The sequence below is a fragment of the Gorilla gorilla genome, chromosome Y (genome assembly GCF_029281585.2).
Source record: "Gorilla gorilla gorilla isolate KB3781 chromosome Y, NHGRI_mGorGor1-v2.1_pri, whole genome shotgun sequence".
Classification (NCBI taxonomy): domain Eukaryota; kingdom Metazoa; phylum Chordata; class Mammalia; order Primates; family Hominidae; genus Gorilla; species Gorilla gorilla.
Window position 1 is genome coordinate 7,181,861 of NC_073248.2, and position 72,089 is coordinate 7,253,949.

A 72,089-nucleotide genomic window follows, 5' to 3' on the forward strand; every position below is an offset into this window, starting at 1 on the left:
CTTTGGGAGGCCGAGGAGGGCGGATCACGAGGTCAGGAGATCGAGACCATCCTGGCTAACACGGTGAAACCCCGTCTCTACTAAAAATACAAAAATTAGCGGGACGTGGTGGTGGGTGCCTGTAATCCCAGCTACTCGGGAGGCCGAGGCAGGAGAATCGCTTGAACCTGGGAGGTGGACGTTGCAGTGAGCCGAGATCGCACCACTGAACTCCAGCCTGGGTGACAGAACGAGACTCCGTCCCAAAAACAAACCACTCTGGGGTCTGCGTGTGCTGCCTGCATAGGAAACACTTCCCCATTGTAAATGGGCACCTGTCACACTGTCCTGGTTACCGCTCCATAAATGACACGAACGATGCTGGAGAGCTGGGAGCTGGGAGCTGGGAGCTGGGTGCCCAGCCTTGGAGACATGCTCCAAACCACACCTCCCTTTTGAGCTTGGCTGGTATGTAAACGATTGGAAGGATAGTTAATCAAATTCCTCCATCTCACCTAAGTGAACCCAGAGATATTTATTTTCTCTCTCTATAAAGGTGTTTAGTCCCCAACTGTTTTTTTTTCTTAAAATGCAGATGGGATCTTGCTATGTGGCACAGGCTGGTCTCAAACTCCTGGGCTTAAGAGATCTTCTCACCTTGGCCTCCCAAGTAGCTGGAACTGCAGGGGCACGCCACCACACCTGGCTAATATATATATATTTTATATATTACATGCATATTATATATTACACATATTATATATACTACATATATATCATATATATTACATACATGATATACCATATATATTACATATATAATATACATTATACTACACATAATATGTAATATATTACATATATAAAATATAAAATATATAATGTACACAACATACATAACTTACATATCACATATATAACACATTATATATAACACATATATAATATGCAATATAATATACATGTAATATCTATATTATATGTAATATATGCAATATGTTATATACATGTAATATACAATATATTATACATATATTACATGTGTCTTATATATTATATATATATTAGCCAGGTGTGGTGGCATGCACCTGCAGTTCCAGCTATATATTTTCATATTATATTTTTATATATAAACCTATATTTATAATATATATAAACCTATATTTATAATATATATAAACCTATATTTATATATTATATATTATATATAAACCTGTATTTATATATAATATATATAAACCTTTATTTATGTATAATATATTATATATAAACCTATATTTATGTTATATATAAACATATATTTAATATATAAACATATATATATATTTTTATATTTTATATAAAGCTACAAATATATATATATATATATATATATATTTTTCAGATGGAGACTCCCTCTGTCACCCAGGCTGGAGTGCAGTGGCGTGGTCTTGGTTTACTGCAACCTCTGCCTCCCAGGTTAGAGATTCTCCTGCCTCAGCCTCCTGAGTAGCTGGGACTACAGGCAGCCAGCACCGCACTTGGCTAATTTTTGTATTTTTAGTAGACACGGGGTTTCACTATGTTGGCCAGTCTGGTCTCAAACTCCTGACCTCGTGATCTACCCTCCTCGGCCTCCTAAACTGCTGGGGTTGCAGGTGTGAGCCACCGTGCCTGGCCCTATCACTTAAAAATTATTTTTGTAGAGTCAGGGTCTCACTATGTTGCCCAGGCTGGTCTCAAACTCCTGGCTTCCAGCGATCCTCCTCCCTCGGCCTCCCAAAGCGCTGGGATTACAGGCATGAACCACCGCACCTGTCCCCACTGGCTTTCTATGGAACCGTGATGCCCTTCCCCACATCATCTGAATTTGTTCAATCTCCAGCCTCCTCTGGTTAAAAACGACGAGTCTACTGCACTCTCCTTGCGTTGGGGACACCCAGCCATCATGATGGAATATCACGCTGCAGTTGGTAAGTGAGATGCCTCTTAACAGGTCAAGGAGCAGAAAGATCATGCATGAGACCGCTTTGACGTTGGGTCAGGCACTGAATATTCATTTTTTTTTTAACACCCCATAGGCAGAGCAGCTTAAACAACAGACATTGATTGCTCATAGCCCTGCAGGCTGCAAGCCAAATATCAAGGCACCTGCAGATTTGGGGTGTATGAGGACCCACTTCCTGGTCCATAGATGGTGTCTCCTTGCTGTGTCCTCACCTGGGGGAAGGAGCGACGGAGCTCTTTGCAGTTCCTTTTATAAGGGCACTGGTCCCCATTCATGAGATCCCATATAAGGGCCCTGCTAAGGGCACATAGAAGATCCCATATAAGGCTGGGAGCGGTGGCTCATGCCTATAATCCTAGCACTTTGGGAGGCCGAGGCAGGTGGATCACCAGAGGTCAGGAGTTCGAGACCAGCCTGGCCAACATGGCAAAACCCCGTCTCTACTAAAAATATAAAAATTCGTGGGACGTGGTGGTGCATGCCTGTTATTCCAGCTACTCAGAAGGCTGAGAGGCAGGAGAATCGCTTGAACCAGGAGGCGGAGTTTGCAGTGAGCTGAGATCACGCCATTGCACTCCAGCCTGAGCAATAGAGCGAGACTCTGTCTCAAAAAGAAAGAGAGAAAAGAAAGATTCATCATGTCAGGAAAAAGATCCATAACGCATGAGGTTGCATCTCACCCAGCCACAGCCATGCAGACACCCCAGAAGCTGCCTTTGACCTTCTCAAAGACTGGCCTGGTGTCACTCATCCCAGAAGGTTGTGGCCCCCTCACTGCAGCTCTTGATACCTTGAGCTGTACTTTGTATTTTGTTATCGATGCTGGCTGCTCTCCAGCTGCTAGTGGCCACATCAACTGCTGCAATCTTTGGTCCACGGTGTCCCACGTGATGGCAACGTGTTGTCTGGACATCAGTTTCAAGAGCAAGAGAGATGGGAAGGGCCTGGCGCGGTGGCTTATGCCTATAATCCTTGTACTTTGGGAGGCCGAGGCGGGTGGATCACAAGGTCAGGAGACGGAGACCATCCTGGCCAACACGGTGAAACCCCGTCTCTACTAAAATACGAAAAATTAGCTGGGCGTGGTGGCAGGTGCCTGTAGTCCCAGCTTCTCAGGAGGCTGAGGCAGGAGAATTCCTTGAACCTGGGAGGTGGAGGTTGCAGTGAGCCGAGATCACGCCATTGCACCCCAGCCTGGCGACAGAGCAAGACTCTGTCTCAAAAATAAAAAATAAAAAATAAAAAGGGAGAGATGGGAAGATGGCGCCCTGTTGGATTTAAACATGGAGGAAGGGGCCAGGTGCTGAGGGATGTGGCTTTATTTTCAAATAAACCAAGGTGCCTTCAGTTGGAAATAGGTCTTTGTAGATGTCATTATGGTCAAGAGCAAGATGAGATTATCCCAGACGAAGGGGGAGCCCTAAAGTCAATGATAGAGTCGTTAGAAGATAAGAGAAATCTTTTTGTTTTTGTTTGTTTGTTTGTTTTTTTGGAGCTGGAGTCTCGCTCTGTCACCCCAGCTGGAGTGCATTGGTGTGATCTCGGCTCACTGCAACCTCCGCCTCCCGGGTTCAAGTGATTCTCCTCCCTCAGCGTCCCGAGTAGCTGCGATTACAGGTGCCCACCACCACGCCCGGCTAATTTTTGTATTTTTTTTTTTTGACACAGTGTCTTGCTCTGTCACCCAGGCTGGAGTGCAGTGGTGCAATCTTGGCTCACTGCAACCTCCACCTCCCGGGTTCAAGTGATTCTCCTGCCTCAGCCTCCTGAGTAGGTGGGATTTCAGGCACGTGCCACCACCCCCAGCTAATTTTTTTTTTTTTTTTTTTTTTTTGAGACAGTGTCTTGCTCTGTCACCCAGCCTGGAGTGCAGTGGTGTGATCTTGGCTCACTGCAACCTCCGCCTCCCAGGTTCAAGTGATTCTCCTGCCTCAGCCTCCTGAGTAGGTGGGATTTCAGGCACCTACCACCACGCCTAGCCATTTTTTTTTTTTTTTGACAGCGTCTTGCTCTGTCACCCAGGCTGGAGTGCAGTGGCACGATCTGGGCTCACTGCAACCTCTGCCTCCCGGGTTCAAGCGATTCTCCTGCCTCAGCCTCCTGAGTAGCTGGGATTACAGGTGTCCACCACCACGCCCAGCGAACTTTTGTATTTTTTTTTTTTAATAGAGACGAGGATTCATCTTGTTGGCCAGGCTGGTCTTGAACTCCTGACCTCGTGATCCACCTGCCTCAGCCTCCCAAAGTGCTGGGATGACACACTTCTGGTGTTTTAAGCCTTCACACTCCTGACCCTGTGCTGGGGTGTTCCCAGAAGACCCAGACAGCTCTGCGACCAAGAGGGCAAGAATTCAGGATGAAGACCGTTATCTTCCCAGGTGTCCCTGGCTCACAAACCCTTCTCCCTCCCAGGATATTTCCGGAGATTAAGGTTGGCACCAATGGGAGTGGCTCCCCTCTCCCCACGGAATGGAGACCTGTTGGTGTTTTCTGTCCCCGCACGGAGGGCTGAGTGCAGGGGATGGTGGAGAACGAGGCAGGGGCCGGGGGCTGTGGGGAGGAGAGGAAGAAGGATCAGGAATAGAAGAGCTCACAGCTATGCAAATTAAAGGGTCTGCTCCAAGAAACAACAATAAGGCTGTGTGTCGCCCGGGGCCCCATGAACCAAAATCGAGAAGAGAAAACGTGTGTGCGCAAGCTCATAAGGACACAGCGTGAGCCACCGGGACCCGACGTTCCCACAGAATTCGGGCGGGACCCGGATCGTGGAGAAAGAAATCGCTGTTGCTTTCGCCGGTGTTCTGTTTGCAAAGTGGCTGCGTGAACGCGCAGGAGGCATTTCCTATGTTCCATTGTATGGGTCTCATGTCAGGAAGATGTAGGGGAAGGCGGCAGTGTTGCCGACGCTCAGTGGAGGCTCAGAGAGGTTGGGTAAGTGCTCCAACGTCACACAGCTTGGAGGAGGGCGTGGGGGCCGGGATAGGTGCAAGCTCCGGTCTGTCTGATGAGACCCCACATTCCTCCATACCCAGAGTTCCCTTCTTTTTTTTTTCTTTTGATGGAGTTTTGCTCTGTCGCCCAGGCTGAAGTGCAATGGCACAATCTCGGCTCACTGCAACCTCCGCCTCCCGGGTTCAAGCGATTCTCCTACCTCACCCTCCCGAGTAGCTGGGATTACAGGCACCTGCCACCATGCCCAACTCATTTTTGTATTTTTAGTAGAGATGGGGTTTTGCCATGTTGGCCAGGCTGGTCTCGAACTCCTGACCTCAGGGGATCCACCCGCCTCAGCCTCCCAAAGTGCTGGGATGACAGGCGTGAGCCTCCGTGCCCAGCCCAAAGTGATTTTTTTTTTTAACTGTCTCTGCCAGCAGACAACTGTTTTAGACAAATTCGGTTTTTTTTTTTTTATGGAGTTTTGCTCTTGTCACCCAGGCTGGAGTGCAATGGCACAATCTCGGCTCACTGCAACCTCCGCCTCCCGGGTTCAAGCGATTCTCCTACCTTAGCCTCCCGAGTAGCTGGGATTACAGGCACCTGCCACCACGCCCAACTCATTTTTGTATTTTTAGTAGAGATGGGGTTTTGCCATGTTGGTCAGGCTGGTCTCAAACCCCTGACCTCAGGGGATCCACCCGCCTCAGCCTCCCAAAGTGCTGGGATGACAGGCGTGAGCCTCCGTGCCCAGCCCAAAGTGACTTTTTTTAACCGTCTCTGCCAGCAGACAACTGTTTTAGAGAAATTCAGTTTTTTTAATTTTTTTTGAGCGTGTTACATTCCTGAGCTGCTGTCTGGGGCTGTCAAAGCCACGTTGCTCACCTGACCAGGTAAGTCTTGGCTCCGACTGTTTCCCAGGACAAATAACAGGTGTTTTCTCCCATTCCCTGCCCTGAGACATGGGAGTGTCTTTGCTGGAATTATAGCAACTGTGAGCCTCTTCCTGGCCGTCCTGTCGCCTTGGAGTCTTAAGGGAAGGCGCACACGTTATCACAAAGCATGCATTTGCCCCTGGGCCCCAGAGGTGCCGGATTATGGGGATTCAGGGAAAAGTCTGTCCACACCCCAGTCTTCTGGGATCCATAGGCCAGGGAGAAATCCTCCTTCTGTCTCCAAGAGTCTGACAGAGAGAGCATGTCATTATCTTAACAGCTGTAAATCCCAATTATTTCTGAGGCAGACAATCCACTCTAAAATATGCATGCTTATTTAAAAAAAGAGAAAGAAAAAAAAACCCCTCAAAGATTGCAGTCTTGTTGCTATAATTTAGATCCCTAAACCTCAGAACCTCCGGATAGGTCTTCGGCTTGATATTGTGAGACTGGCTCTTTCAATCTTGGAGGGATATTTCTGCAAAGGCTCCTCTTCCCGTTCTCTGCAACTGGGGGGGAAACCGCCCCTGACCCACGGGGTGACACACAGCTGAATCATTCCAAAGGGAACCGGGGGCCGGATTGATCTGCGTTGGTCGCTAATGAAGGCTCGTATGCAAAGCTGGGCGAAGTGGGCTCGGCGGACACAGGGTGGGCTCCGGGCCCCGGGGCCGGGCCTGCTGGTGGAGGCTGGGGACGTCTTTTTGATTTTGTCGTTCAGGAAGCCGTACCGTAGTCTCTCCGAGGCGTTGGGTGAAATTCACAGATTTCATCTTCCGTGAAGTGTGGCTCACTTTTTGATATATATATATATTTTTTCCCCCGATTGCTTGATGTCACCCTGTGCTTTTTCCGTAAGACAAATGTAAATGAGCCAGGAATTCTAACGAGGCGAGCCCTCGGAGGTGACCTCTTTCTGGGGAAGCTCCGGTCTGCAAAACCACGATGAGACAGGAAAACGTTTTTTTTTTTTTTTTTTTGCAGAGAAACTCGGGCCTGCTGTTTAATCAGGGCCTTTGCTGCGGCCGCTGCTTCTGCAGACACAGGGGCGTTAATGAGGCAAGACTAGTCCCCACGTCCCCACGATGGAGGCCTGGGATGAGGATCCCTCGTCTGCCCCCCATGTCTGCCATTAGGTCCCAGGACGCAGGTGGATCCGAGTCTGCTGTGTAGACGGCCATTAGGTCCCAGTCCCAGGATGGAGCTGGAGTCGAGCCTGCTGTGTAGATGGCTATTAGGTCCCAGGACGCAGGTAGATCCGAGTCTGCTGCATAGACGGCCATTAGGTCCCAGGACGGAGCTGGAGTGGAGCCTGCTGTGTAGATGGCTATTAGGTCCCGGGATGCAGCTGCATCCGAGCCTGCTGTGTAGACGGCCAAAATAAATAACAAAACTGTGTTGGCAGGCGGTGACCGACAGACGAACCACTGGGCTCTCATCCCGGCCGGCCCTTTGAGTTGTTTAAGTTCCTCTTGTACTTGAATTGTCTCCCCAGAACGAGGTGGATCAAAGTGTCATACAGTAACAGCCCAGACAGAGGATAGGTATGGCAGAAAAGAAAAAAAGTAAAAAAAAAAAAAAAATCGCAGGGGAAGTTTCCCCGCCTCCTCTTTGGCCATTCTGTTCCTGGAGATCAAAGTTCTCATTTCAGCTCTAATTAAGAAAAACTAACACAGAGCCGAGGCCTTCTGGCTCCGAAGAGGGCCTTTGGTGGATCGCGGCTGAAATCTTCCCGAGGTTTAAATAATTAATATGACACCTTGAGCTCCGCACGGAGAAATTAAAAAAAAAACAAAAACAAAAAAGGGAAAGGGAAAGGGGAGGAAGGGGGCCCCGTGTCGGAGCTGGGAACAATGGGATTGAGGATGGCAGAGCATTTGTACCCCTGGATGCGTGCAGCCCTCCTTTGTCATGCTAAAGAGGAACTTTTATTTTCTGTGGTCACCCCGGGTGCTCAGAGCCTCTAGGAGGATCCTTGTCGGAAAGCGAGTCTGCTGTGGGGAGTTGGAGGACGCTCATTTAATGGTTTTTAATCTTGTTAATCCCAGGCAGAATGGCCATCCCCAGCGCAAATCCGGTCCCCAAAGCCCTCCCCGGCTCGCCAGAGCCAGGCTCCCTCCGAGATGCTCCCGGGAAGCATCTCTTCTGCGAGCCGGCCTGTCTCTGTGCTGTGTTCCCGGAGCCATCGTGATCAAGCAGAGGCAAAACAAGCAATTAAAATCAGCTGCAAATCCTACGGCCGGAGCGTCCGGGGACTGCAGGACGGGACCAGCCAGGCCTCGAACCCCCCTCCCTCTCGATGGCGTCCAGTCTGAGGATTCCTCCTCCTGCCCAGGACTGTTCAGATCCTCGGTGGAGTGTGGACACGGATTAGTCGTCCACCGCTGCAGACGAGATCAGGGCCAAGCCTCGGTGTCCGGTTCGTTACAACTTCATAAAGCCAGGTCGCTCCCCCTCTGCCTCTGTACACAGGAAGAAAATCGATCGGTCTAATTTCATAGCTCAGCATAAAACTCGACGGAACCTTTGCAAACGCAATGATAAAAAAGATCCCGGAAAAAGCAGACAGTCTCCACGGCATGACGGCACGGCCGCAGCTGAATAAACTCGGGGTGGGCGGCCGATCCTGCTGCATAGACGGCCATTAGGTCCCGGGATGGAGTTGGATTCGAGCCTGCTGTGTAGACACCTATTAGGTCCCGGGACGGAGCTGGATTCGAGCCTGCTCTGTAGACGGCCATTAGGTCCCGGGACGGAGCTGGATTTGAGCCTGCTGCATAGACGGCCATTAGGTCCCGGGACGGAGCTGGATTCCAGTCTGCTGTGTAGACGGCCATTAGGTCCCGGGAGGGAGCTGGATTTGAGCCTGCTGCATAGACGGCTATTAGGTCCCGGGATGGAGCTACATCCGAGCCTGCTGTGTAGACAGCCATTAGATCCCAGTCCCAGGACCCAGCTGGATTCGAGCCTGCTGTGTAGACGGCCATTAGGTCCCGGGACGGAGCTGGATTCGAGCCTGCTGTGTAGACGGCCATTAGGTCCCGGGACGGAGCTGGATTCGAGCCTGCTGTGTAGACGGCCATTAGGTCCCGGGACGGAGCTGGATTCGAGCCTGCTGTGTAGACGGCCATTAGGTCCCGGGACGGAGCTGGATTCGAGCCTGCTGTGTAGACGGCCATTAGGTCCCGGGACGGAGCTGGATTCGAGCCTGCTGTGTAGACGGCCATTAGGTCCCGGGACGGAGCTGGATTCGAGCCTGCTGTGTAGACGGCCATTAGGTCCCGGGACGGAGCTGGATTCGAGCCTGCTGTGTAGACGGCCATTAGGTCCCGGGACGGAGCTGGATTTGAGCCTGCTGTGTAGACGGCCATTAGGTCCCAGGACAGAGCTGGATTCGAGCCTGCTGTGTAGACGGCCATTAGGTCCCGGGACGGAGCTGGATTCGAGCCTGCTGTGTAGACGGCCATTAGGTCCCGGGACAGCTGGATTCGAGCCTGCTGTGTAGACGGCCATTAGGTCCCGGGACGGAGCTGGATTCGAGTCTGCTGTGTAGACGGCCATTAGGTCCCGGGACGGAGCTGGATTCGAGCCTGCTGTGTAGACGGCCATTAGGTCCCGGGACGGAGCTGGATTCGAGCCTGCTGTGTAGACGGCCATTAGGTCCCGGGACGGAGCTGGATTCGAGCCTGCTGTGTAGACACCCATTAGGTCCCGGGACGGAGCTGGATTCGAGCCTGCTGTGTAGACACCCATTAGGTCCCGGGACGGAGCTACATCCGAGCCTGCTGTGTAGACAGCCATTAGATCCCAGTCCCAGGACCCAGCTGGATTCGAGCCTGCTGTGTAGACGGCCATTAGGTCCCAGGACAGAGCTGGATTCCAGCCTGCTGTGTAGACGGCCCTTACGTCCCTGGACGGAGCTGCGTCCGCCTCCAGGTGTTGAAGCCTAGGGCTGTGTCTATTCCTAAGTCCTGCCGACAGAGCTGAGTCCGTCTCTGGGCATAGGTGGTCGTGTCTGTCTTGTGGGGAACACGTCCAGAGGGCTGAGGGGTACCGGGGTCTGTCATGGGGTAGATATGAAAACGTGGACACTCAACACACACTATATAGTAGGACATAGTACCCTCTAGTATGGTATGCCCACACTGTGTGTGTGTTGCGTGGAGTATGTACTTTATGTGTGGTGTGTGCATTTAGTGTGATGTCTGTACCGTGCAGAGTGTATGTGTTTAGTGTGGTGTGTGTGTGTTGTGTGTAGCGTGTATTTTGTGTGTTGTATGTGTGTTGTGTGTTATCTGTATTGTGTGTAGCATATGTGTTTAGTGAGGTATGATAGCGTAGTGAGTATGATAGAGCGTATCATGCTAATTACACAATACACATACTATGTATACGACACAGACAGCACATGCTACACAGTGTGCTCTACACACAGACCACACAAAACATATACACTATGCACAACACAGATGGCACACAACACACACAATACATACTACACACAACACACACAAACCACACACACTATGCACAACACAGATGCCAGACAACACACAAAACATACTACACACAACACACAGAATACACACTACACACAAAACACATACTGCACACAACACACAGAATACACACTACACACAGCACACACAAGCCACACTAAACACATATGCTATGCACAACAAAGATGCCACACAACACACACACATAGAACACACAAAATATAAACACACAAACCACACTAAACACGTTATGCACAACACAGATGCTACAGAACACACACACATAAAACACACAAATACATACTATACACAACACAGCACAAACCACACACTGCACACACAAAATGCACACTACACACAAACCACAGAAACCACACTAAACACATACACTATGCGCAACACGGATGCCACACAACACACACACGACACACAACATACATACTACACACAACACAAAATACACACTACACACAAACACATACTGCACAAAACACACAGAATACACACTACACACAGCACACACAAACCACACTAAACACATACACTATGAACACAGATGCCACACAACCCACACACAACACACAAAACATACTACACACAACACACAGAATACACACTACACACAGCACACACAAACCACACTAAACACATATGCTATGCACAACAAAGATGCCACACAACACACACACATGGAACACACAAAATATACACAACACACACAAACCACACTAAACACATATGTTATGCACAACACAGATGCCACAGAACACACACACATAAAACACGCAAATACATACTAAACACAGCACAAACCACACACTGCACACACAAAATGCACACTACACACAAACCACACTAAACACACACACACTGCACAGTACAAACACCACACTAAATACACATATACACAAAATACATAGAATACAAAACACAGACTGGCCTCACAAACCACACACACTATGCACAACACAGATGCCACACCGCACACACACATATAACACACAAAATACACACTACACACAGCACACACAAACCACACTAAACACATATGCACAACAAAGATGCCACACAACACACACACACCCAACACACACAAACCACAGTAAACACATACACTGTGCACAACACAAATGCCACACAACACACACACATACAACACACAAAATACAAACCACACTAAACACATATCCTGTGCACAAAACAGATGCCACATAGAACACACACATGCAACACACAAAATACCTACTACATATACACAACACTAAACACAGACGTCATGCACAACACAGATGCCACACAATACACACACAAAACACACACGTACTACACACAACACAAACCACACTAAACACACACTATGCACAATACAGATACCAGACAACACACACTTACCACACAGAAAATATACACTACACACAACACACACAAACCACACTAAACACATACACTCTGCACAGGACAGACCTCACACTGAATACACACACATAACACATAATATACAATTACACGCAACAGACACAGACGTCGCTAAACACACACTCTGCACAGGACAGACACCACACTAAACACACACACACACACACACACAAATGTGGTAGGTCACCCCCACATCATGAGCCCCAAGAGCCAGTTGATTTCTGCCTCAACAACGGTTGATTTGAAGGAACTTATGATGAATTAAGATGTGGACATCTGGCCGGGTGCGGTGGCTCACGCCTGGAATCCCAGTACTTTGGGAGGCCGAGGCACGTGGTGGTCACGAGGGTTGGATCCTCATGAATGGGATTCATCCCTTATAAAAGAGACCTCAGGCCGGACGAAGGGGCGCCCACCACCAAGCCCGGCTCATTTTTTGTATTTTTGGTACAGACGGGGTTTCACCGTGTTGGCCAGGATGGTCTTGATCTCTTGACCTCGTGATCCGCCCTCCTTGGCCTCCCAAAGTGCTGGGATTACAGGTGGGAACTACCATACTCAGCTTCTCAATTTTTTAAAACTGAGATTAAGTTTGCACGGCATGCAAGCAATCATTTCAAAAGTGAACAGTTCAGGGACATGTGTGTGCATTTACAATGTTGGTGTACATTTACAATGAGAGGGACTGGGGGTGTGACTGTTTAATAGGTTTCCTTCTGGGGGAGCAAAATATTCTAGGAATATAATTTTCCAGAAGGAAACCTATTAAACAGTCACACCCCCAATCCCTCTCTCTCAGCCCCTGGCAGTCACAACGCTCCTTTCTGTCTCTACGAATTTGTCTGTTCTGCGTTTATTTTTTAATAGACTTGCTTATACATAGAAAAGAATTTCAAAGTTTGGCCACTGCTGTTCTTGCTGCTGGTGGCTATGGGGTCTTGATACGGGTAACATCAGGGTTCCTGAGGACATCTGACTTCTGTTCTTTTTTTTTTGAGACGGAGTCTCGCTCTTGTCACCCAGGCTGGAGTGCAGTGGTGCGATCTCAGCTCATTGCAACTTTTGCCTCCTGGGTTCAAGCAATTCTCCTGCCTCGGCCTCCCGAGTAGCTGGGATTACAGGTGCCCTCCACCATGCCTGGCTAATTTCTGTATTTTTAGTTGAGATAGGGTTTCACCATCTTGGCCAGGATGGTCTGGAACTCCTGACCTCAGGCGATCGACCCATCTTGGCCTCCCCAAAGTGCTGGGATTTCAGGCGTGAGCCACCACTCCCAGACTGATTTATTTTCTTTAAACAAAGCCCAGGGGCCACCGTGAGATTATGTCACCTCTCTGTGGTGTTTTTCCCCTTTTTATCCAATATATTGCATTTTGAGACACATTTCTAATGTACAGAAAGAGATGTTCATGCTTCTTGCACTTTTTTTTTTCAGAAGTTACCCTAAATCTATGTGTCTTGGCCTCTTAAAACAAAACAAAAAAACAAACCTACACTTCCATAGTTGAAAAACTGGACTGGTTTTGGGTGGTACCACACACGTCTCACAACAAACACAGTTGAGAATCAAGCGGCTGTTTCAATAGCTCATAAATGGTGGTGAGAAAAGCCTGTTTGTAACCACTTCAGCATTTGAAATTAAACTCATCATTTAAGTATTTCTAAAGGTAATCATTTGGTCAACAACAGCAAAAACCATTCCCTTTCTTCCCTGCCTCCCTCTTTTCCTCCCTCCTTCCTTCCTTCCTTTCTTTCTTTTCTTCTTTCTTTCTTTTTCTTTCCCACGGGGAAAGGGGTGCCGTGAATGTAGCCCATATAGACCTAGAAGAGAGATGATCATCCATCATCTCTCTCTCTTTCTCTATCTATTAATCTATCTATATATCTTACCTATCTATGCATCTATTATATATATGTATCTATCTATATCTATTTATGTATTCTATGTATCTATTTTATCTATTTATATCTATTCTATGTATTATATCTATGTATCTATATCTATTTATGTATTCTATGTATCTATTTTATCTATTTATTCTATGTATTATATCTATGTATCTATCTATATCTATTTATGTATTCTATGTATCTATCTATTTTATCTATTTATATCTATCTATTCTATGTATTATATCTATGTATCTATATCTATTTATGTATTCTATGTATCTATTTTATCTATATCTATTCTATGTATTATATCTATGTATCTATATCTATTTATGTATTCTATGTATCTATCTATTTTATCTATGTATCTATATCTATTCTATGTATCTATTATATCTATGTATCTATATCTATCTATTCTATGTATCTATTATATTTATGTATCTATGTATGTATGTATCATCTATCTTATGTGTTATATCTATTATCTATCTTATCTATCATCTATCTATTGTATCATCTATCTATCATCTATGTATCTATTATATCTATATCTATCATCTATGTATCTATCTATTATATCTATCATCTATCTTATCTATCATCTATCTATTATATCTATCTCTCATCTATGTATCTATGTATTATATCTATCTATCTATCCATCTATGTATGTATGTATGTATCTGTCTATTATCTATCTATCCATCTATCTATCATCCAACTGGATTATCAATATCCATGCTCCCACACATATTTCACTCTCTCTCTCTCTCAACCTTGCCAAAAGCAGGCAGAACGCAGCAGGAAGTGACTCCCTCCCGATCCTTTGCCCCGAGGGGCGGACACCCACCCGTAGGAAGCTGCATTCCTGGGGTCTGTGGTCATGTCACCGTCAGCAACGTGGTACGCGGGCTGGACAAGAGAGTCAATTTACGGCTCTTTTGTGCTGAATATCAGAAAAGCCGATCATTCAATTATCTCAGCGTTACCTTTCACTGGCATTATTTCATTCCTTGAAATGGCTTTTCATTCCAATTATAGGTTTTCATGGAGAAATTGTTGGATAATGTAATAATATTTGCCTCCTCCCGTCCTCTGAGGGCGATGATGAATGTTTAATAAGACACCAAAGTTGCAAAACCATTATGCACTTCTCAAAAGAGAGATGCCATATAAATGAATAATAAGAATAAATTATGCAACTGTATTGGGTAGAAAAAAAAATCAATTGCTGTGTTCTTCTAGTGGCCAGCGATCTACTTTATGTGCTGGATTTTAGAGTTAATTAATTAAGTTACGTCCTGTATTAAAAAAACAAACGTGTCAGCTTTTTTACATTTTTTGCTTTTCCTGCCCTAACAGCGTGACGGTTCTATGGGGTGAGGTCCCCTACATCCTGATTGAAATGAACCATTTCCCGGTGAAGCTCTGAGTTTCCACTGGAGGGAAAATGGTGACTGTCTCAAGAATTAGCCTGGGAGACCCTGAAGAGCTTCAGAATATGCCACGAAAAAAAAAATATATATATATATATATATATTGCAGGGGCCAGGTGGGGTGGCTCATGGCTATAATCCCAGCACTTTGGGAGGCCGAGGCAGGTGGATCACGAGGTCAGGAGTTCAAGACCAGCCTGGCCAAGATGGTGAAACCCTGTCTCTACTAAAAATACCAAAAAATTAACCAGGCGTGGTGGCAGGCATCTGTAATCCCAGCTACTCGGGAGGCTGAGGGAGAGGATTGCTTGAATCTGGGAGGCGGAGGTTGCAGTGAGCCGAGATCATGCCATTCCACTCCAGCCTGGGTGACAGAGCGAGACTCTGTCTCAAAAAAAGAAAAAAAAAAAAAAGCATCAGCTACGGAGGCTAAAAGGTCCCCTCCTTCTGTGTTTGACTGGGAATGTCAGCAACCTTTACACATGATTTGTTTTCTCTGAGGTTGATCAGGAAATGGAAGCCACCTCATCCATGGAACTTACTCCAAAACTCTAATACTCAACATAGGAAGAGCTTGGAGCCGATGGTCTGTTGGGAACTGGGTCATTACTCCTCTTGTTTCCTCGAACCTTATTCCAATTTTCCTGGTTGTTCCAAGCTCAGCGAAGGAAGGACCTTCGGAAATGATGCTGCAACTTAGGGACTTCCCTCCAGTCATAGAAAACTGTTGTTTTTGTTTTTTGGGTTTTTTTGCAAGACACGGTCTCACTCCGCTGCCCAGGCTGGAGCACAGTGGTGCAATCATGACTCATTGGAACTTCAAACTCCTGGGCTCGAGAGATCCTCCCACCTCAGCCCCCAGAGTAGCTGGGACTACAGGTGTGCACCACCATGCCTGGCAATTTTTTTGTTTTAATTTTTATTTTTTTTTTAGAGACAGTCTTGCCTTGTTGCTGAAGCTGGTTTTGAACTCCTGGGCTCAAGTGATCTGCCTGCCTCAGCCTCCCAAAGTGTTGGGATTACAGGCATGAGCCACCACTCGGGCTATAAAACCAATTTTGAAAAGAGGGGTTGTGTGAATAACCAGCAGTTGAATTACCTGCCAAAGACAACCTTTTGCTTCTCTTTACCTAGGGGTGGCCCTGGGGTCCAATCTCAGCCAATGGAACGGAAGGTAAATATACAAGAGGAGGTGTGGCTAGCACTGCCCCTCCACCTCTACGCCGTTCCTGTCTCTGAGTGTGGCTGTGATGCCCGGATCAGCAGCAGCCTCCTTGCAACCTTGAGGCCAGGTGGTGGTGAACAGAAAGGACCTCGGTTACTTGTGGTGTAACTTGAGGCTGCCGTCTGCAGACTTGAATATGAGCACATTAGTTCCTTTCCCTACAAGACCTGTGAGTCAGGTGCCTCGTGTTTTATTTTTTACAAGAGTTGTGTTTCTTTCCAAACATGATTTTGGATTAGAGAGAAAGAGAGAGAGAGAGACAATAGTGTGCCTAGGTCAGATTTTACAAAATATCACTACTTAAGATACCAACGTAGAGATGAGCAAGTGTCCAAGTCCTGTTCATATATTTTGGCCAACTTTCTTTTTTTCAGTTTTTGTTTGTGTGTTTGTTTTATTTTACTTTGTCCTAGGGTACGTGTGCAGAACGTGCAGGTTTGTTACATAGGTATACACATGCCATGGTGGTTTGCTGCACCCATCAACCCGTCATCTACGTTAGGTATTTGTCCTAATGCTCTCCCTCCCCTTGCCCCCAACCCCCCGACAGGCTCCAGTGTGTGATGTTCCCCTCCCTGTGTCCATGTGTTCTCATTGTTCGACTCCCACTTATGAGTGACAACATGCGGTGTTTGGTTTTCTGTTTCTGTGTGAGTTTGCTGAGAATGATGGTTTCCAGCTTCATCCATGTCCCTGCAAAGGACATGAACTCATTCTTTTTTATGGCTGCAGAGTATTCCATGGTGTCTCTGTGCCACATTTTCTTTCTCCAGTCTATTATTGATGGACATTTGGGTTGGTTCCAAATCTTTGCTGTTGTGAATAGTGCCACAATAAACATACATGTGCATGTGTCTTTATAGCAGCATGATTTATAGTCCTTTGGGTATATACCCAGTAAAGGGATGGCTGGATCAAATGGTATTTCTGGTTCTAGATCCCTGAGGAATCGCCACACTGACTTCCACAATGGTTGAACTAGTTTACAGTCCCACCAACAGTGTAAAAGCGTTCCTATTTCTCCACATCCTCTCCAGCATCTGTTGTTTCCTGACTTTTTAATGATCGCCCTTCTAACTGGCATGAGATGGTATCTCATTGTGGTTTTGATTTGCATTTCTCTAATGACCAGTGATGATGAGCTTTTTTTCCCACATGTTTGTTTGGCCAACTTTTTGATATGTTTCAATATTAGGACCAAGATATCTTCTTCTTATTATTATTATTTGAGATGGAGTCTCGCTCTGTCACCCAGGCTGGAGTGCAATGGCACAATCTCAGCTGACTGCAACCTCTGCCTCCTGGGTTGAAGCGATTCTCCTGCCTCAGCCCACCGAGTAGCTGGGATTACAGGCGTGCACCACCACACCCGGCTAATTTTGTATTTTTAGTAGAGATGGGGTTTCACCCTGTCGGTCATGTTGGTCTCAAACTCCCGACCTCAGGTGATCTGCCCGCCTTGGCCTCCCAAAGCGCCCGGATTATAGGCGTGAGCCGCCGCGCCCGGCCGTCTTATTATTTCTTTAAAAACCAATGGCAACTTTAACTGCCCTTCCCCAATCTTTGCTCCAATTTCTTCCCTGCGGTACCATGTCATGATGACTCTACTCTGTATGGCTCAAGACCTTCTACTAGAGCCTCGGCAGATCGCCTGCCGGGTGGTTTATGCTGCCCTTGAGGAAGACTCAGTGCAAATGTCCGGGGAGATGGCAGAATTCGTCGTGCCTCTGAAGGGCCCACCTGGTGTCCCCAGAGCTGCTGAAAGATGGGTTTCCCTATTGCATTGAAATTGAAGTTCTTTTTTAAAAAAATACAAGGGACTCCTAGGGGCAGAGGGAAAGTACGGGTCGGCTTCTGTTCCTTGCTGTTTCGGTGAAGGGAGAATTTTGTGAAGAACTCAGCGTTTGTGTGTGTATTTAAATCTACCTATATATCTGCCATTATCCATCTATCCTATCTATTATCTATCTATCTATCTTTCTGTCTGTCTGTCTATCCATCTATCTGTATCTAATCTATCATCTCTATCATTTATCTAATCTATCATCTATGTATCTATCATCTATGTATCTATCATCTATCTGATCTATCTAATCTATCATCTATCTATTCATTCATCTATTTATCTATCTATTCTATCCATCTATCTAATCTGTCATGTATCTATCTATCATCTATTATGTATCTATCTGTATCTATCTATTTGTATCTAACCTATCATCTCTATCTATCATCTATCATCTATCTAATCTATCATCTATATGTATCTATCATCTATCTGATCTATCTATCTATCATCTATGCATTCATCTATCTATTTATCCATGTATTCTGTGCATCTATCTATGTATCTAATTTATCATCTATCTATCTATCATCTATTATGTATCTATCTATATCTATCTATATCTAATCTATCATCTCTATCATCTATCATCTATCTATCTAATCTATCTATCATCTATCTGTGTATCTATCTATCATCTATCTGATCTATCTAATCTATGTTGTCTATCCATTCATCTATACATCTATTCTATCCATGTGTCTATATCTATCTATCTGTCTGTCTCTATCTGTATCTAATCTATCATCTCTATCATCTATTATTTATCTATATATCTAATCTATCATCTCTATCATTTAATCTATCATCTATGTATCTCATCTATCTGATCTATCTAATCTATCATCTATCTATCTATTCTATCCATCTATCTATCTAATCTATCATCTATCATCTATTATGTATCTATCTATATCTATCTATCTATATCTAATCTATCATCTCTATCTATCACCTATCATCTATCTAATCTATCTATCATCTATCTATGTATCTATCTATCATCTATCTGATCTATCTAATCTATGTTGTCTATCCATTCATCTATACATCTATTCTATCCATGTGTCTATATCTATCTATCTGTCTGTCTCTATCTGTATCTAATCTATCATCTCTATCATCTATTATTTATCTATATCTATATCTAATCTATCATCTCTATCATTTAATCTATCATCTATGTATCTCATCTATCTGATCTATCTAATCTATCATCTATCTATCTATTCTATCCATCTATCTATCTAATCTATCATCTATCATCTATTATGTATCTATCTATATCTATCTATCTATATCTAATCTATCATCTCTATCTATCACCTATCATCTATCTAATCTATCTATCATCTATCTATGTATCTATCTATCATCTATCTGATCTATCTAATCTATGTTGTCTATCCATTCATCTATACATCTATTCTATCCATGTGTCTATATCTATCTATCTGTCTGTCTCTATCTGTATCTAATCTATCATCTCTGTCATCTATTATTTATCTATATCTATATCTAATCTATCATCTCTATCATTTAATCTATCATCTATGTATCTCATCTATCTGATCTATCTAATCTATCATCTATCTATCTATTCTATCCATCTATCTATCTAATCTATCATCTATCATCTATTATGTATCTATCTATATCTATCTATCTATATCTAATCTATCATCTCTATCTATCACCTATCATCTATCTAATCTATCTATCATCTATCTATGTATCTATCTATCATCTATCTGATCTATCTAATCGATGTTGTCTATCCATTCATCTATACATCTATTCTATCCATGTGTCTATATCTATCTATCTGTCTGTCTCTATCTGTATCTAATCTATCATCTCTATCATCTATTATTTATCTATATATCTAATCTATCATCTCTATCATTTAATCTATCATCTATGTATCTCATCTATCTGATCTATCTAATCTATCATCTATCTATCTATTCTATCCATCTATCTATCTAATCTATCATCTATCATCTATTATGTATCTATCTATATCTATCTATCTATATCTAATCTATCATCTCTATCTATCACCTATCATCTATCTAATCTATCTATCATCTATCTATGTATCTATCTATCATCTATCTGATCTATCTAATCTATGTTGTCTATCCATTCATCTATACATCTATTCTATCCATGTGTCTATATCTATCTATCTGTCTGTCTCTATCTGTATCTAATCTATCATCTCTGTCATCTATTATTTATCTATATCTATATCTAATCTATCATCTCTATCATTTAATCTATCATCTATGTATCTCATCTATCTGATCTATCTAATCTATCATCTATCTATCTATCATCTATCTATCTATCTATCTATCTATCTATCTATCTATCTATCTATTACCATCATCTATCTATCTATCTATCCATCTATTCTTTCCATCTATCTATCTATCATCTATCTATCTATCTATCTATCTATCTATCATCTATCTATCTATCTATCTATCATCTATCTATCTATCTATCTATCTATCTATCTATCTATCATCTATCTATCTATCTATCTATCTATCTATCTATCTATCTATCTATTACCATCATCTATCTATCTATCTATCCATCTATTCTTTCCATCTATCTATCTATCATCTATCTATCTATCTATCTATCTATCTATCTATCTATCTATCATCTATCTATCTATCTATCATCTATCTATCTATCTATCTATCTATCTATCATCTATCTATCTATCTATCATCTATCTATCTATCTATCATCTATCTATCTATCTATCTATCATCTATCTATCTATCTATCTATCTATCTATCTATTACCATCATCTATCTATCTATCCATCTATTCTTTCCATCTATCTATCTATCATCTATCTATCTATCTATCTATCTATCTATCTATCTATCTATCTATTACCATCATCTATCTATCTATCTATCTATCTATCTATCTATTACCATCATCTATCTATCTATCTATCTATCATCTATCTATCTATCTATCTATCTATCATCTATCTATCTATCTATCATCTATCTATCTATCTATCATCTATCTATCTATCTATCTATCTATCATCTATCTATCTATCTATCTATCTATCATCTATCTATCTATCTATCTATCTATCTATTACCATCATCTATCTATCTATCTATCCATCTATTCTTTCCATCTATCTATCTATCATCTATCTATCTATCTATCTATCTATCTATCTATCTATCTATCATCTATCTATCTATCTATCTATCATCTATCTATCTATCTATCTATCATCTATCTATCTATCTATCTATCTATCTATCATCTATCTATCTATCTATCTATCTATCTATTACCATCATCTATCTATCTATCTATCTATCTATCTATCTATCTATCATCTATCTATCTATCTATCATCTATCTATCTATCTATCTATCTATCTATCTATCTATCATCTATCTATCTATCATCTATCTATCTATCTATCTATCTATCTATCATCTATCTATCTATCATCTATCTATCTATCTATCTATCTATCTATCTATCTATCATCTATCTATCTATCTATCTATCATCTATCTATCTATCTATCTATCTATCATCTATCTATCTATCTATCTATCTATCTATCTATTACCATCATCTATCTATCTATCTATCTATCTATCTATCATCTATCTATCTATCTATCATCTATCTATCTATCTATCTATCATCTATCTATCTATCTATCTATCATCTATCTATCTATCTATCATCTATCTATCTATCTATCTATCATCTATCTATCTATCTATCTATCTATCTATCTATCTATTACCATCATCTATCTATCTATCCATCTATTCTTTCCATCTATCTATCTATCATCTATCTATCTATTTATCTATCTATCTATCTATTACCATCATCTATCTATCTATCTATCTATCTATCTATCTATCTATCTATCATCTATCTATCTATCTATCATCTATCTATCTATCTATCTATCTATCTATCTATCTATTACCATCATCTATCTATCTATCCATCTATTCTTTCCATCTATCTATCTATCTATCTATCATCTATCTATCTATCATCTATCTATCTATCTATCTATCATCTATCTATCTATCTATCTATCTATCTATTACCATCATCTATCTATCTATCTATCCATCTATTCTTTCCATCTATCTATCTATCTATCTATCATCTATCTATCTATCTATCTATCTATCTATCTATCTATCTATCATCTATCTATCTATCTATCATCTATCTATCTATCTATCTATCATCTATCTATCTATCTATCTATCTATCTATCTATCTATCTATCCCCATCATCTATCTATCTATCTATCCATCTATTCTTTCCATCTATCTATCTATCATCTATCTATCTATCTATCTATCTATCTATCTATCTATCTATCTATCTATCATCTATCTATCTATCTATCTATCTATCATCTATCTATCTATCTATCTATCATCTATCTATCTATCTATCTATCTATCATCTATCTATCTATCTATCATCTATCTATCTATCTATCTATCTATTACCATCATCTATCTATCTATCTATCCATCTATTCTTTCCATCTATCTATCTATCATCTATCTATCATCTATCTATCTATCTATCTATCTATCATCTATCTATCTATCTATCTATCATCTATCTATCTATCTATCTATCTATCATCTATCTATCTATCTATCATCTATCTATCTATCTATCTATCTATCTATCTATCTATCTATCTTATAATTTATAAGCCATGTTTCAAATAATGCAAAGCAGTGTGTATAGCGGCTTATGCCTCTAATCCCAGAACTTTGGGAGGCTGAATTGAGAGGATCACTTGAGGCCAGGAAGTCGAGGCTGCAGTGAGCTATGACTTTGCCACTGCACTCCAGCCTGGGTGACAGAGTGAGACCCTGCCTCAAAACAAAACAAAAAAACAGAAAACACACACAATATGAGGACAGCACTATACAAAAAAACAGAAATTAGAATGTAATTGAGGAAAAGACTGTTTAGACGCTGGAGAATCGGGCCCTTAGAACGTAGTTAATTACACAGTGCCCTTTCTGGTCTTTCCTTCTTTCTTTCTCTTTCCTTTCTTTCTTTGAGTCTCACTTTTCTTGACTTCCTTCCTTCCTTCCTTTGCTTTCTCTTTCTTTCTTTCTTTCTTTCTTTCTTTCTTCCTCTTTCTTTCTTTCTTTCATGGACTCTCACCTTCCTTCCTTCCTTTTTCTTTCTTCTTCCCTTTTCTTTCTTTCTTTCTTTCTTTTATGGAGTCTCACCTTTCTTGCCTTTCTTCCTTCCTTCCTTTCTTCCTTCCTTCCTTTCTTCCTTCCTCCCTCCCTCCCTCTTTCCTTCCTCCTTTCTTTCTTCTTTCTTTCTTTCTTTTTCTTCCTTCCTTCCTTTCTTTCCTTCTTTCCTTCCTTCCTTCCTTCCTTCCTTCCTTCCTTCCTTCTTTCCTTCCTTCCTTCCTTCCTTCTTTCCTTTCATGGAGTCTCGCTCTGTCTCCCAGGCTGCCTGTGGTGCAATCTTGGCTCACTGCAACCTCCGCCTCTCGGGTTCAGGCAATTCTCCTGACTCAGCCTCCCCTGAGTAGCTGGGATTACAGGCACCTGCCACCACTCCTGGCTAATTTTTGTATTTTTAGTAGAGATGAAGTTTCACCATGTTGGCCAGGCTCGTCTTGAACTCCTGACCACAAGGGATCCGCCTGCCTCGGCCTCCCAAAGTTCTGGGATTACCGGCGTGAGCCACCGCTCCCGGCCCTGTTGAGTTTCTAATTAGCCTTTCCAAAGGAGACCATGAGATACGCATTTATCTCAGTGAGTAGAGGGATGCTTTGAGCTCTTGAGTTCTGTCTTGTCCCTTGTCCACGAGGAATTTCTGTGGATAGATTGTGAGGGAAGCCTGTGGCTCTTTTCTCCTGGTAGCTATCTTTTTTTTTAGGAGTAAAATAGGAGGCAGGATTGTCTGAGACAGTTCCCAGCTTGAATTTTTCCCTTTAAGTCGTGTCCTGTATCAGCCAATGCTGGATTTCAGGTAGGCGGCTGGGTTGAAACATGGATAAATGAATAAGTGGGTGAGTGATTGACATCGGGGACCAGTTGGGGTGGCAGGTGAAGGGGCTTAACCTCCCCCACCCCCACCTCAGCCTGTATAATATTATTTTATTCTTCTAAGCTAACGTGAGTTTCTCTCTTTGGGGTTTATCTCTTTTAAAGTTTTGATGTATGTACGCTTTCTCCATCTTGCTGTCTTTGTTCACCTGTAACAATGTATTTTGTTCGATATAAGGTGCTTTGGTGTTTCGTTTTATTTTTTTAAGTTTGATTCTCCCTTTTCCATTTTTCTGTCTCCGTGGCGGAGTCCCGGGACCTCCCCAGGGACGGGCGAGTCACAATATCTGTGGCCGACGGGCCCATCTGTCTTCCTCTCCTGCGTTTTTCAACGATGGTCCATTATGCAAACGATCCTGGTCAGAGACAAGGAATAATATCAGATAAGGGAGAATTATAATGCCATAAATAGAAGAAGGCTTTTTTTTTTTTTGGAATATAAACTGGATCTTTTTTTTTAATTTTATTATTATTATCTTTTAAGTTTTAGGGTACATGTGCAGGTTTCTTACATATGTATACATGTGCCACGTGCTTTTTGTAACATGGTGATACTCTCTTAGAGACAGGACCACACTCCCTTTATTCGTTTTTCCCTGGTATGTTATTAGTTTTGTTTCTTTTTTTTTTTTCAATTTTACTTTAAGTTCTGGGGTACATATGCAGAACGTGCAGGTTTGTTACATACGTGTACACGTGCCACGGTGGTTTGCTGCACCCAACAACCCGTCATCTACATTAGTAGCTGAGATTACAGGTGCCTGCCACCATGCCGGGCTAATTGTTGTATTTTCAGTGGAGACAGGGTTTCACTATGTTGGCCAGGCTGCTCTTGAACTCATGCCTGTTATCCCAGCACTTTGGGAGGCTGAGGCGGGTGGATCACGAGGTCAGGAGATCGAGACCATCCTGGCTAACACGGTGAAACCCTGTCTCTACTAAAAATACAAAAATTAGCCGGGCGTGGTGGTGGGCACCTGTAGTCCCAGCTACTCGGGAGGCTGAGGCAGGAGACTGGCGTGAACCCGGGAGGCGGAGCTTGCAGTGAGCCGAGATCGCACCACTGCACTCCAGCCTGGGCGACAGAGCGAGACTCCGTCTCAAAAAAAAAAAAAAAAAAAAGATTCTTATTTGTGGGTGACAGAGGGATTCAGAAGGGTCACCTGGCCACTTTTGAACAACAATCCTGAGAACTCTACCCAGTCTGGATGGCTGGCAGCTCAGGAGGGTGAAACTCCAATGGTGTTGGAAAAGCTGAAGAATTTTTTTTTTTTAGGCACAAAGTCTGAACTATCTCATGCATTCTTGTAACACCTTGGAAGATGACTTTCCAGCCATGTTCTGTTATTAGAAAATAAATTAGAAAAATCCTTGGTGAGTGTTTCTGCATATTCCAGGCTACACCTCCCTACCCCCACCCTTTTTTTTTTTAAAGCCAGCCTGACTCTGACCTTTGGTAACCTCACATTCTTTGCTCAAAAACATGTGATATGAACACAGATGGCTTTCATGCCAACCTAAGTGGTATCATATGCCTCCCTGAAGCCCCCGGCTCCGGCCAGCCAATTTGCACTTTTTTGCCGCTGAGGAATTGGTACGACGTGCAAACAATTCTGCCTTATCAAAAGCAGGACACCTTTTAAACTCTGTGCAAAGTCCTCATATTGGCTTGATGAATAGCTTGGACATGCACCCACACACAGGATGTTTTGACTTGTGGGTTTAGCCTTGGGATCTGGAGGTTTTGGTTTCACCTCAGCTGACATCAACCAGAGACGGTGGGCTGAGAAAGGAATCGCTCTTCTGAAAATGAGGCATTTCCAGAGCTCAAAGGGAAAGGAAAAGGAAGTCAGTGTCTTCCCTGGTTGACGAAGTACGGGAGGTTTCTTTTTCTTTAGGAGTACCTGTCCTCAGGCCTCCCCCGATCTTACGGGACATTTGCAGACCTGGATTTTTCTGGGCAGAATTTATCTCAGTGTGGCTGTGATTGACAATGAGAGTCCAAACACAAATAAGTAGAAATATCTTAAAGAACTTAAACAAATTGACAAGAAAAAAAAACAACCCATCAAAAAGTGGGCAAAGGATATGAACAGACAGTTCTCAAAAGAAGACATTTATGCAGCCAACAAACCTATAAAAAAAAGGCTCATCATCACTGGCCATCAGAGACATGCAAATCAAAACCACCATGAGATACCATCTCATGCCAGTTAGAACACGATCAGTAAAAAGTCGGGAAACAGCAGATGCTGGAGAGGATGTGGAGAAATAGGAACGCTTTTACACTGTTGGTGGGAATGTAAATTAGTTCAACCATTGTGGAAGACAGTGTGGTGATTCCTCAAGGATCTAGAACTAGAAATACCATTTGACCCAGCCATCCCATCACTGGGTATATACCCAAAGGACTATAAATCATGCTACTATACAGACACATGCACACGTATGTTTATTGCGGCACTATTCACAACAGCAAAAACTTGGAACCAACCCAAATGTCCATCAACGATAGACTGGATAAAGAAAATGTGGCACATAGACACCATGGAATACTATGCAGCCATCAAAAAGGATGAGTTCATGTCCTTTGCAGGGACGTGGGTGAAGGAAACCATCATTCTCAGCAAACTATCACAAGGTCAGAAAACCAAACACTGCATGTTCTCCTTCATAAGTGGGAGTTGAACAATGAGAACACGTGGACACAGGGAGGGGAACATCACACACCAGGGCCTATCGGGGGGTGGGGGAGCTAGGGGAGGGAGAGCATAAGGACAAATACCTAATGCAGATGACAGGTTGATGGGTGCAGCAAACCACCATGGCACGTGTATATCTGCGTAACAAACCTGCCCGTTCTCCACATGTACCCAGAATGTAAAGTATAATTTAAAAAATAAACAAAAATAAATTTATCAAGTGTCCTTTCTTCTCCAACTGGCAGAGCACCTTCCCTTTCTATTGCATTTTTTTCCTCATCTTTCTGCAAGGATTCTCTCTTCCAGGAACAAGCCCTCTTTGGCAGTGGAGCTCTGGGGCCATTCTTATCCAGAACAGACATGCCTGGGCAACTAGACATAGAGAAATTATGAGTTTTTTATTTTATTTCACGGACTATTTATTTTTTAGAGACAAAGTCTTGCTCTGTTTCTCAGGCTGGAGTGCAGTGGTACAATCAAAGCTCATGGCAGCCTCAACCCCCTGGGCTCAAGGGAATCCTCCTGCCTCAGCCTCCCAAGTAGCTGGGACCACAGGCACCCACCACCACGCCCGGCTAATTTTTTGTATTTTTAGTAGAGACGGGGTTTCACTGTGTTAGCCAGGATGGTCTCGATCTCCGGACCTCATGATCTGCCTGCCTCGGCCTCCTAAAATGCTGGGATGACAGGCATCAGCCATCACACCCAGCTCAATTTTTTATTTTGAATGAGAGAGCAAAGTAGGATTGTCAGTGAGGTTCTATTTTGCCGTAAGAGGAAAAGAAATCATACCTGCAGGGATAACCACCCTCATTCCATAGGAGAAAGTCATTTTAGGTCGAGCTTGATGGCTCATGCCTGTAATCCCAGCACTTTGGGAGGCCGAGATGGGTGTTCGGGGGTTGGAGACCAGCCTGGGCAACATGGTGAAACCCCATCTCTACTAAAATACAAAACATTAGCCAGGTGTGGTGGTGCATGCCTGTAATCCCAGCTACTCGGGAGGCTGAGGCCTGTGAATTGCTTGAGCCCAGGAGGTGGAGGTTGCAGTTAGCAGAGATCGCACCACTGCACAGCCTGCTTGGCTGTTTTATTCTCTGCAGCTCCTCTGGTCCTGGTGGGTTCATTTCTTTGCTCCCATCTCAGTGAGATCTGACCCACACATGAGGGTCCTGACAACTTTTCTTCGTGATTCCGTATTTTAAAAGTAAATGTCGTTTCTGGGAACTTTTAATACCATTTTGGTTACGCGTCTAATCCACCTGCTCTGTCTGTCTTTCTTTCTTTCTTTCTTTCTTTCTTTCTTTCTTTCTTTCTTTCTTTCTTTCTTTCTTTCTTTCCTTCTTGCTTGCTTGCTTGCTTTCTCTTTCTTTCTTTCTTTCTTTCTTTCTTCTTTCTTTTTCCTTTCTTCCTTCCTTCCTTTTTTCCTTCCTTCCTTTCTTTCCTTCTTTCTTTCTTTCTTTCTCTCTTTCTTTTTCTTTCTTGCTTGCTTGCTTTCTCTTTCTTTTTCTTTCTTTCTTTCTCTTTCTTTCTTTTTCTTTCTTTTTCTTTTTCCTTTCTTCCTTCCTTTCTTTTTTCCTTCCTTCCTTCCTTCCTTCCTTCCTTTCTTTCTTTCTTTCTTTCCTTCCTTCCTTTCTGTTTTCTTTCTCTTTTTTTGGCACAAACACATGTATTTATTTACTTTTAATAATAAATAAACACATTTATTTATTATGTACTTATTTTTGTAAATAAGTAAATAATTATTTTTGAGATGAATCTCACTCTGTCCCCAGGCTGGAGTGCAGTGGCACGATCTCAGCTCACTGCAACCTCTGTGTCCCGGGTTCAAGCGATTCTCCTGCCTCAGCCTCCCGAGTAGCTGGGATTACAGGCATGCACCACCACTCCTGGCTAACTTTTGTATTTTTAGTAGAGATGGGGTTTCACCATCTTGGTCAGGCTGGTCTCAAACTCCTGATCTCGTGATTCTCCCGCCTTGGCCTCCCAAAGTGCTGGGATTACAGGCGTGAGCCACCGTGCCTGGCCACACATTTATTTATTAACCAAAGGGATGATCCTAATTAATCCAACACTTTGAAATAGCTGCATGGAAAATGGTTGTGATAAAGATAATTGAACACAGTAATGAAAAAATAAAGAAGCAGTATGCAGATTTGCTTCATTGGACTGAGCATGTTTATTCTCGTAGTTAATGGCTGTCCAAAGTGATGATGGGATTTTTATTTATTTTATTTTATTTATTTATTTTTTTGAGACGGAGTCTCACTCTGTCACCCAGGCTGGAGTGCAATGGCAGGATCTTGGCTCACTGCAACCTCCACCTCCCAGGTTCAAGCGATTCTCCTGCCTCAGCCTCCCGAGTAGCTGGGACTACAGGCACCCGCCACCACGCCTAGCTAATTTTTGTATTTTTAGCAGAGACGGGGTTTCACCATGTTGGTCAGGCTGCTCTCAAACTCCTATTCTCATGATTTGCCCTCAGCCTCCCAAAGTGCTGGAATGACAGGCCTGAGCCACCGCACCTGTCCATGATGCTGGGATTTTGATTCTACTTGTTCATAGATGTGAGTAGAGGTGACTTTGCTCATCACACAGTCTGACACTAATTTCCCATCTTTTGGTTTTCTTGTTAGTCTGAGTTTTTCTGTCCTCACCTGCGGTTTCTTCAAACTTCTCTCCCAGGGTACAGGAACACTGTCTTCTCAAAGTGCCCTCAGTTTTTCTGGTGAGACTTTTGCCATCACAAGTCACGATACAATCTGGTTCGGCCATTGAGTCCGTTTTTCCCAAAGCGATTCAGACTCCTACTTCCTTCACGTATTCATCAAAGCGTTTGCTGTCCACCAGGTGCCATCTTCCTTCCAGCTGTTGGATGGGGGCCAATTCCTTAGAAGGGCGGAAGGTGGGTTGGCCCTGACCTGAAGGGAGGGTGCAGCCTGGGGCAGGGGAAGGGGTCCATGCTGGGTGCATCCATGCAGAGATAATATGGGGTGATCATGATTCTTTCCATGAGGGTCACGATGAAGATCATCTTGGTTTTTTTTTTTCTTTTTTTTTGAGACACAGTTTCGCTCTTGTTGCCCAGGCTGGAGTGCAATGGCACAATCTCGGCTCACTGCAACCTCCACCTCCCGGGTTCAAGCGATTCTCCTGCTTGAGCCTCCCGAGTAGCTGGGATTGCAGGCATGCACCACCACGCCCGGCTAATTTTGTATTTTTTTTTTTAGTAGAGACGGGGTTTCTCCATGTTGGTCAGGCTGGTCTCGAACTCCTGACCTCAGGTGATCCACCCGCCTCGGCCTCCCAAAATGCTGGGATGACAGGCCTTAGCCACCGTGCCCGGCCGATCATCTTTGTTTTATGCATTTCTGCATTTTCCAGTTTGCGCCCATGATCGTACCTCCATTTAGAATTGGAACGTGTCTGTGGAAACCAATCCACAAACACAGACAAAAATGAGGAAGAACTTATGGGATTTGCTAAAGTTTTAATGTACGGGTGCCGTATCACCAGAATGCCACTCTTACATGTGTACCCAGAAGAATTTTTAAAAGGTACTCAAGGCCGGGCGCGGTGGCTCACGCCTGTAATCCCAGCACCTTGGGAGGCCGAGATGGGTGGATCACGAGGTCAGGAGATCGAGACCATCCTGGGTAACACGGTGAAACCTCGTCTGTACTAAAAATACAAAAAATTAGCCGGGCATGGTGGTGGGCACCTGTAGTCCCAGCTACTCAGGAGGCTGAGGCAGGAGAATAGCATGAACCCGGGAGGCGGAGGTTGCAGTGAGCTGAGATCGTGCCGCTGCACTCCAGCCTGGGTGACAGAGCAAGATGGCGTCTCGAAAAAAAAAAACCAAAGGAGACTCAAACAAGGACTGTAGGACAGTGTTCACAGCAGCAAGTTTGACGGTAGCCAAAAGATGGAAAAAAACCAAGGGTCTGTTGATGGATAAATGCAATGTGGTCCATCCATGCAGTGGAATATTATACACCCATGAAAAGGCGGGAAGCTAGCTCTGACACAGGCTGCAGTGTGGATGGACCTGGAAGACATCACACTCAGTGACAGAAGCCAGACACAAAAGGCCACGTCGTGTAGGACTCCATTATATAAATGCAATGTGGTCCATCCATGCAGTGGAATATTATACACCCATGAAAAGGAAGGAAGCTAACTCTGACACAGGCTGCAGTGTGGATGGACTTCAAGGACATCATGCTCAGTGAGAGAAGCCAGACACAAAAGGCCATATCGTGCAGGATTCCATTTATATAAAATGTCCAGAACAGGCAAACCCACAGAGACAGAAAGTGGATTTGTGGTTGCCAGGGGCCGGGGAGGGGCTGGGGACTCACTGCTGCCTGCATACAGGGTCTCTTTTTGGAGTGATAAAAATGTTCTGGAACTAAATAGAGGTGGTGATATCAGAGCATTAAACATTCAAATGGGATTATTTATTTTTTTTTTTTTGAGATGGAGTTTCACTCTTGTTGCCCAGGCTGGAGTGCAGGGGAGCGATCTGAGCTCACTGCAACCTCCACCTCCCGAGTTGAAGTGATTTTCCTGCCTCAGCCTCCCTAGTAGCTGGGATTACAGGCGTCCACCACCACACCCAGCTAATTTTTGTATTTTTAGTAGAGACGGGGTTTCACCATGTTGGCCAGGCTGGTCTTGAACTCCTGACCTCAGGTGATCCGCCTGCCTCGGCCTCCCAAAGTGCTGGGATTATAGGCATGAGCCGCCACTCCTGGCTTCAGATGGGGAATTTTATGCTATGTGAATTATATCTAAATAAAAAAGTTAAAGAAAGAAAAGGAATGAAGGAAGGAATGGAGGGACAGAGGAAGGGAGGAAGGAAGGAAAGAGGAAGGAAGGAAAGAAAGGGAGGGAGGAAGGAAGAAAGGAAGGAAGGAAGGAAAGGAAAGACGGAAGGAAAGGAGGGAGGGAGGAAGGAAGGAAGGAAGGTAGCAAGGAAGGAGAGAGGGAGGAAGGAAGGAAGGTAGGAAGGAAGGAGAGAGGGAGGGAGGAAGGAAGGAAGGAAGGAAGGTAGCAAGGAAGGAGAGAGGGAGGGAGGAAGGAAGGAAGGAAGGTAGGAAGGAAGGAGAGAGGGAGGAAGGAAGGAAGGAAGGTAGGAAGGAAGGAGAGAGGGAGGGAGGAAGGAAGGAAGGAAGGAAGGTAGCAAGGAAGGAGAGAGGGAGGGAGGAAGGAAGGAAGGAAGGTAGGAAGGAAGGAGAGAGGGAGGGAGGAAGGAAGGTAGGAAGGAAGGTAAGAAGGAAGGAAGGAAGGTACCAAGGAAGATAAGGAAGGAAAGAAGGAAGGAAGGAAAGAAGGAAGGAAGGAAAGAAAGGAGGGAGGGAGGAAGGAAGGAAGGAATGGAAGGAAGGAGAGAGGGAGGAAGGAAGGAAGGTAAGAAGGAAGGAAGGAAGGTACGAAGGAAGATAAGAAGGAAGGAAAGGAAGGAAGGAAAGAAGGAAGGAAGGAAAGAAAGGAGGGAGGGAGGAAGGAAGGAAGGAAGGAAGGAGAGAGGGAGGGAGGAAGGAAGGAAGGAAGGAAGAGACAAAAATAAACCCAAATAGGGAATGTCCACCTTGGAGGCTGATGTTCACGTCCACAGGTCCTGCCTCCCCAGACACTTACTCAACTCTGAAGCCTTCACTGGTAAGACAGCAGGGGTGGGGGGACGGCGGAGTCTTTGATCAGAAGAGGGCTCAACAGGCAAGGGGACCTGGTCCTTGCAAAAACCTTGGACTGCAGTACGGGCCGTGGGATGGGCCTCGTGTGTGGCCCGCACCCTTTTCCCCGTCAGGGAAGCTCAGGAGGGCCTTTTTCAACGTCTCTTTATCTGACAGCTTTCATGCATCCTAAGACAGCAAGCAGAATTAGATCAAAGTCTACGAGGCCCTGTCGGCTCGGTGAGGAAGGCGAGCCAGCTTGTATCTTCATAAGAGAGGTGACAGTTGGTTTGAACTGGCGTTGGGCCACGGAGGGCTGGGGAGTGCAGAGAGGACTGGCGACGAGGGCTGGGATTCTTGGCTTTCCAGGAGGAACAGCCCTGCTCCCTTCTGTCCACTTGCCTCCTTCCTGGGTCTCTTTCCCCAGTAGGTGTGGTTCCTTGTGTCCTGCAGGCCACAGTGCGACCCAGGGCTTCGGAGCACGCGTTGATAGTCCTGACTTTTGTCTGACATCTATGCAGAAAACGGAGAGCATCCCCTCAGACAATGGGATACTGTCCCTCAGGTGCTGACCACACTCTGCGACTTGTCGTGATGGATAACAGGTGTGTCTGCAGCTTGACCTTACACCTGAGGCAGCCGCAGAGAGGTGGAGGAAGGAGGAGAGGAATTCCAAAATTTCACTGGAGCAAGTTTATCCCAGCTGGCTGCTGGAGAAACGGTTCTCCTGGATATTTTGGAGACTATATGGAGAATGAATTCCTTCCTTCCTTCCTTCCTTCCTTCCTTCCTTCCTTCCTTCCTTCCTTCCTCCCTTCCTTCCTTCCTTCCTTCTTTCCTTCCTTCCCTTCCTTCCTTCCACTTTCCTTTCTTTCTTTCTCTTTTTCTTTCTTCTCTCTCTCTTTCCTTCCTTCCCTCCCTCCCTCCATCCTTCCTTCCTTTTTCTCTTTCTTTCTTGCTTTCTTTCTTTCCTTCTCTTCTTTCTTCTTTCTTTCTTTCTTTCTTCCTGCCTCCCTTCCTCCCTCCCTCCCTTCCTTCCTTCTCTTCTTTCCCTTCCTTCCTTCCTTCCCTCTTCCTTCCCTTCCCTCCCTTCCCCTTCCTTCTTTCCTTCCTTCTCTTCCTTCCCTTCCCTTTCCTTCCCCTTCCTTCCTTCGTTCCTTCATTTCTTCCTTCTTTCCTTCCTTCCCTCCCTCCTTCTTTCCCTCCCTCCCTTCCTTCCTTCTTTCCTTCCTTCCCTCTCTCTCCTTTCTTCTCTCTCTTTCTCTGTTTTTTTTGTTTTTTTTGGAGACAGGGTCTCACTCTGTCACCCAGACTGGAATGCAATGGTACAGTCACAGCTCACTGCAGCCTCAACCTCCTGGGCTCTACCAATCCTCCCACCTCAGCCTCCTGAGCAGCTGGGACTACAGGAGTGCACCACCACGCCCGGCTAATTTTTTGGTATTTTTGGTAGAGACGGGGTTTCACCGTGTTAGCCAGGATGGTCTCGATCTCCCGACCTCGTGATCTGCCCGCCTCAGCCTCCCAAGGTGCTGGGATTACAGGTATTCCTAAATATTTGTTAAGTGCTAGGTGTTTAATGAAAGCGTAATGGGTAGAGAAGCCATCTCATGTGTATATTGTCACACGTGTCCATGTGAAGAGACCACGAAACAGACTTCGTGTGAGCAATAAAACTTTTTAATCACCTGGGTGCAGGCGGGCTGAGTCTGAAAAGAGAGTCACTGCAGGGAGATACGGGCGGGGCCGTTTTATAGGATTTGGGTACGTAGTGGAAAATTACAATAAAAGGGGGTTGTTCTCTGGCTGGCAGGGGCAGGTGACACAAGGTGCTCATTGAGCCAGGATGAGCCAGGAGAGGGAATTTCACAAGGTAAAGTCATCGGTTAAGGCAGGAACAGGCCATTTTCACTTCTTTCGTGATTCTTCGGTTACTTCAGGCCATCTGGATGTATATGCGCAGGTCACAGGGCATATGATGGTTTCGCTTGGGCTCAGAGGCCTGACATATATATGTGTGAATGTACATGTATGTGTGCAGGCATGCGTCTATACGTGTCTGTAGGTGTACATATGTATGTGTATATATGTGTGAATTTGCATGTATGTGTATGGGCGTATGCATGTATATATGTGTGCACATGCATGTATTTGTGTGTGCATGTATATATGTGTGCATGTATGTGTATATGCGTGTATGTATATGTGTGTGTGCATGTATGTGTATATGTGTATGCATGTGTATATGTGTGTATGCATGTGTATGTGTGTATGCATGTGTATATGTGTGTATGCATGTGTAGGTGTGTGCATGTATGTGTATATGTGTGTATGTATATGTGTGTGCATGTATGTGTATATGTGTATGCATGTGTGTATGTGTGCACATGTATATATTTGTGTGTGTGTATGTCTGTATGTGTATATGTGTGTATGTTGGTAATGTGAATATGTGTGTATCTGTGCGTATTTATTTATATATATGCATATATATGTATCTGTGTATATATAGATGTCTATGTGTGTATACATGTGTGTCTGTGTGTTTATGTGTACATACTGTGTGTGTGCATGATATAACATATGTGCATGCGTATATGTGTATACAAATGTCTATATGTGTAGGACTGTGTATATAGAATGAGTGTATGTATATGTGTTGTGTATGTATGTATTTGTGGGTGTATGTACATGTGTATGTCTGTATGTGTACATGTATATACTTATGTGTGTATGTATGTATACGCGTGTATAAGTGTGTATTCATTTATACATATCATGTGTGTATCTGTGTATATATACGTGTGTATGTGTGTATATAGATGTGTGTGCATGTGTTTATGTGTATGTACTATGTTTGTGTGTATATAACATGTGCATATGTATGTGTATATATGGTATATGTGTGTATGACTGTATATATAATGTGTGTATGTATGTATATGTGTTATGTGTATATATTTGTGCGTATGTATATGTAATATGTGTATATATAATGTGTGTATGCATAGACATGCATTACACATGTATATGTGTAGATATATTTGTATGCATGCATATGTATGTATATTTGTGTGTATATTTGTGTGTATATGTGTCTATGCATTTATAATGTGTGCATGTGTATGTATGCATTTGTGTGTGTGTATGTGTTTATAATGTGTGTATATGCGTATGTGTGTATATTTGTGTCTGTGTGTATATTTGTGTCTATGTGTATATATGTGCATATGTGTTTATAATGTGTGTATGTGTGTGTATGTGTGTATGTACACATTTGTGTATGTGTATGTGTTTATAAAACAAGTGTGTATATGTTTGTATGTATTTGTGTGTATATGTGTATCTGTGTGTATGTGTTTATAATATGTGTATGTATGTGTGTGTATATGTGCGTATATTTGTGTGCATATTTATGTGTGCATATGTGCATATATATGTGTGTATATGTTTATTATACGTGTGTGTATGTGTGTGAATGAGTACATATGTGTGTATGTGTGTATATGTGTGCATGTGTGTATATAAATGTATGTGTGTATATTTCAGTGTTTGTGTATATGTGTGCATGTTTATGTGTGTATATGTTTGTGTATGTATTTGCATGTATGTGTGTATATGTGTGTGTTTATAATACATGTGTATGTGTGTATGTGTGTATATTTGTGTGTATGTGCATATATGTGTGTATGTGTGTCTTTGTGTCTATGTGTGTATATATGTGTGTTTATAATACATGTGTATGTGTGTGTATATGTGTGTATGTGTGTGTATATTTGTGTGTATATTTAAGTGTATGTGTATATATGTATGTGTTTATGTGTGTATGTGTGTATGTGTGTGTATGTGTATATATGTGTATGCATTTATAACGTGTGTATGTATATGTGTTTCTGAATATATTTGTTATGCATGCATATCTGTGTATGTATATGTGTGCATGTGTGTATAATGTGTGTATGTGTGTATATGTGTGTATATATGTATGTGTGTGTTATAACGTTGTATGTATATGCATATATATGTGTGTGCACGTGTGTATATATGTGTGTGTGCGTGTATACTGAGATAACTTTCAGCAGTCCTTATGCATATGTCATGTGTGCATGTGTGTATGTGTATGTGTGTGCATATTTGTGTGTATGTATATGAGTGTGCACGTGTGTGCAATATGTGTGTGCATGTGTGTATAGTGTGTGTGTGTGCACGTGTATACTGACATAACTTTCAGCAGTCCTTTGCCTTCTAGTGGCATTCTCACGTTTAACTTTACTCCCTCCTTTTTTAAGCTGTCTGACTCCTCTTACTTTTGCCCGCGCCTTCGGTGTTGCTGGCGTGAGCCTTCCCCGGGTGTGAGTATTGCCTCTCCGTCACGACCTGGCTGAGGCTCTCCCATGGATCTTGTAGCAGCAAAGTGTCGTCACTGTGAGAGGCAGGACTATTAAAAGCCCTCCAAGATGACCATCCTCCAGTGGCCACTTTTTGATTTCTTTAAGAGGCATTTTGATTCCACAGTCTCTCGTGATGCTGCATTCCTTTTCCACTGGCATTTACAGCTGGAATCACGGGCAGTTTCCTTCCCGGGGTGAAAAGGCGGCCGTGAATGTGGCTCTGCAGGGAGCCCTGGAGACTGGGTTTCTGCCCCCAGGCCTCTGCCCAGGTGTGTAACACAGCGAGGGGCACCCAGGCTGTTTGCATACCAATTGGGGTGTGATTTGCATGCGGGCAGTGGGCCTGGAAATCCCTGAGCACCAGCTGAGGGGAAATTTAATAACAGTCCTGAGGGCTTGAGGACTAACAGCTCAATGGGACCAGCTGCTCTCAGCTCCTCTGAGGGCAAAAAATGAAAATTAAATTAAATTTAGAACAGAGTCATGACATAAATGACAGTGGGGAAGGTGGGGGTTGTGTACCAGGCAAGGGTTCTTGGAGGAGACACCGGGGTAGGGCTGACGCAGGTGAGACCCCCTCTGGCCCCCCACCCCACTGTCCCCTCCCGCCCCCCACCCCACTGTCCCCTCCCAGGATTTTTGTACGAGTGCCTGGTGGACCTGGGACTAGCAGGAATGTGTCCCCAGCATGCTTTTGGTGTCAGTGTTTGCCCTTAACTTGTCTGAGTATCAGAATTATCTCTGATTCTTTTAACTTTAAATTGGTATTATTATTATTATTTGAGACGGAGTTTCACTCTTGTCGCCCAGGCTGGAGTGCAATGGCACAATGTTGGCTCGCTGCAACCTCTGCCTCCCAGGATCAAGAGATTCTCCTGTCTCAGCCTCCAGAAACTTTTAACTTTAAATTGATATTTATTATTATTATTATTATTATTATTATTATTTGAGACGGAGTTTCACTCTTGTCGCCCAGGCTGGAGTGCAATGGCACAATGTTGGCTCGCTGCAACCTCTGCCTCCCAGGATCAAGAGATTCTCCTGTCTCAGCCTCCAGAGACTTTTAACTTTAAATTGGTATTATTATTATTATTATTATTATTATTATTAGAGACGGAGTTTCTCTCTTGTCGCCCAGGCTGGAGTGCAATGGCACAATTTTGACTCATTGCAATGGCGTGATCTCGGCTCACTGCAACCTCTGCCTCCCAGGTTCGAGCGATTCTCCTGCCTCAGCCTCCAGAGACTTTTAACTTTAAATTGGTATTATTATTATTATTATTATTATTATTATTATTTGAGATGGAGTTTCACCCTTGTCACTCAGGCTGGAGTGCAATGGCACAATTTTGACTCACTGCAACCTCTGCCTCCCGGGTTCAAGAGATTCTCCTGCTTCAGCCTCCAGAGACTTTTAACTTTAAATTGGTATTATTATTATTATTATTATTGCTGCTATTATTATTTGAGATGGAGTTTCACTCCTGTCACTCAGGCTGGAGTGCAATGGCATAATTTTGACTCACTGCAACCTCTGCCTCCCGGGTTCAAGAGATTCTCCTGCTTCAGCCTCCAGAGACTTTTAACGTTAAATTGATATTATTATTATTATTATTATTATTTGAGACAGAGTTTCACTCTTGTCGCCCAGGCTGGAGTGCAATGGTGCGATCTCGGCTCACTGCAACCTCCACCTCCCAGGTTCAAGCGATTCTCCTGCCTCAGCTTCCCGAGTAGCTGAGATTACAGACGCCCGCCACCATGCCCGGCTAATTTTTATTATTTAGTATTTTTATTTTTTAGTATTCTTAGTATTTTTATTATTCAGTATTTTTAGTAGAGCCGGGGTTTCACCACATTGGCAAGGCTGGTCTCGAACTCCTGACCTCTGGTGATCCACCCACCTCGGCCTCCCAAAATGCTTGGATTACAGGCGTGAGCCGCCATGCCCGGCCGAAATTGGTATTATTTTTAAAAACCACCCGGCCATATATAAAAGCCAAAAGAACGCTAACAAGAACTCCCATAAACCCACGACCCGGCATCAATAATCAGGATTTTGCCAGTTTATTCTCTGTTTTTTAATTGTCATCTTAAGACAGGTTTCCACCATGTTGCCCAGGCTGGTCTCGAACTCCTGGGCTCAAGGGATCCTCCTGCCTCAGCCTCCCAACATGCTGGGATTACAGACATGAGCCACTGTGCTTGGCTAGCATTGTGCCTTTTTTTTTTTGAGGTGGAGTCTTGCTTTGTTGCCCAGACTGGAGTTCAGTGGCACGATCCCGGCTCGCTGCAACCTCCACCTCCGGGGTTCAAGTGATTCTCCTGCCTCAGCCTCCCTACTAGCTGGGATTACAGGCACCTAGCACCACGCCTGGCTAATTTTTGTATTTTTAGTAGAGACGGGGTTTCAACATGTTGGCCAGGCTGGTCTCGAACTCCTGACCTCAGTTGATCCTCCCGCCTCGGCCTCCCAAAGTGCTAGGATTTTCTTTCTTTTATGGAGTCTCACTCTGTCACCCAGGCTGGAGTGCAGTGGCATGATCTCAGCTCAGTGCAACCTCCACCTCCCGGGTTCAAGCGATTCTCCTGCGTCAGCCTCCTGAGTCGCTGGGATTACAGGTGCTCACCATCACGCCTAGCTAATTTTTGTATTTTTACTAGAGACTGGGTTTCACCGTGTTGGCCAGGCTGGTCTCGAACTCCTGACCTCAGGTGATACACCCGCCTCGGCCTCCCAAAGTGCTGGGATGACAGGTGTGAGCCACCGTGCCCGGCCAAAAACAGGTTTTCTAAGTATGTTGTATATACAACATTTTACCCACCCTACAGTAGCACCCATATTCTGAAAATAAGTCTTCTTTCATAATACAATATTATTTTCACACATCAGAAGATTAATAAGGATGCCCTCATTTGATCTAATACACTCTTCGCATGTAACTGAATTGTTACATCTCGGTAATGTTGAGCTAAAATGCTTCCTGTACCTTTAAATTTTTTTTTTTTTCCTCTAAGAGACAGAGTCTTGCTCTGCAGCCTCAACTTCCCGGGTTCAAGCGATCCACCTACCTCAGCCTCCCGAGTAGCTGGGACTACACGCATGCACCAGCATGCCCAGGTAATTTTTAAACTTTTTGTAGAGATAGGGTCTTGCTATGCTGTCCAGGTTGGTCTTGAACTCCTGGACTCAAGTCATCCTCCCGCCTCGGCCTCCCAAAGTGCTGGGATTATAGGCGTGAGCCACCATGCCTGGCATCTTTTCCATCTCTTCAAGAAGCTGTAGTTCCTTTTGGTGGGAAAATGTATTTTATTTTTATTTATTATTTTGGTTTATTTATTGATTTTTGAGATGGTGTCTCACTCTGTCGCCCAGGCTGGACTGCAGTGGCACAATCTCGGCTCACTGCAACCTCCGCCTCCCGGGTTCATGCGATTCTCCTGCCTCAGCCTCCCGAGTAGCTGTGATTACAGGTGGGCGCCACCACACCCGGCTAATTTTTGTATTATTAATAGAGACGGGGTTTCACCATATTGGCCAGGCTGGTCTCGAACTCCTGACCTCAGGTGATCCACCTGCCTTGGCCTCCCAAAGTGCTGGGATGACAGGCATGAGCCACCACGCCTGGCTGAAAATGTATTAAAATATATCAACATTTACAACATGCCAGAAATCGTGTTCTTTGCAACTACTCTAACTGCAGATAAAAATATAGATGTCGAATTAAAAAACATGGGAAGCAGTAGATCACGGTGATATTCCTTTAGGTGTACAAAGATAAACTTGTCTGAACAGCTTATATCACACCGGGGTGTGGAAAATGATCAGGTTAGAAGGAAGAGGGGAAAGTGTGAGACCCCACCCTGCTCTGGACATTGGTGGCCTGGCCTCAATGTGTACAAATCAGTAGGAACAAAGCTGAGAAGAGACAAGTATGCTTTTTTTTTTTTTTTTTTTTTTGGAGACAGTCTCACTCTGTTGCCCAGGCTGGGTGCAATGGCATGATCTCGGCTCACTGCAACCTCTGCCTCCCAGGTTCAAGCGATTCTCCTGCCTCAGCCTCCTGAGTAGCTGGGAAGACAGGCACACACCACCACACCCAGCTAATTTTTGTGTTTTTAGTAGAGGCGGGGTTTCACCATGTTGGCCAGGCTGGTCTCAAACTCCTGACCTTGTGATCTGCCCGCTTCAGCCTCTGAAAGTGCTGGGATCACAGGCGTGAGCCACCGCAGCTGGCTCCAACATGGGCTACAACCCAGTGGAATATTACACAGCCATGAAAAGGAAAGAGGTTCTGGCCTGGGCTACAATGTAGTGGACGGTGACACAGGCTACAACCTAGTGGAATATTACACAGCCATGAAAAGGAAAGAGGTTCTGGCACGGGCTATGATCTAGTGGAATATTACAGAGCCATGAAAAGAAAAGAGGCTCTGGCATGGGCTATGACCTAGTGGAATATTACACAGCCACAAAAAGGAAAGAGGCCCCGGCATGGGCTACGACCTAGTGGAATATTACACAGCTATGAAAAGGAAAGAGGCCCCGACACAGGCTACAACCTACTGGAATACTACACAGCCATGAAAAGGAAAGAGGCTCTGGCATGGGCTATGATCTATCGGAATATTACACAGCCATGAAAAGGAAAGAGGCTCTGGCATGGGCTATGATCTGTCGGAATATTACACAGCCATGACAAGGAAAGAGGTTGCGGCATGGGCTGCAATGTAGTGGACTATTACACAGGCTACAGCCTAGTGGAATATTACACAGCCATGAAAAGGAAAGAGGCTCTGGCATGGGCTGCAATGTAGTGGAATATTACACAGGCTACAACCTAGTGGAATACTACACAGCCAGGAAAAGGAAAGAGGCTCCGACACAGGCTACACTGAGCATGATGTTGAGGACACAAGGGAGAGAACCCAGATACTAAAAGACACAGCCTAGGATTCCTTTGATTTTAAATATCTGGAACAGGTGAATCCACAGGGACAAGAGGTGGATTGAAGGTCACCAGGGGTTGGGGAGGGGGATGGGGAATGACAGCTTCATGGATACAGGGTTTCCTTTAGCAGTGATGAGAACATCCTGAATCTTGACAGAGTTGCTGGTTGCACTACGTGGAGAATACTATAAATGGCCCTAAATTGTGTGCTTTAACATGGTAAATTGTATGTTGTCTCCACCTTAACCTCATAAAGAAAATTTTTTTAAAAGAGGGGCAGACGGCATCCCGAGGACATTTGCAGATGATGGTAGAGTCTTAGCTGTTCCTAACACCAATAAAAAGCTGATGGAGGCCAGGCGTGGAGGCTCACGCCTGTCATCCCAGTACTTTGGGAGACCGAGGTGGGCGGATCACGAGGTCAAGAGATCGAGACCATCCTGGCCAACATGGTGAAACCCTGTCTCTACTACAAATACAAAAATTAGTGGGGCATGGTGGCGGGCACCTGTAATCCCAACTACTCGGGAGGCTGAGGCAGGAGAATCACTTGAACCCGGGAGGTGGAGGTTGCAGTGAGCCGAGATCGCGCCACTGCACTCCAGCCCGGGTGACAGAGCAAGACTCTGTCTCAAAAAAAAAAAAAAAAAAAAAAAAAATAGCTTGTAAGTCATGTTTGGGATAAAATCATGTGAACACCAGTGTGGAGTGGAGAAAGATCTGGACGTCACAGTTTTTCATTGTAAGTGTGAGGGTCCCCAAGAGGCCCAGGAACCCCCTGAGGGCTTTGGGGATAAGTGGCAGTTTGCAGTTTTTATGAATGTGGAGGGAGGTGGGTGAGTAGCCAGTCCTGATCGTCCTCATTTATGCTTCAGTGTCATAGAAATATCCCAAGCTAAGGGTGGGCGCGGTGGCTCACGCCTGTCATCCCAGCACTTTGGGAGGCCGAGGCAGGCGGATCACGAGGTCAGGAGTTCAAGACCAGCCTGGCCAACATGGCAAAATCCCGTCTCTACTAAAAATACAAAAATTAGCTGGGCGTGGTCGCGGGCACCTGTAATGCCAGCTACTTGGGAGGCTGACGCAGGAGAGTTGCTTGAATATGGGAGGGCAGAGGTTGCAGTGAGCTGAGATCATGCCACTGCACTCCAGGCTGGGCGACAGAGCGAGACTCCATCTTAGAGAGAAGGAAAGAAAGAAGAAAGAAAGAAGGAAGGAAGGAAAGAAAGAGAGAGAGGAAAGAAAGAGAAAGAGAGAGAGGAAAGAGAAAGAAAGAAGAAAGAAAGAGAGAAAGAAAGAAAGAGAGAAAGAAAGAAAGAGAGAAAGAAAGAAAGAAAGAAAGATCCCAAGCTGGCAAGCGGCAAGAGACTCCCAGACTGTGCCAGTATAAGAGAGAAAGAGTCTTTGTTTTGTGTTTTATTTTTGGAGACAAAGTGGAGTGGAGTGGTGCGATCTCGGCTCACCTCTGCCTCCTGGGTTCACGTCATTCTCCTGCCTTAGCCTCCCGAGTAGCTGGGATTACAGGTGCCCGCCACCACGCCCGGCTCTTTTTGTATTTTTAGTAGATTACAGGTGTGTGCCACCATGCCCTGCTAATTTTTGTATTTTTAGTAGACAAGGGGTTTCACCATGTTGGCCAGGCTGGTCTCGAACTCCTGACCTGAAGAGATCTGCTTGCTTTGGCCTCCCGAAGTGTTGGGATTACGGGTGTGAGCCACCGTACCTGGCTTTCTTTTTTTTTTAAACAGATACAGGGTCTTGCTCTGTTGCCCAGGCTGGAGTGCCGTCGTCCAGTCATAGGTCACTGCAGCCTCAAACTCTCAGGCTTAAGCTATCCTTTCAGCTCAGCCTCCTGAGTCGCTGGAAATACAGGTGCCTGTGCCACCACGCTTGAATAATTTTCATTTTAATTTTTGTAGACACAGGGTCATGCTATGTTGCCCAGGCTGGTCTTGAACTCCTAGCCTCAAGCAATCCTCCCACAGCGGCCTCCCACAGTGATGGGATTACAGGTGTGAGCCACCGTGCCTGGTCTTGTCCTAGGACTCTGAGGCATCCTGCAGCCCGTAGCAAGTCTAAACGACTTTTAGCTTGTTCTCCCTCTTCCCGGCTCCCCTCATCCCAGGTTACAGGCTTATATCAAGGCGTCCAACTGTTGGCAAAACATCAATTTGCATTTTTCAGACATCCAGGGCCCACGTGCTGTACCTGCCTTCTATTCCCAGACAGGAACTCGGAACGTAGGTGGCTGTTTACATATTTGACCGTGCGAGATGCAGGTACCTGGAAACGTCCGTAGGTGGAGGATAAGGGGAGACATTCTGCTTCCTGAATGTCATGGATGGGAAGACACACATCCCAGCCCCTGTGCGGGGGCCTCAGAGTGTCCCTCAACAAACAGGATCAACTTGTAAGGAAAGAGGGCCGTTGAAAGCTCTGTGATTGGCTGGGCGCGGTGGCTCAGGCCTGTCATCCCAGCACTTTGGGAGGCCGAGACGGGTGGATTGCCTGAGGTCAGGAGTTCGAGACCAGCCTGGCCAGCATAGTGAAACCCTGTCTCTACTAAAAACACACAAAAAATTAGCTGGGCGTGCTGGCTGGTGCCAGCTACTCAGGAGGCTGAGGCAGGAGAATCGCTTGAACCCGGGAGGCGGAGGTTGCAGTGAGCCGAGATCCATCCATTGCACTCCAGCCTGGGCGACAGGGGCGACATTCCGCCTCACAAAAAAAAAAAAAAAAAAAAAAAAATGCTCTGCGATTTTTGCAAAACCGGGAAGGCGGGGAACCCAGGCTTGTTTTAAAATAGTCCCCCTAAATTATAACTATGGCTCGTGGTGTGTTTTCCAAAGAAGAACCCTCCTTTAACGAGACCCCGCCTAGGCCGGCCGCTGTTGTAAATCTCCTGGTGGTGTGGACATAGCCAGGGGCTGGAGGTGGAACCCTCTGGATTTGTAGGTAGGAAGCAAAGAAGGGGCAGGTCCATTGCTCACCGCAGTTCCATATTTATGACGCGTGGACGCTGGGGAAAGCAACGAGTGTGTCGCAAATGCGGTGAGGCCACCGTTCACCATATTTTATGCTCATGACTTGTTTTCTTTTCATTTATCTCCCGGTCAATGAAAACGAACACGCCTGATGCCAAAGAAAGGCACACGAGTGTGGGCGTCCCAGGGTGCAGAGGGCTGGCACTAGTTACCCTGGTGACTTTGCCGTGTCCCCTCTCATCCCCAGGATTGCACGTGCAAAGCGTCAGTAGTTAAAAAACACGACCAGACCGAAGAGAAATGGGAACCACCCACCATTCTGGTGGGGGGCCTGCAGAAAATAAAGGAGATGTTCCACCCCGTGAGTCAACGTGGCAGGGTCCACGTTCCCAGGCAGGATGGTGTCCAGTCTCAGGGCCCAAGCCAGCGGAAGGGCTGGGCCCACTAAAGGCGCTCCGTTACGTCCTGTGGGTTTTGCAGCCAGCTTTGCGGAGGGCGGTCCTCCTCCTGAACATCCGTGATGCTTTTTTTCGGGAAACCGCGGGGAACATTCCTCAGTGAAATTTGTGGTGTTGCAAACTTTCCAGCCGAAGCCATCTGGGTGCAGTTCAGTGGTTTTCAGCCCCATGCACTGTCCTCCCAGAGACAGGTCTGAAACGCATCTTTTTCTTTTTTGAGACGGAGTCTCGCTCTGTGGCCCGGCCTGGACTGCGGTTATGCCGTCTCGGCTCACTGCAACCTCCGCCTCCTGGGTTCAAGCGATTCTCCTGCCTCAGCCTCCTGAGTAGCTGGGATGACAGACGCCCGCCACCACGCCTGGGTAATTTTTGTATTTTTACTAGAGACCGAGTTTCACCATGTTGGCCAGGCTGGTCTCGAACTCCTGACCTCAAGCGATCCACCTTCCTCGGCCTCCCAAAGTGCTGGGATGACAGGCGTGAGCCACCGCGCCCTGTCAGAAGTGCACAACCTACTGCCCCGTAGGTCTAGGGAAATGGTGGAAGATTCCTCTGGGCCTGTGTCTGTTTGGAAGTGTCTGTAATTCAGGACAAAGCTGGCGGGATATTGGAGGGAAACACGGAGCCAGGAATGGGCTCAGAAAAATGGAAGCAGCAATGCCTGTAACAGGATCTTTAAAGAATTTTTTAAAAATCCTTGGCTTGGATTAACAAGCAGAGGGTTTCCGTTAGAACACAAATCAAGGTGTTAACACCTACAGATGCAGACTGCTTTTCTTCTCATTTAAAACATTTTTTTTTTTTGAGACAGGGTCTCACTCTGTCGCTCAGACTGGGGTGCAGTGGTGTGATCTCGGCTCACTACATCTTCCAGCTCCCAGGCTCAAGTGAGCCTCCTACCTCAGCCTCCTGAGTAGCTGGGATTACACAGCAGGCATGTGCCACCACGCCCGGCTAATTTTTATTTTTGTAAAGACCGGGTCTCACTATGTTGCCCATGCCGGTCTCGAACTCTTGGCCCCAAGCGATCCTCCTGTCTTGGTCTCCCAAAGTGCTCGAATCACAGGTGTGAGCCACCAAGCCTGGCCTTCTAGATGCTGGATCCCAGGGCCGTCGGCCGTTGGAAATTCAGAACAAAAGTGCAGTCATGAGTCAAAGGGAAGCAAATGTGTCCGTGGAAAACTGCCCGGGCTGGTCTGGTCGGTGGAGGTTGTGACATCAGATCTTCCAACCTCTTCGTGGCAGAAATCAGTCGTATTGAAACTACAACCAGGCACTTAAACTGTTTGGAAAGACAAGCTGGTTTTATGAAAGACAATGGTCCTTTCTGTCCATAAGGATGAGATTATTGTTCATTTTTGCTTCTGGCTGAGATAAATGTAGCAAGACATACAGGAAAAAAACTGGTTACTGGGGGCCGAGCGTGGTGGCTCACCCCTGTAATTCCAGCACTTTGGGAGGCCGAGGCAGGCGGATCACTTGAGGTCGGGAGTTCGAGACCAGCCTGACCAACATGGAGAAACCCCGTCTCTACTAAAAATACAAAAATTAGCCAGGCGTGGTGGCGGGTGCTTGTAATCCCAGCTACTGGGGAGGCTGAGGCAGGAGAATCGCTTGAACCCGGGAGGTGGAGGTTGCAGTGAGCCGAGATCACGCCACTGCACTCCAGCCTGGTCAACAAGAGTGAAATTCTGTCTCAAAAAAAGAAAAAAAAAATCACACCATAGACTGGGTGCAGTGGCTCACACCTGTAATCCCATCACTTTGGGAAGGCAAGGTGGGTGGATCACCTGAGGTCAGGAGTTTGAGACCAGCCTGACCAACATGGAGAAACCCCGTCTCTACTAAAAATACAAAAATTAGCCTGACATGGTGGTGCACACTTGTAATCCCAGCTACTTGGGAGGCCGAGGCAACAGAATTGCTTGAACCCGGGAGGTGGAGGTTGCCGTCAGCCGAGATCATGCTATTGCACTCCAGCCTGGGCAACAAGAGCAAAATTCCATCTCAAAAAACAAAATAAAATAAAAGAAACAAACAAACAAAAAAAGCTGGTGACTGGGTTGGGTGTGGTGGCTCATGTCTGTAATCCAAACGCTTTGGGAGCTAAGGTTTGATGATTGTTTGAGCCCAGGAGTTTGAGAACAACCTGGGCAACATAGCAAGAAGCCCCCTCTACAAAAAATAAGAAATTTCAGGCAGGGCGCGGTGGCTCACGCCTGTAACCCCAGCACTTTGGGAGGCCGAGGTGGGTGGATCACCTGAGGTCAGGAGTTTGAGACCAGCCTGGCCAGCATGGTGAAACCCCGTCTCTACTAAAAATACAAAAATTACCTGGGCGTGATGGCGGGTGCCTGTAATCCCAGCTACTCGGGAGGCTGAGGCCAGAGAATCTCTTGAACCTGGGAGGCGGAGGTTGTAGTGAGCCGAGACCATGCCATTGCACTCCAGCCTGGGCAACAGGAGTGTAACTCTGTCTCAAAAAAATAAATGAGTAAATAAATAAATAAGAAATTTCAAAAGAGAAAAGTTTTGGAAAACTGGTTACTGGGGGCGGACACCGAACGTTTTATTTATATTTGTCTGTGTTCTTTTCCTGGATAGAATATAAATTAAAACTACAACCAAGTAACTGGGGAGAACATTGGCAAAGCTCTGTTATTACAGGAGGGGTATTTCTGAGCAAATAGGATCCCCCCGACCTCATTTTTTCCTGAGATACGACACTGAGTTTTCTTACAGCCTTTTTTTTTTTTTCCCCATTGGAATAACATGTAAAAAAGCTGAGTCTGGGGTAGGTCTGCCGGCAACTGTTAAAAATGAGATGATTGGTAACCAAAAGATAATTCTTTTAAATAATTACCCTTCAAGGGAGACCGAAAAATTAAAGGAGAACAGGAACTCAGGCTAAAGGAGCAATTTAGAATTTCTTTTCGATCCTGGAATCATTGCATATCATGGATTAATTGATAGTATTTCGAGACGGAGTCTTGCTCTGTCGCCCAGGCTGGAGTGCAGTGGCACGATCTCGGCTCACTGCAACCTCCGCCTCCCGGGTTCAAGCGATTCTCTCGCCTCAGCCTCCTGAGTAGCTGGAATGACAGACGCCCGCCACCACGCCTGGGTAATTTTTGTATTTTTAGTAGAGACGGAGTTTCATCATGTTGGTCAGGCTGGTCTTGAACCCCTGACCTCAAGTAATCCACCTGCCTGGGCCTCCCAAAGTGCTGGGATTACAGGCATGCACCAGTGCCTCTGGCTAATTTTTTTTTTTTTTTGTATTTTTAGTAGAGATGGGTGTTTCACCATGTTGGCCAGGCTGGTCTCGAACTCCTGACCTCCTTCTGCCTTGGCCTCCCAAAGTGCTAACATTACAGGGGTGAGCCACCACGCCTGGCTGGACATCTTTCAAAGGCAACATTCAGGTCTTTTAATACATGCAGGTCTTTTTTCTTTCTTTCTTTTTTTTTTTTTCTGAGACGGAATCTCACTCTGTCACCAAGCTGGAGTGCAATGGCGCAATCTCGGCTCCCTGCAACCTCCGCCTCCTGGGTTCAAGCGATTCTCCTGCCTCAGCCTCCTGAGTAGCTGGGACTACAGGCTCATACCACCACGCCTGGCTAATTTTTGTATTTTTTAAATACAGACAGGGTTTCACCACGTTGGCCGGGCTGGTCTTGATCTCTTGACCTCGTGATCCACCCACCTCAGCCTCCCAAAGTGCTGGGATTACAGGCATCAGCCACTGTGCCTGGCCCATGCAGGTCTTTTAATACGTGCTGAGAACCTGTTTTCTTGTCGTCTGGGGCCTCCTGCATTCGTTGACCTGTGACTATACATCCCATCACCTTCTCTCTCCTCTACCTCTCTATGGAAACTCCCTCTGCCTCCCTGGCTCATGGACTCTAGTGATTACCTTTAAGGCCCGTCCAGTTAACCCAGCATAATCCCTCATTTCAAGGCCCCTTATCTGAATGGGATCAGCAAAGTTCCTTTTGCCAGACAGCCTACTGCATCCACAAGCTCCCGAGATCTGGATGTGTATGTATATCAGTTCATACTCACACTGCTATAAAGATCCTACCTGGCCAGGTGCAGTGGCTCACACCTGTAATCCCAGCACTTTGGGAGGCTGAGGCAGGCGGATCACCTGAGGTCAGGAGTTCGAGACCAGCCTGGCAACATGGTGAAACCCCATCTCTACTAAAAATACAAAATTAGCTGGGCATGGTGGCGCATGCCTATAATCCCAGCTACTTAGGAGGCTGAGGCAGGAGAATCACTTGAACCCGGGAGGCAGAGGTTGCCGTGAGCTGAGATTGCGCCATTGCACTCCAGCCTGGGAAACAAGAGTGAAACTCCAGCTCAGAACAAAACAAAACAAAACAAATTCCTACCTAAGATTCGCAGCCGGGCGTGGTGTCTAATGCTTGTGATCCCAGCACTTTGGGAGGCTGAGGCAGGTTGATCACTTGAGGTCAGGAATTCGAGACCAGCCTGGACAACATGGTGAGACCCCCATCTCCACTAAAAATACAAAATTTAGCCAGGTGTGGTGGCACATGCCTGTAATCCCAGCTGCTCGGGAGGCTGAGGCAGGAGAATGTTGTCTTTAAAAGAAAAGGCCGGTGGAAAGATACTTGCTTGTACCTTTTTCTACGTATCTGTGTATTAATGGGGTTACCGAGTTACCCATTGCTTCAGTCTCTCCACTACCAGTGATACTGACCTGTTTGTTCGATCTTAAAAATAACTGGGTATGATAATTCTTTTAAAATCTTTCCAGTGTAATAAATGAAATATACCACAATAGTTCCCCCCTTATCAATGGGTTTGCTTTCTGCAATTTCAGTTATCTGTGATCAACCTTGGCTTGAAAATATTATATAAAAAATTCCAGAAATTGGCCAGGCGCAGTGGCTGATGCCTGTAATCTTGGCACTTTGGGAGGCCGAATCGGGTGGATCACGTGAGGTCAGGAGTTCAAGACCAGGCTGACCAACATGCTGAAACCCCGTCTCTACTAAAATACAAAAATTAGCCGGGCTTGGTGGCAGGTGCCTGTAATCCCAGCTACTTGGGAAGCTGAGGAAGGAGAATTGCTTGAACCCGGGAGGCAGAGGTTGCAGTGAGTCGAGATCATGCCATTGCACTCCAGCCTGGGCGACAGAGCGAGACTCCGTCCAAAAAAAAAAATTTCCAGAAAGCAACGATTTATGTGTTTTTTTAATTGTGTGCTATTCTGATGTGTCTCACCTGGGATATGACTCATCTTTCTGTCTGGTGTCCCCACCATGCTGTAGACACAATCCGTCCATTAGTCACTTAGCAACCGCCTTAGTGATTAGAGCGAGTGTTGTGGTATCTTAATGCTTGTGTTGAAGAACGTTTACTTGACTTGAAAATGGCCCCAGCGTGCAAGAGGAGTGATGCTTGAGTATTTTTATAATGGTTCTATCTTACTATTAGTTATTGTTGTTCGTCTTTGGCTCTGCCTAACTTATAAACTAAACTTTAACATACGTTCGTACGTCTAGGAGGAAGCACAGCATATACCGGTTTTGGTGCTACTGGATGTTTCCGGCATCCCTGTGGGGTCTTGACATACATCCTTCATGGATAAAAGGAGACTCTTGTAGATGCTGCACTGGTAATTTTCATTTCTGTCAACGTTAGGGACTGAACATTGTTATATGGTGATTGCTTCGTCAACCTGATGTTTGGTTGTTCATGTTTGGAAACCCAGACTCCAAAAGGAGGGCAAACACCAGAGGGATATTTGCTGGTTGTCAAGCTGCCCTACGTGATTGCGTTTGTTTCAGAAGGGGCTGTAAGGAGCTCTTGCCTGCCCCGTCTTTCTCTCCCCCACATGTCCATGCATTCCACACCCAATAAGGTGTCTGTAGAACATTGACATTTGCACGCATTGCACACCCAATATGGTGGCTGTAGAATGTTGACATTTCCTTGCATTCCACACCCAATATGGTGTCCGTAGGACATTGACATTTCCACGCATTCCACACCCAATATGGTGTCTGTAGGACATTGACATTTGCACGCATTGCACACCCAATATGGTGGCCGTAGAATGTTGACATTTCCATGCATTCCACACCCAATATGGTGTCCGTAGGATGTTGACATTTCCATGCATTCCACACCCAATATGGTGTCCGTAGGATGTTGACATTTCCATGCATTACACACCCAATCGTTGACATTTCCATGCATTCCACACCCAATATGGTGTCCGTAGGATGTTGACATTTCCATGCATTACACACCCAATATGGTGGCCGTAGGATGTTGACATTTCCATGCATTACACACCCAATATGGTGGCCGTAGAATGTTGACCATCCCAAGATCATGTCGGCTTTGATATTGCCACGGCGTGAAGATTTCAGTTTGTTTTTTTTTTTTTGGAAACGGAATCTCACCCTGTCACCCAGGCTGGAGTGCAGTTGCACGATCTCAGCTCACTACAACCTCCGCCTCCCGGGTTCAAGTGATTCTCCGGCCTCAGCCTCCCGAGTAGCTGGAATTACAGGCACCCACCACCACACCCGGCTAATTTTTTGTATTTTTAGTAGAGATGGGGTTTCACCATGTTAGCCAGGATGGTCTCGATCTCCTGACCTCATGATCCTCCCGCCTCGGCCTCCCAAAGTGCTGGGATTACAGGTGTGAGCCACTGCACCTGGCCATAAGATTTCATTTTTTTTCTGTTGTTTTATTTTTTGAGAAGGAGTCTCACTCTGTCACCCAGGCTCTAGTGCAATGGCACAATCTCAGCTCACTGCAACCTCCACCTCCCAGGTTCAGGTGATTCTCCTGCCTCAGCCTCTTGAGTAGCTGGGATTACAGGCACGTGCCACCACACCCGGATAATTTTTTGTATTTTTAGTAGAGACGGGGTTTCACCATGTTAACCAGGCTGGTCTTGATCTCCTGACCTCGTGATCTGCCCGCCTCGGCCTCCGAAAGTGCTGGGATGACAGGCATGAGCCATCACGCCCAGCCAGAAGATTTCATTTTTTCTTTTTCTTTTTTTCTTTTTTGAGATGGAAGCTTGGTCTGTCACCCAGGCTGGAGTGCAGTGGCGCAATCTCCGCTCACTGCAACCTCAACCTCCCGCGTTCAGGCGATTCTCCTGCCTCAGCCTCCTGAGTAGCTGTGATTACAGGCACCCGCCAACACGCCTGGCTAATTTTTTGTATTTTTAGTAGAGACGGGGTTTCACCGTGTTAACCAGGCTGGTCTTGATCTCCTGACCTCGTGATCTGTCTGCCTCGGCCTAGGAAAGTGCTGGGATGACAAGCGTGAATCACTACGCCCGGCCAGATTTCATTTTCTTCTACAGAAAGTGGCTTTGCTGGTGGGGAGCCATCCCCCAAGGAAGTGTGAAGGTCCTCTTGAAAAGGGTGAGAGTGTTTTCTCTGCTTCCACGACCAGGGCTAAGTGGAAACATTGAATCAATATTAACCCCATCCAGTCTTCAAGGCCTTTGTGTGTGTGTGTGTGTGTGTGTGTGTGTGTGTGTGTGTGTGTGTGTTTTCCAGAGACGTCAACCCTCTCTCTGGGATAATGAGAGAAATTTCCTAACAGAGTACTTCTCCCTCGCTCAAAGGGAGTGACATTTTGTAATGCTTTCTGAAATCAAGCCATTCTGACCCAATGACTTTTCGATGAGTTAAGGGCTAAATGAATCAGACGCGTGTGAATTCAATTTACTTCTCAACACATTCGCTTAAAAGGCTTCCAGAAAAAAAAAAAAAAGAAAAGCCCTTTTATTCCTTCCTTCCTTCCTTCATTTCTTTTTCCTTCCTTCCTTCCTTCTTTCTTTCTTTCTTTCTTTCTTTCTTTCTTTCTTTCTTTCTTTCTTTCTCTCTCTCTCTCTTTCTTTCTTTCTTCTTTTTCTTTCTTTCGTTCGAGATGGAGTCTCACTCTGTCGCCCAGGCTAGAGTGCAGTGGTGTGATCTCGGCTCACTGCAACCTCCACCTCCTGGGTTCAAGCGATTCTCCTGCCTCAGCCTCCCGAGTAGCTGGGATGACAGGTGCCCGCCACCACGTCTGGCTAATTTGTGTATTTTTAGTAGAGATGGGGTTTCAGCATGTTGGTCAGGCTGGTCTCGAACTCCTGACCTCAGGAGATCCGCCCACCTCGGCCTCCCAAAGTGCTGGGATCACAGGCGTGAGCCACCGTGCCCGGCCCCTCATACCTCACCCCAATCATTTGAGAAACAGATGGAGATGCCTTGATATGCACCAGAGGCTGGAGCAGGTGATTGGGGCAAGTTCAACAGGTACTTCCCCATTGACCACGGGGGAAGAGAGAACCTTGTTTCTTAAGTGTGATGAGGAGGTGTTTTTTTTTGTTTGTTTTGTTTTTGAGATGGGGTCTCGCTCTGTCGCCCAGGCTGGAGTGCAGTGGAGCGATCTCAGCTCACTGCAAATTCCGCCTTCCGGGTTCACGCCATTCTCCTGCCTCAGCCTCCCGAGTAGCTGGGAGTACAGGCACCTGCCACCACGCCCGGCTAATTTTTCTGTATTTTTAGTAGAGACAGGGTTTCACCGTGTTAGCCAGGCTGGTCTCGAACTCCTGACCTCGTGATCCGCCTGCCTTGGTCTTCCAAGTACTGAGGAGGTTTTTAATGAGATTTGTGTGAAGGGTTCCTTGGAGACGCTCGGTAAAGAAAACGACAAATAGTAACAGGTTGCAAAGGAGGTCTCTGCGTAACCTGGGGAGCTGCTGTCCAGGGGTACCTCAAAAACATGAGGAGCTGCAGACAGTCCGTAGTTTCCAGGTGACCTGGGCGTGGGCGTCTGTGATCTCTGTGTGGCAGGGTGTAAGCAGGCTTTGATGCCTGCTGCCTCAGGGCTGGACACACACCTGCCTCCTTGCTGTTTCGTTTCCAGATGTCCGTGACTGTGAGGCCTTCATGTTACCCTGAATTACCTGCCGGGAACTGTTCAGTGGGATTAGCTGACCCCTCCCTGCACACATTCACTTTTCAAGAAAAGCTCACCCTACTGAGAGCAGGTGTGAGGGACCTTGGCCAGGCGGGAGTTATGTGAGGTCTCGGATGATTTTAGGAAAAATAAATTGCTTCCCTAGTTCCAATTGCAGACTTCTGTCTTTTTATTCCCGGTGCGGGGGCGGCGGGGTTGGGGGGTGCGTGCGGCTGCTGCCGCCGAAAAAATACAAGATGAGAAGTAAAAAGCGATGTGTAACCACTTGTGTAAACATGTCATCTTTGTGTGTGTGTGTGAGACGTGGAGGGAGACACCTTTTCTTTATTTAGCAGCTGTAACATCCAATGAACTCTGAACTGTTTATGGGCCTCCTGCTCCCCAAAGGGTACACCCTGCTTCTGCTGGCTTCATGCCTCAGAACTTTGCTGTCGTTGGTCTCAGACACCACTTTGCCATCCACTTTCCGGCAGGTGGGGGTCTTTTGGATAGTTTGCGTGGAGTTGCTGCTGTCCAGGGCATCACCAAGACTCTAACAGAGAAGACCAAGCCCCAGTTAGCGTTTGCAGGCGTTGCGGGGAGAGGGTGGGGACAGCGCAGGTCGCTGCCTGTCCCTAGAACCTCACTGTCTGTCTGAGAAGTGATTAGATTGCAGGCACGTGGAGGGTGGCGGGGATCAACTCTCTCAGGGCCTCTAATCACACGTGGCACTTGCTGTCAGCAAGACGGCTTTGGAGCGGGGAGGTGGATCATTAGGGATGAAGCTGCAAATCATGACAACAAATAGGGTCTTAATCTCCCAAGAAAGGGGATGTCACCGGCTGGCTTGGGAGGCAGGGGTCCCCCGAGCGGCGGTGCTGGCTGGCCCCCCTGCATCCCATTTGCAGAGCAAGCTTCTGCTTTCAGGGCCTGGCCGGGCTGTGAGCATCGTGAATTCCTGGACCCTGCTGGAAAAGGAAGCGTCTGACGTGGGCAGTGACCGTGACTCACAGAGACATGAAAAGTACAAAACGTGGCCAGTTGTTTATGGCTCTAACTAATTTTAGCAGAGGTCTTGGTATCTAGAAAACATACTTTTTTTTTTTTTTTCGGTGAATGTGTAGTAAAGATATAAGCTTGCCCCCAAACAGATCTGGCTTTTGCCTTTGAGCTCTGGGAGGTCACTCTGAAGGCCTTAGGATGTCATGCCTGATAAGAATGTCATTATTTCGGCCAGGTGCAGTGGCTCACACCTGTAATCGCAGCACTTTGGGAAGCCGAGGCGGGTGGATCACCTGAGGTCAGGAGTTTGAGACCAGCCTGGCCAACACGGTGAAACCCTGTCTGTACTGAAAATGCCAAATTAGCTGGGCATGGTGGCAGGTGCCTGTAATCCCAGCTACTCGGTAGGCTGAGGCAGGAGAATTGCTTAAACCCGGGAGGCTGAGGTTGCAGAGAGCCAAGATCGTGTCATTGCACTCCAGCCTGGGCAACAAGAGCAAAACTCTGTAAAAACAAACAAACAAAAAAAAAAAAAAAAAGAGAGAGAGAGAGAAAAGGGGCTGGGCGCAGTGGCTCATGCCTGTAATCCCAGCATATTGGGAAGCCGAGGCAGCAGATCACCTGAGGTCAGGAGTTCGAGACCAGCCTGGCCAATATGGTGAAACCCCGTCTGTACTAAAAATACAAAAATTAGCAGGGCGTGTTGGTGGGCGCCTGTAATCCTAGCTACTTGGGAGGCTGAGGCAGGAGAATCGCTTGAACCTGGGAGGTAGAGGTTGCAGTGAACTGAGATCGTGCCATTGCACTCCAGCCTGGGCGACAAGAGCGAGACTTCATCTCAAAAAACAAAGCAACAAAACAAAACAAAACAAAAAACAAAAAAACAACTGTATTGAGGTTTAATTGACATACCACGAAATGCATTCATTTTGACTATACAGTTCAACGCCTCTTAGTAAATTTGTAGAGTTCCACGACTGTCACCAAATCTAATTCTGGAATATTTTTATCACCCCAGAAAAGAAATTGCATAGCTATTGGCACTCACTTGTCTTCCCTTATCCCATTTCTGCCCAGAGCCTCAGGCAACCACTCATCTCTATTCTGCCTCTATGGATTTTCCTTTTCTGCACAATTTCTTCGCATAGAATTACACAATATGTAGTCTTTTATCCCAGACTTTACTTAGCGTTATGTTTTTGAGGTGCATCCGTGTTGGACCATATATCAGTATGTCATTGGCTGAATAATATTCCATTGCAGGGAAAGACCACAGTGTGTTTATCTGTTCACCTGCTGAAAAGACATAGGCTGTTTGCACGTCTTGGCTGTTACAAATCATGCTGCTAGGAATATTTACCTACAAGTCTTTGAGTAAACATAAGGTTTCATTTCTCTTGGGTAGACGCCCACAGGAGGAATTGCTGGATTGAATGGTGAGTTTGTGTTCAAGTTTTTTTTTTTTTTTTGATGGAGTCTCACTCTGTCGCCCAGGCTGGAGTGCAGTGGCTCGATCTCAGCTCAACGCAACCTCCGCCTCCTGGGTTCAAGCGATTCTCTTGCCTCAGCCTCCTGAGTAGCTGGGACTACAGGTGCCCGTCATGCACCCAGCTAATTTTTGTTTTTTTAGTAAAGACGGGGTGATGACAGGCATGCACCACCACACCTGGCTAATTTTTGTATTTTTAGTAAAGACGGGGTTTCTCCATGTTGGTCAGGCTGGTCTCGAACTCCCGACCTCAGGTGATCCACCTGCCTCGGCCTCCCAAAGTCCTGGGATGACAGGTGTGTGTGTTCCACTTTTTAAGAAACTGTCAATGTGTTTTCCAAAGTGACTATATCAGTTGACATTTCTACACACAGTGGTTCTCACAAATACTTAATAACATCTTTTTTTTTTTTTTGTAGCCATTCCTGTGGGTATGAAGTGGTATCTTGTGGTTTTAATGTCTCAAATGAGGAAGGATGTTGAGACTCAATGCTGATTCAAGATCTACATAGTGGGCCAGGAGCAGTGGCTCATGCCTGTAATCCCAGCACTTTGGGAGGCTGAGGTGGGCGGATCACGAGGTCAGGAGATCGAGACCATCCTGGCCAACATGATGAAACCCCGTCTCTACTAAAAATACAAAAATTTAGCTGGGCGTGGTGGCAGGTCCCTGTAGCCCCAGAAACTCAGGAGGCTGAGGCAGGAGAATTGCTTGAACCAGGGAGGCGGAGGTTGCAGTGAGCTGAGATTGTGCCACTGCACTTCAGCCTGGGCGACAGAGCGAGACTCCATCTCAAAAAACAAAAACAAAAACAAACAAACAACAACAGAAAAACAAGATCTACATAGTTATAAGACTCCATCAGAAACAAACAAACAAAAAAAAACAAAGAAAACCCAAAACATCTACATAGTTATGAGACTTGACTTTTGGAGCTGACTTTGGGATTAAATGACTCAATTTTGGAGCTGACTTTGGGATTAAATGACTCAAGTAAACTGGTTTATTTGTACAGCTATTTTTCCCCCCAGGGAAAGTGTTTGCTCACCTATCCCTACAACAAAATGTAAGCAGATCCAATGAACGAGATGAATTCTCGGGGTGGATGGAAACTCATCCCGTATGGCTTTATCATTTTGATCTCCATGATGGGATGCACCGTTTTGTCGAAGAGGGTAGCTGTCCATCTCCCTTCCTGGGGATCCTGGATTCATTAATTTCCTGCTCACGTATTTCTTTCGTCCCTGCTCTTAATGTCCGTGCCCCAGTTTTGGGGACAGACCTGCCTGAAGGCTTTCTGTATCTCTATAAAACGTGCAGCTAGCAGGATTAAATGCTCCACCTTCGCTGTATGACAGACAGGAGTGTTCTCACTCACCACCAGAGCCTGCGCAGATCAGTCCACTCATTAGGTGGCTGTTGCTTGTGTCCGAGATTATTTTCTGCTTATACAGAGGTTTCCCTGGCTGCATCAGCTGACTAGTTTTCCAAACGAATTTCAGCCATTCTTATTTATTTCCTCAGGCAAAGAAAATGTAAGCTTTTTAAGAGAAAATACTTACCCTACTTTTAATGATAAATAAGACAAGGAGAGTTTTCTCCTGTTTAAAAATTCCCTATATGACAAAATACACAGTTAAACTTCGTATGGCTTAAAAATAGCTTGCCCTATCGCTCCATAAACCAGGAAATATGGAATTCTTGGATGGCCCTAAAGAAATTTGGTAAGGAATCCAAGCCTTTTAAAAATTAGATAGGCACAATCTAGACACACATATTCAATGACAGGTTTCTTTCTTACGTATCTGCCCATTCATCTGCCCATCTATCTCTTCATCCATTCATCTTTCCATACATCATTCCACCCACCCATTCATCCATTCACCCATCCATCCACCCACTCACCCATCTGCCCATTTATCTACCCATCTATATATCCATCCATCCATCCATCCATCCATCCACCCACCTACGCACTCATCCAACCATTTATCCATTATCCATCCAACTTTCCAATCATCTATCCATGCATCCTTCCATCCACCCATCCATCTACTCATTCATTCATTTATCCATGATTCATTCATCTGTTCATTCATCTATCCATCCATCCACCCATCCATCCAACCTTCCTTCCCTTCATCCATCCATCCACCCACCCATCTACCCATCGATTCATTCATCCACCCAGCCACTCCTCTGTTTATTCATCTATCCGTCCATTCACCCACCCATCCATCCATCCATCCATCCATCCATCCATCCATCCATCCATCCATCCAACCATTCACCCGTCTTCCCATTTATCTACCCATCTATCCATCCATCCATCCATCCATCCATCCATGCATCCATCCATCGACCTACCCACTCATCCATCCATTCATCCATTATGCATCCAACCTTCCAATCATCCATCTATCTATGCATGCATCCATCCATCCATCCACTCATTGATTCATCTATCCATTATTCATTCATCTATCTATCCATCCGTCCACTTATCCATCCAGCCTTCCATCCCTTCTTCCATCCATCCACCCACCCATCTACCCATCGATTCATTCATCCACCCAGCCACTCCTCTGTTTATTCATCTATCCGTCCATTCACCCACCCATCCATCTATCCATCCATCCATCCATCCATCCATCCATCCATCCATCCATCCAACCATTCACCCGTCTTCCCATTTATCTACCCATCTATCCATCCATGCATTCATCCATCCATGCATCCATCCATCGACCTACCCACTCATCCATCCATTCATCCATTATGCATCCAACCTTCCAATCATCCATCTATCTATGCATGCATCCATCCATCCATCCACTCATTGATTCATCTATCCATTATTCATTCATCTATCTATCCATCCGTCCACTTATCCATCCAGCCTTCCATCCCTTCTTCCATCCATCCACCCACCCATCTACCCATCAATTCATTCATCCACCCAGCCACTCATCTATTTATCTATCAATCCATCCATCCATCCATCCATCCATCCATCCATCCACCCACCCACTCACCCATCTGCCCATTTATCTACCCATCTTCCCATCCATCCATCCACCCACTCATCCATCCATCCATCCACCTACCCACTCATCCATCCATTTATCCATTATCATCCAACCTTCCAATCATCCATCTATCTATGCATCCTTCCATCCATCCGTCTACTTATTCATGCATCTATCCATTATTCATTCATCTGTTTATCCATCCATCCATCCATCCATCCATCCATCCATCTATCCATCTATCCATCTATCCATCCAACTTTCCATCCATTCATCCATCCACCCACTCATGTATTTATTTATCTATCCATCTATTAACCCACCCATCCATCTATCCATTCATCCATCCATCCATCCATCCATCCATCCATCCATCCGTCCATCCATCCACTCATCCATCCATCCAATCACCCATTCATCCATCTACCTACCCAATCATCAATCCATTCATCTGTTATCTATCCAACCTACCAATCATCCATCTATATATGCATCCATCCATCCATCCATCCATCCATCCATCCTCCCATCTATCCATATATCCATTCATCCATCAATCCAACCACTCATTCTTCCATCTATCCATTTTTCATTCATCTATTCATTCATGCATCCATCCATCCACCCACTCATCTATTCAGTCATCCGTTCACCCACCCATCTATCCATCCATTCATCCATCCATCCATCCATTCATTCATCCACCCAGCCACTCATCTATTTACTTATCTATCCATCCATCCACCCACTCATCCGTCCACCCATCCAAATATCCACTCATCCATCCATCCAACTATCCACTCATCCATCCTCCATTCATACATTCATCTACCCATTCATCTATCCATCCATGCATGCATCCATCCATCCATCCATCCATCCATCCATCCATCCATCCATTCATCCAACCACCTCAATAAGTTGAAGACTATCTGCCCCTTCCTGCAAAAACCTTATAATCTTTTGAAATAAAAGAGTAAGATCAAGGGTCACCAACATCCAATCTTCCCATTTGTCCCCAGGGACAGCCACACTCTTGCGTTTTTGCATGATCTCCTCTAGGTGAATGCTTCTCTCTCTTCCTTCCTCTCTCTCTCTCTTCTTTCTTTCTTCCTTCCTCTCTCTCTCTTCTTTCTTTCTTCCTTCCTCTCTCTCTTCTTTCTTTCTTCCTTCCTCTCTCTTCTTTCTTTCTTCCTTCCTCTCTCTCTTCTTTCTTTCTTCCTTCCTCTCTCTTCTTTCTTTCTTCCTTCCTCTCTCTCTTCTTTCTTTCTTCCTTCCTCTCTCTTCTTTCTTTCTTCCTTCCTCTCTCTCTTCTTTCTTTCTTCCTTCCTCTCTCTCTTCTTTCTTTCTTCCTTCCTCTCTCTTCTTTCTTTCTTCCTTCCTCTCTCTCTTCTTTCTTTCTTCCTTCCTCTCTCTCTTCTTTCTTTCTTCCTTCCTCTCTCTTCTTTCTTTCTTCCTTCCTCTCTCTCTTCTTTCTTTCTTCCTTCCTCTCTCTTCTTTCTTTCTTCCTTCCTCTCTCTCTTCTTTCTTTCTTCCTTCCTCTCTCTTCTTTCTTTCTTCCTTCCTCTCTCTTCTTTCTCTCTTTCTTTCTTCTTTCTTACTCTTTCTTTCTTTCTGTTTCTTTCTTTCTGTTTCTCTCTTCCTTTCCTTCTTTCTTTCTTTCTTCTTCCTTACTCTTTCTTTCTTTCTGTTTCTTTCTTTCTTTTTCTCTCTTCCTTTTCTTCTTTCTTTCTTTCTGCTTTCTTTTTCTTTCTTTCTTTCTCTTTCTCTCTTTCTTTTTCTTTCTCTTTCTCTCTCTTTCTCTCTTTCTTTCTTTCTTTTTCTTTTTTTCTTTATTCTCTCGTCCTTTCCTTCTTTCTTTCTTTCCTGTCTCTCTCTCCCTTTCCTTCCTTCCTTCCTTGCACATACACACAATCAGGCATAAAACATGCACAAACACACAGAAACACACACAAATGTGCACAAATACACACATATAAACAAATATACACAAACAGACGTGCAGAAACACACACGCATGCACAATCATGCAAACACACACAGACACACATACGAACATGCAGAAACAGACATACATGCACAAATACACACAGACAAACATGCACAGACACACACATGCTCAGATACACAAAAAAACCATGCACAGATACAGACATTCACAAATAAACTCAAAAACATGCACAGATACAGTCATGCACACAAACATGCACAAATACACATAAACATACACACACACAGATGAACATGCACACAAATGAATGCACAAATACCCGTACACACACACACAAAAAGCACGAATACATGCATACAAACACATAAAAACACACAAACACACACGTGCAGAGGAAATATTGTCTATATTACAGGCAGCTACTGCCATGGCCAGCTAATTTTTTGTATTTTTAGCAGAGATGGGGTTTTGCCCTGTTGGCCAGGCTGGTCTCAAACTCCAGACCTCAGGTGATCCGCCTGCCTCAGCCTCCCAAAGTGCTGGGATGACAGGCGTGAGCCACCACACCCGGCCTGTGGTGTGATTTTTGTTTTTCTTTTTTTGAGAAGGAATTCCACTCTTGTTGCCCAGGCTGTAGTGCAATGGTGCGACGTCAGCTTACTGCAACCTCTGCCTCCCGGGTTCACACCATTCTCCTGCCTCAGCCTCCCGAGTAGCTGGGATTACAGGCAGCTACCACCATGCCCGGCTAATTTTTTGTATTTTTAGTAGAGACGGGGTTTCGCCCTGTTGGCCAGGCTGGTCTCGAACTGCAGACCTCAGGTAATCCGCCTGCCACAGCCTCCCAAGTAGCTGGGATTACAGGCACCCACCACCATGCCTGGCTAATTTTTATATTTTTAGTAGAGATGGGGTTTCACCATGTTGGCCAGGCTGGTCTCGAACTGCAGACCTCAGGTAATCCGCCTGCCTCAGCCTCCCAAAGTGCTGGGATGACAGGCGTGAGCCACCGCACTTGGCCTGCGGTGTGATTTTTATGTACCCAAACATACTGGCCTTGCCGCCGGGCCGGTCGACTGCCTGAGATTTCAACGCGTTTGTCGTTCGGATCTGCAAGGGCGATGAAAGTTTTGAAGTCCTCACGTGCTCAGGTGTCCTGTGGGTTGAGGTTCTTTAGAGACAGGTTTCCACTCCCTTTGCTCCCAGATCTGAGCCTCTGCTGACGACAACGCCTCATCTTCGATGGGAAAAAGGCACAAGTCTTTGGCGATTCCCTTTTTCGTTCTCATACGTAGAAACCCCACTGTCTTCTTCACGGCCAGTGACTCGGTCGAATGTCCCAAGTCAACCGGGGAGAAAACCCCAAATTATGAAACAATTAAAAAAAAATACTCGTTCGATTTTTTTTCCTTTCCCCCGTAACCTCGTTAGTAACCCCATGGACAGGAGGTTGCCTTGGGCCAGAAGTTATGTTTCTCATTAATATACATGAGCTGTTCTCTGTTTCTTTTTTTTTTCATACCGACCGTGGTAGCCAGGCACCTGTCCCCCTTTTGTTCCTCGATAGAGCGTGTCTGAACGTAAAAGAAAAATTGTCACTTCTCATTACGTGAACTAAGGGTACGAGAATTGATGGGCCTTTCTACCTAATGCTGTTATCCGAACCAGGTTTGTTTATTTAATGAACAAAATGTCACATCAAATCTGTCTTCCCCTGACGTCTGAACCCCTGGCAGCTGCTGGTGGCAGGGTTTCCTGAAATGGGGAGGTGGAGGGAGGCTAGCTGGATTAACTAATTTAATTTGCATGTGATTCAAAAGTTAAAGCAAAGACTCACACCTCCTCTGATGGAACAAATTCTCTTATTATTATTACTATTGTTTTTTTTTCAGATGGAATCTCGCTCTGTCCCCCAGGCTGGAGTGCAATGGTGCAATCTCGGCTCACTGCAACCTCCGCCTCCCGGGTTCAAGAGATTCTCCTGCCTCATCCTCCCAAGTAGCTGGGATGACAGGTGCCTGCCACCATGCCTGGGTAATTTTGGAATTTTTAGTAGAGACGGGGTTTCACCATGTTGGTCAGGCTTGTCTCGAACTCCTGATCTCAGGCTGGAGTGCAGTGGCGTGATGTCGACTCACTGCAACCTCTGCCTCCCAGGTTGAATTGGTTCTCCTGCCTCAGCCTCCCAAGTAGCTGGGATTACAGGCACCCGCCACCAGGCCAGGCAAATGTTTGTATTTTTAGTAGAGATGGGGTTTCACCGTGTTGGTCAGGCTGGTCTCAAACTCCTGACCTCAGGTTGGAGTGCAGTGGCGTGATCTCAACTCACTGAAACCTCTGCCTCCCAGGTTGAATCAATTCTCCTGCCTCAGCCTCCCAAATAGCTGGGATTACAGGTGCCTGCCACCAGGCCAGACAAATGTTTGTATTTTTAGTAGAGACAGGGTTTCACCATGTTGGTCAGGCTGGTCTCGAACTCCTGACCTCAGGTGATCCTCCTACCTTGGCCTCCCAAAGTGCTAGGGTGACAGGCGTGAGCCGCCATGCCAAGCTGTTATTATTATTTTTTAAAGCACACGTCCAAGGGCCATTGTATGGTGAGATTCCAGATGTTGGATGGCAAGGAGGAGGTGTCCTGACCCGGACTGGTCAACATCAGGGAAACCGCAGCCCGTTTAGATGGAAGATTTAAAGTTCCGTCATGCCGTGCGAGCTTCCCGCAACCGAGATACAGATACATAATCTCCCTGGGAACGTATCAAACTGTCGGGGCACCAGGAGCCTCTGCCTTCTCTTCGGCTACCAATTTCAGGGACGAGGACCGCAGCCAGGTCAGAAGCACGGTTTGCAGGGGTGACAGCTTGTCACTTGCAGAGTTACGCAGTCTAAGCCACTTCATAAATGCAAGGTGCCGACGTGTTGGAAAGGCTGGAGTCCCGGGGTGGAAACACGTATGTCGGGGGCCAGGTGTGTCCCTGGGGGAACAGCACAAGCGTGTCGGATGCCAGGTCTCCGCCCACCCCGGAGCCAGCTCCGCTTGGACTGGCCACCTTGGGTCTGCTCTGGAGAGGGGATGTATGGAGAGGCTGCTCTGGAGAGGGGATGTATGGAGAGCGGATATATGGAGAAGCTGCTCTGGAGAGGGGACGTATGGAGAAGCTGCTCTGGAGAGGGGATGTATGGAGAGGGGATATATGGAGAAGCTGCTCTGGAGAGGGGACGTATGGAGAGAGGGGACATATGGAGAGGCTGCTCTGGAGAGGGGATATATGGGGAGGCTGCTCTGGAGAGGGGACGTATGGAGAAGCTGCTCTGGAGAGAGGACGTATGGAGAGAGGGGACGTATGGAGAAGCTGCTCTGGAGAGGGGATGTATGGAGAGGGGATATATGGAGAAGCTGCTCTGGAGAGGGGACGTATGGAGAGAGGGGACGTATGGAGAGGCTGCTCTGGAGAGGGGATATATGGGGAGGCTGCTCTGGAGAGGGGACATATGGAGAAGCTGCTCTGGAGAGAGGACGTATGGAGAGAGGGGACGTATGGAGAAGCTGCTCTGGAGAGGGGCTGTATGGAGAGGGGATATATGAAGAAGCTGCTCTGGAGAGGGGACGTATGGAGAGAGGGGACGTATGGAGAGGCTGCTCTGGAGAGGGGATATATGGGGAGGCTGCTCTGGAGAGGGGACGTATGGAGAAGCTGCTCTGGAGAGAGGATGTATGGAGAGAGGGGACGTATGGAGAAGCTGCTCTGGAGAGGGGATGTATGGAGAGGGGATATATGGAGAAGCTGCTCTGGAGAGGGGACGTATGGAGAGAGGGGACGTATGGAGAGGCTGCTCTGGAGAGGGGATATATGGGGAGGCTGCTCTGGAGAGGGGACGTATGGAGAAGCTGCTCTGGAGAGAGGACGTATGGAGAGAGGGGACGAATGGAGAAGCTGCTCTGGAGAGGGGATGTGTGGAGAGAGGGGACGTATGGAGAGGCTGCTCTGGAGAGGGGACGAATGGAGAAGCTGCTCTGGAGAGGGGATGTATGGAGAGAGGGGACGTATGGAGAAGCTGCTCTGGAGAGGGGATGTATGGAGAGAGGGGACGTATGGAGAAGCTGCTCTGGAGAGGGGATGTATGGAGAGAGGGGAAGTATGGAGAGGCTGCTCTGGAGAGGGGATATATGGGGAGGCTGCTCTGGAGAGGGGACGTATGGAGAAGCTGCTCTGGAGAGAGGATGTATGGAGAGAGGGGACGTATGGAGAAGCTGCTCTGGAGAGGGGACGAATGGAGAGGGGAGGTATGGAGAGGCTGCTCTGGAGAGGGGACGTATGGAGAGAGGGGACGTATGGAGAAGCTGCTCTGGAGAGAGGATGTATGGAAAGAGAGGATGTATGGAGAGAGGGGACGTATGGAGAAGGTGCTCTGGAGAGGGGACGTATGGAGAGAGGGGACGTATGGAGAGAGGCGACGTATGGAGAGGTCCCACACCAGGCTCCATCCAAGGAAGGGAGAAGCATCTTCACCCAGGCCCTGTTTACGCTTCGCCACGCTGTCCTCTGTCACGCACCGTGGCCGAGACCACAGCTGAACGTTCAGAGGCTGCAGAGAAAAACAGAAGCCGGCTGTGTGTGTGTGTGTGTGTGTGTGTGTGTGTGTGTGTGTGAGACATGACAGCCAGGCCTCTGAAGCGTGCCGTGGAAGACGCAGTTGTGAGGATATGTGGCAATTAAAAATAATTGGCAAGCAGGTCTCGTTCGTCCCTTCGGAGAATGCAGCGACCATATAATGATGTTTCATTAGCCATGCTGTACACTGCACGCTCCGTATGGCACTCACAATTAAACAGCCTCATAAAGGAGAGAAGGGGAAAAGAGAAACATGAAAAAAAAAAAAATACCCCGGCTCAGATTAGCATTGCATGTAATCGGCACTTCATTAGCTAATTGATTTCTTATTAGTTACAGGCAGTGGCCCGGCTAGGGCTTCTGCACACGTCATTAGCCGCACTTACACGATTATGCAGATGCTCATTTTGTAGCTAAACATTCCTGGAATCAAGGGTGCCTCTGTTGCTTACGGCAATTTCACTCACTTTATTTTATGTTTTCTTGCTAATATTGGCTTAACCTTCAAATCAAAAATTCTCTCCCCCTGGAGTAGGGGGGGCCTCACCAGATTTAATCACAACCTTCAACGCAGAGAAATAGGCCACGTCATCCCATCTGAGCTCAGCTACGTCTTGTTTGCTGTGTTTTATTTTCAGCTTGTTTTATGGCTCTCTGGAAAAAGCCAGCCGTCTTCCCCGGGGACAGTAATCTCTGGACAGGGTGGATGTCCCCCCTCACGATGTCCAATGTCACCATGGCTGCATGTCGCACCTTGCAAACGGACAGCCGTAGGCCTGACCACACCTGCCTTTAAATGCCTCGAGGTGGGGGGGAAGTGTGCGGAGGTCTGAAATTCACAGGTAGCCGTCTCTCTGCATGGCACAGAAATGGATTGCATACTGGCATCGGCCACGGAGAGGCTGCTCGGACCTCAGTGTAGGATTACTTCTGGTTATATTACATTTTATAAGCATACATAATTTGGTTTTCTGATTTTGGGTTTTTTGTTTTATTTATTTATTATTTATTTATATATGATTTATTATTTATTTGATTATTATTTATTTATTATCTTATTTACTTATTTATTTTTTATTTGTTTAATTTTTTTTTTTTTTGAGACACAGTCTCACCCTGTCGCCCAGGCTGGACTGCAGTGGCGCGATCTTGGCTCACTGCAACCTCCGCCTCCCGGGTTCACGCCATCCTCCTGCCTCAGCCTCCAGAGAAGCTGGGACTACAGGCGCCCGCCACCACGCCCGGCTAATGTTTGTATTTTTAGTAGAGACATGGTTTCGCTACATTGGCCAGGCTGGTCTCGAACTCCTGACCTCAGGTCATCCGCCCCCCTCGGCCTCCCAAAGTGCTGGGATGACAGGAGTGAGCCACCGCGCCTGGCCTGTTTATTTGTTTTTTATGTGTATAAGTGATTCTCCCACCTCAGCCTCCTGAGTTGCTGGGACTACAGACACCATGCCCGGCTAACTTTTATTTTTGTGGAGATGGGGTCTTGCTATGTTTCCCAGGCTGGACTCAAACTCCCGGGTTCAAGCAACCCGCTGGCCTCAGTCTCCCACGTAGCTAGGACCACAGGCAGACACCACGACATCTAGTAAATTCCCTTTTTTTTTTTTTGAGACGGAGTCTCGCTCTGTCACACAGGCTGGAGTGCAGTGGCGCGATCTCGGCTCACTGCACCTTTTTTTTTTTGTTGTGAGACGGAGTCTCACTCTGTCGCCCGGGCTGGGGTGCAGTGGCACAATCTCAGCTCACCACAACCTCCGCCTCCCGGGTTCAAGCGATTCTCCTGCCTCAGCCTCCCGAGTAGCTGGAACTACAGGCATGCACCTTCATGCCTGGCTAATTTTGTACTTTTAGTAGATACGTGGTTTTGCTATGTTGGCCAGGCTGGTCTCGAACTCCCGACCTCAGGTCATCCGCCCGCCTCGGCCTCCCAAAGTGCTGGGATTACAGGAATGAGCCACCGTGCTGAGCCTGTTCCTTTTGTTTTTAATTTTTTCTAGAGAAGGGGGTCTTGCTGTGTTGCCCAGGCTGGTCTTGAACTCCTGGCCTCGAGCCATCCTCCCACCTCAGCCTCCCAAAGTGTTGGGATGGTGGGCACGAGACACCATGCCCGGCCCCAGATGATGTTTTAAAATGACTTCTGTGGGTGGCTTATCCAGAAGGAGTTTGAATTTTAGGGAAGCAGAACCCTAGGCCAACTCTGATTCAAAGATTAGACGATTGTCTTCTGTAGTTTTTTTTGAGACGGAGTCTCGCTCTGTCACCCAGGCTGGAGTGCAGTGGCGCGATCTCGGGTCACTGCAAGCTCCGCCTCCCGGGTTCACGCCATCCTCCTGCCTCAGCCTCCCGAGTAGCTGGGACTACAGGCACCCACCACTACACCCGACTAATTTTTTGTATTTTTAGTAGAGACGGGGTTTCACCGTGTTAGCCAGGATGATCTTGAACTCCTGACCTCGTGATCCACCCGCCTCGGCCTCCCAAAGTGCTGGGATGACAGGCGTGAGCCACCGCGCCCGGCTGCCTTCTATTGTTTTAAATTTTGCAGAATCTCAATCATGGGAGGCCACCCTCTTTGTGGGGGTGATTGAGGGTGTTTGCTGTATGGACGAAGGTGTGGATGAAAATGTTTCCATTTGAAGACACTCACGGACAGTCAATGGGCTGAATTCTGCCCCCCGCCTCACAAGACTCATGTGTTGACAACCTAACCTCAAGGCCGGGCACGGTGGCTCACGCCTGTAATCCCAGCACTTTGGGAGGCTGAGGCAGGCGGATCACAAGGTCAGGAGTTCAAGACCAGCCTGGCTAAGATGGTGAAACCCTGTCTCTACTAAAAATACGTAATTAGCCAGGCGTGGTGGTGGGCGCCTGTAATCTCAGCTACTCGTGAGGCTGAGGCAGGAGAATCACTTGAACCCGGGAGACAGAGGTTGCAGTGAGCCGAGATCACGACACTGCACTCCAGCCTGGGCTACAGAGTGAGACTCTGTCTCAAAAAAAAAAAAAAAAAAAAACAAAAAAGAGTAAAAGTATGGAGATTTACTGCAAAGGGAAAAGTAGACACTCAAGAAAAGCAGCTGGGTGTGGTGGCTCATGCCTGTAATCCCAGCACTTTGGGAGGCCAAGGCGGGTGGATCACCTGAGGTCAGGAGTTTGAGGCCAGCCTGGCCAACATGCGGAAACTCCATCTCTACTAAAATACAAAAATTAGCTGGGCATGGTGGTGGGCACCTGTAATCCCAGCCAGTCGGGAGGCTGAGGCAGGAGAATTGCTTGAACCTGGGAGGTGGAGGTTGCAGTGAGCCGAGATCACACCACTGCACTCCAGCCTGGGCAACAGAGTGAGACTCTGTCTCAAAAATAAATAAATAAATAAATAAATAAATAAATAAATAAATAAATAAATAAATAAATAAAATTGTACTTATGAGTTATCTCCTTTACATTCTTAGGAGGAAAAAAAATGCCCCAAAGTCAAAAGAGTGAATTCTTGCACTCACAAAGTAGATGTTAAGCAATGCAATAGATGATTGTTTAAAAATATTCACTTCTGGTCGGGCATGGTGGCTCATGCTTGTAATCCCAGCACTTTGGGAGGCTAAGGAGTGGGTAGATCGCCAGAGATCAGGAGTTTGAGACCAGCCTGGCTAACATGGTGAAAGCTGGTCTCTACTAAAAATAGAAAAAATTTAGCCAGGCTTGGTGGCGTGCACCTGTAGTCCCAGCTACTCAGGAGACTGAGGCAGGAGAATCACTTGAACCCAGGAGGTGGAGGTTGCAGTGAGCCGAGATCACACCACTGCACTCTAGCCTGGGCGACACAGCGAGACTCTGTCTCAATAAATAGAATAAAATAAAATTGTACTTAGAACTGTATCAGGTTAGTTATAGGAGTTATCTCCTTTACATTCTTGGGAGAAAAAAATGCCCCAAAGTCAAAAGAGTGAATTCTTGCACTCATAAAGTAGATGTTAAGCAATGCAGTAGATGATTATTTAAAAATATTCACTTCTGGTCGGGCCTGGTGGCTCATGCCTGTAATCCCAGCACTTTGGGAGGCTAAGGAGGGGGTGGATCACCAGAGATCAGGAGTTCGAGACCAGTCTCTACTAAAAATGGTCAAAGCCAGTCTCTGCTAAAAATACAAAAAATTAGCCAGGTGTGGCAGCATGCGCCTGTAGTCCCAGCCACTCTGGAAACTGAGGCAGGAGAATCGCTTGAACCCAGGAGGTAGAGGTTGCAGTGAGCCGAGATCACACCACTGTACTCCAGCCTGGGTGACAGAGCAAGACTCCAACTCAAAAAAAAAAATTCATTTCCTTGATTCAAATTCACTTCCTTGATTCCATTCCTACTTCTCAGAGCAGAGTACAGAGTCCACTTTTCTACTTGAAATGAGCTTGCACTGTTGGGCTGCCCTCTTGTTCCTCTGTTGTCACTCCCGAGAAAAACTTTCCCTGCCCAGCTGTTGTTCCTGAACCCAGAAGCCCAGAATTAACCCACCTAGGGTGGAGCTGAGCTTCCAATCGAGAAGCCACGCCTAGTTGAGATCAGCTATCAACACCTGGGTAAACAAGAATAAGAGCTTATCCTTTTATGAGTGAAGGGGCAGTTTGTTACGCAGCAACAGCTGACTGCTACAAGCTAATCTGGAAGGCTCAGGGCTAGGCTCTTTGCTGGATGCAGGAACATTAAACTCTAACCCTGCCCTCACGGAATCATGACTAGGAAAACTAAGATAAGCATAAAAATTAGTAAAGTTGAGCCACACTAAATTGCTAACCCTTGCCCATTTCTAATGAAAATGGCAATGTCATATCTTCCATCTAATATTACTTAGATATTAATCTAAATATTATTAATAATCCTCAATATAATCAAAATATTATCAATAATCTTCAATATAATAATCTAAATAATAATCTTCAATATCATATTATTTATATATTAATTGATTATTGAATGGTTAATTATGCAATAAGCAATTATTGAATTAATACTTGTGAATAATAATTTAATAATTAATATATTAATATTATTAACATAATAATCTAAATAATATTAATAATCTCCTTTACTTTAATATTATTTTAAATAAACACACCTGCAGAAAATACATAAAATATATCCTCCTCATACATAGCCTCCCATATGTCTGTATTTATGAAAAAGCACAATATATCATGACTGTCATCCCAGCACTTTGGGAGGCCAAGCCCGGTGGATCATTTGAGGTCAGGAGTTAGAGACCAGCCTGGCCAACATAGTGAAACCTGATCTCTGCTACAAAAACAAAAATGTGCTGGGCGTAGTGCCTCACGCCTGTAATCCCAGCTCCTTGGGAGGCTGAGTCCCAAGAATTGCTTGAACCCAGGAGGTGGAGGCTGCAGTGAGCTGAGATCGTGGTCTCCCGTACTCCAGCCTCAGCGACGGACTGAAACTCTGTCTGAAAAAATAAACAAACCCCACAATATAAAGATTATTAATTTGCCATAGTGTTATGGAATTTAAAACTCAAGCTACCGTGGCTCATGCTGATAATCGCAATGCTTCCAGAATGTGAGACAGGAGGATTACTTGAGGCC

General features: G+C 45.7%; 1 pseudogene; it reads right to left on the reverse strand.

Moving 5' to 3' along the window:
• Positions 1–14,417: 14,417 nt before the first annotated feature.
• LOC129530181 (fatty acid-binding protein 5-like) lies at positions 14,418–29,965 on the reverse strand (annotated as a pseudogene).
• Positions 29,966–72,089: the final 42,124 nt, after the last annotated feature.